General features: G+C 42.4%; 3 protein-coding genes across 4 annotated transcripts in view; 1 reads left to right on the top strand and 2 right to left on the bottom strand.

Moving 5' to 3' along the window:
* Positions 1–6829, bottom strand: part of pgap1 (post-GPI attachment to proteins inositol deacylase 1) — a 70893-nt gene extending 64064 nt beyond the window's left edge. Inside the window, exons 1-3 of the mRNA XM_060937282.1 lie at positions 6617–6829; positions 3003–3156; positions 2426–2601 (exon numbers count right to left, since the gene is read on the bottom strand). Of these exons, the coding sequence (XP_060793265.1) occupies positions 2426–2601; positions 3003–3156; positions 6617–6748 (462 nt within the window). The 5' untranslated portion in view covers positions 6749–6829. The remainder of the gene's footprint in view (positions 1–2425; positions 2602–3002; positions 3157–6616) is intronic.
* A 7354-nt stretch (positions 6830–14183) lies between these two features.
* On the bottom strand, positions 14184–26909 carry maip1 (matrix AAA peptidase interacting protein 1). The gene is made up of 5 exons (XM_060936738.1): positions 26569–26909; positions 19469–19540; positions 17619–17745; positions 17271–17424; positions 14184–15359 (listed from the first exon to the last, which is right to left on the bottom strand). Exons 1-5 carry the CDS (start codon positions 26878–26880, stop codon positions 15281–15283), a joined length of 744 nt encoding a protein of 247 aa, XP_060792721.1. The 5' UTR covers positions 26881–26909; the 3' UTR covers positions 14184–15280.
* A 326-nt stretch (positions 26910–27235) lies between these two features.
* tyw5 (tRNA-yW synthesizing protein 5) lies at positions 27236–43746 on the top strand. 2 transcript variants are annotated; one of them, XM_060936736.1, is made up of 8 exons: positions 27236–27380; positions 35625–35779; positions 36084–36156; positions 36538–36582; positions 38048–38185; positions 39170–39257; positions 39349–39465; positions 43357–43746. In XM_060936736.1, exons 1-8 carry the CDS (start codon positions 27300–27302, stop codon positions 43608–43610), a joined length of 951 nt encoding a protein of 316 aa, XP_060792719.1. In that variant the 5' UTR covers positions 27236–27299; the 3' UTR covers positions 43611–43746. The 2 variants fall into 2 exon arrangements, with proteins under 2 accessions (XP_060792719.1, XP_060792720.1); XM_060936737.1 differs by lacking the exon at positions 36538–36582.
* The last annotated feature ends 28343 nt before the right edge of the window (positions 43747–72089 follow it).

Genomic DNA, 72089 nt, shown 5'->3' with positions numbered 1-72089 from the left:
TACAAATGAACATCTAAAACAAGCCTGATGCATTTTGGAAACAAGTCCTGTGGACTGATGAAGTCAAAATATAACTTTTTGGCCACAATGTACAAAAGGTATGCCTGCATAAAAAAGGGTACCAAATTCCAGGAAAAGAACACCTGTCCAACTATTAAGCATGGGAGTGGATCAATCATGCTTTGTGCTTGTGCTGCAGCCAGTTGCACAAGGAACATTTCATTGGTAGAGGGAAGAATGGATTTGAATAAATGGCAGCAAATTCTGGAAACAAACATCATGCCATATGTAATAAATAAAAGAAAAAAAAAGTAAAACAGAGGATGGGTCCCACAATAAGATAATGATCTGAAACACACCTCAAAATCTACAATGGAACACCTCAAGAGGTATAAGCTGAAGGTTTTGCCATGGCCCTCACAGTCCCCCGACCTAAACATCATTGAAAATCTGTGGATAGATCTCAAAACAGCAGTGCACGCAAGATGGCCCAAGAATCTTGCAGAATTAGAAGCCTTTTGCAAGGACAAATGGGTGAAAATCCACAAAGTAAGAACTGAAAGACTCTTAGCTGGCTACCAAAAGCATTTACAAACTGTGATACCTGCCAAAGGGGGTGTTACTAAGTACTGACCATGTTGGGTGCCCAAACTTTTGCTTCAGACCCTTTTAATTTTTTTTTTGTATTTTGTACCTGTAAATGATGGAAATAAAAATGTAATATTGCCAAAAATGTTAAAGAAATGCGTCATCTTTACCTTTATGCCTTTTGGTGATCAGTTCATCTTCTGTTCACTTAACTATTCACAGTAACAGACATTTTAAGCCAGGGTGCCCAAATGTTTGCATGCCACTGTGTATGCTGATTGAGACTTATCATTCACAAGAGTTTATACTATTTCCCTATCTCGCCCCCTTCTCAGACCCTTACCCACGTTTCAGAATTTTTCAAAATTATGCAGTGGGGGGGGGCTTAGGCTCAATCTTTGGAGTGAAGTTACACTTTAATGATGTCCTGCATGTCTGGCTGGTGATGTGCAGCAGTAATAGTCAACTCCAAGCACCACTGTCAGTACGTTTACATGCACGTCCAAATCGAGCTACTGTCGGTAATCGAGCAAAGGGTCCCAGCAGGGGCGCCAGAGAAATCCAATCCTACATGCACAAGTGAAATCGGGCACCCGAGCCACACGTGGCGCTACACGCCCCATCGTATTGGTACACTTCCGGTTGTAGTCATGAAGAGCTATAGTGTTGCCAGATACTGCTGACGTATTCCAGCCCAAAACATGTTCAAATCCGCTAAAATGCACTTAAAACCCCCAATCTGGCAACACTCCGTGTTCAAGCTGTTAGGCTTGCTCTAACAGACTGTATGGCTACAAACTGTCCGGCACAGACAACTGTTTTGTAAGACAACTTATTTTGCACAATAATATTTTTCTAAAGACCATTTTTTGCTTACAGTTTAACTTATGTCTTAATAAACACACAAAAAGTTCAATTGTTTTGTTTTTATTGACATTCTTCAGATGTTGGACATCTATATATACACACACACACACACACACACACACACAAATACAATGACTTGTTTATGTACACAATTCACAGCTATGCAACAGCTGTACAGATGTATTTGGTGATGCAGTAAGTGAGCTAAATTTTAACAGTGCAAACAATGCCACAAAAAGAAAAGATTCATGCCGTTGTCATGATTCGTTGTCATGCCGACCGAGGTTGTGGTGTTTCCCTTGTGGTCTCGTCACTCGTCACTTCCGGAAGGGGCAGTGCTGAAGTAAGTAGCTCGAATACGTAGCTCAATAGGGTATACATGCACTAAGTAGCTCGGCAGAAATCGCATAATCTAGGTCGTGTAGCTCGATTCCGAGAAATCAAGTTCGGTTCAATTTCAGCCGAATTAAGGTGTATACATGGCATTTTGAACTTCGATTTCAGTCGAGCAACGGCAGAAATTCGATTCTCTCTATGTGCATGTAAACGCACTGTGTATTTCAGTTTGCTTGGTTTCATTAGTGTCTCTGCAATAATGAACATTGCCAAAGCCATAGACACACTCTTGAAATAAACAAGGCTCTTAGGACGGTTAATGGTTCTAGCTGAGATTTTTGTAAAAGGCAGAACATAGTAGGGTTCTACATAGACCCTTCAAATTGTTCCACTGCAACAGACCCTCTAAGACCCTGAAATGGTCATCTGTCCTCTGTGCGGCTTCTGTTTCCACCCCTACAGCCATTATAATTCGACATTCTATTGTTATTGTCCATTTCAGTTCCTTTATTTTCAGTCACTGTTTTTATCTACTTCAGTAGAGTCCTGGAATTTTTCTTCCTAACACACCTGTCTCAACTCACCAGACAAGTATCCTTTAATATGCATTACTCCCCAACCCTTGACCTCTGACCTTGTAAAGTTGCAGGATGACCTTGATGCTCTCATAGAGGAAGCGAGTTTGCCGGATAAGGCTTCCGCCGTACAGGGCCACCAGCTCCTCGTTAAAATCGATGGTGAAGACGTTCAGGTGGATTTCTCCCTCCAACCCCTCAGCTTTCCTCAATGCCACAGAGCCCAGAGAACGAGCTGCACATTTAGGACACATGCAGCAAACAACTCCTTGACTATTCAGCCAGAGACTGAGCTAATCCTGTACATTAATTCTGTATAGAATCAACAGCACCACCAAAAAGCTCAAATGCTGCAAAGTGGATCAGTTCCTAAAAGAGATGCAAGATTGGCAACATCTAACCCACTGGAGAGTTCTTCTGTATTCAATATTAAAAAATTTATTCCTTTGTTAACTAACAGCACATTTAAATCCATTTAGTATAAGATTTAGACTGTGAGACATCTACCTTACAGGGGCATTAAAGTGGTATCTGTGTAAGCCTAGTACGAGCTGCTGTTATAGAAAATTAAATCAACACCTTCTGACCAATCAGAGTCAGGAATTCAAAAGGTATAATTATTAAGTAATTTCTCACCTTGCTTGTAGCTGCCAGCGTTTCCAGGTAAGAAGAGCACAGGAGCACCACTGAGTTTGAGATTTTGAGTTTCTTGAGCATACAGACCTTCACCATACAGATAGAGTCCATAGGCAGGGTACTGACGCGCCACACGTCGCGGGAGCTGGACACGCTACACACACACACACACACACACACACACACACACACACACACACACACACGTGTCTGACGATCCATCCATTAACTATACCGCTTATCCGTCAGAGTCACAGGGGAAGCCGGAACCAATCCTATCAGACTTTGTGCAATGGGGGGGGGTGTCACTCTGGGCAGGTCAGCAATCTATCACAAGGCTCACTTGTTTAACTATTCTTGTGATAACCAGTATGATTTTTAAACTGGTCAGGGGTCTATAATACATCATCAGCAGGTCCAAATTTTGTAAACATAAAGTCTTCATCTCAGTTATTGTAGTTTTAAGCCTAATCAGTTAAAACTGAAAGGGTTTAATCTGAAGTGCAATAACTCAGCAGTCTGAAATTAACTAAAACTAGAGGGAAAAAAAAAATCTCATGGCTCCAAGAAATAAATGACATCACATTTATTTTATTTTTTTAGTCTCACAGTTGGATTATGTCTATAACAATAACCTGTTCCATCATCGTAAAGAGGGTTGGGAATTTTTTTTTTAATGGGTATTAAGGATATAGGGCAGAAAATATTACAGTATGAATCAACAGAGTAGGTGCAATTAAAGATAATGAAATGAACTGTGAGGCACACAATGTCAGTGAGTCACGTGATCAGGCTGACAGGATACTGGTACATTTTAATCATGATAATGATAATGCTCATATACATTTCAGCACTTTCACCACACCTCTTACTGCCAAGCTTGCTGCTGTGCACTTGGGGTCGCAAACTTAAACAAATGTCCAACTTCAGTTTTATGACGTGACGTGACTTAACATCATAATGAATTGAGATCTTGGATCATGTTACAAGCTGTCTGAAGGAGGACAGCATTTATGTGCACCATAAAAAGAAAAACCTCCTCACAAATAAATTATTAAGAGTAAAGTGATTCAAGAGGTGCCACCTCACTACTGGAAAATATAATTACTTACAGCTTCACTAACTGTAGTGATGCAACTCCGAGTAGACTACACGACTAAAAGACTACCGAGCGACATGATGTTCTCACATTTTCACACACAGGTGTAAAGACATGGACAGACTTATTACCCAACTCTGATATTTTTGTGCAGTTATCAGATCACTTATTGTCATAATTACACTCAAGTATTCTCAAGCAGAGTGTCTTGGGTTAAGCAATCCATGATTGTAAAGTGAATACAGTACTTCCTCTGACAAAAGAGTGATATGTAGTAGGAATAAGTAGCCATGTTTGCTCGCTAAGCAACCTAATTCCAAATCATGATTGGCTTCTCAATGTTAGCTGCTCATTATGACTGTATGTTACAAATATTAAATAGAAATCAGGCCTAGAAATTCATATATTTTTTCACCAGCCAGCAGGACTAGTTACCTTCCAAAGTAACTAGCCAAACAGAAAATCAACTAGCCAAAATTTGTTCATGTATGAATTTTACTCCTGTCAAAAATAACACAAAAGAGAGTAGTTACCATTGTTCATGACTAATGTGCATTTATTTCAAGACCTGAGTATTTTGATACTGTTGTTAAATACATAAATGAGAACAACACAGAGCACCATAATATCAACAAATAATAATATATTGGAAAACTTGGCAACTTGGCATATGAGTATTGAAAACAAATATACTTACCATCATGACTATAGCACCCAAAATATGTCCAACATGCTTTCTGCATTTAACCATTTATGAGAGAGAAAGCATGAGGAGCTTCATATTAACTAGGAATCAACTTTTAAAAAAAGTAATTATTCCATAAAAATCGTATCGCAGCCAAGGCCTACCCTGCTCCCACGTTTGCTTATAAGTCCTTTGTCATTTCTCCTTCTCATACGCTTTATCGGTGGCCTTTTTCTCCTCTTCAGACCGAGGTCGCTTTGTCCACGTCTCTGGCGGTTTCTGTACACCTTTCAGAGAATTCCACATCGCAACGTAGCTTTGGCAGATGTCGATGTAAACAACAACAAAAACACGTGTTTAAATGGGCGATAATGTGGCCACATCTATTGAATTTGATAACGTGATTACCGCGATATTCAACGAGATGCGTTATATGCATGCGCAGTAGTGAAAAAACCGATAGCCTGACTCATACACGATATGATTCTGAATTCTTCGGTATTTTCCGTCCTGCCGATAAACACATCGATGAACACAGACACGGCACACGCTGAATGTGTGTCTGAATCTTCGCTTCATATATATTTTTTGTTTTCAACTAGTCAGTCGGGCTGGCTAGTGACAGGAATCACCTGCCAAATGACAAATTAAGTCACCTCGGGCGACCGGACCACTGTGAATTTCGAGCTGTGGCAATGCTAATCCAAATCATATTTGCAATTGCATTTCCTTTGTGAGTAGGCACTATTTAAAGACATAATTTTAAATTCAGGTGCAAAACACATACAATGTTGCATAGGGATTTTCACCTTCACTAAGATAGCCCTGTCAGTCAGTCAGCCATTGTGGGCAGGACCCTGGGAGTGGTGTCTGGCATGAGGGTGATGGTTTGTGTTTCAGATGATCTCATGACAAACCCATCCATTTTCCCCCCAGGGAGCTTATTTCAGGTATTTATATTATATAGAGTTTTCAACGTCGGGTCTGGGACCCCGGGGTTCTGAAGCATGTCCCATAGTAAATAAACAAAATATTATTGTCCTCATTTAAATTTGAATAGATGCATTATGTTCAGAGGGGTCTGTGGAATTTATTGTACAGTGAAAGGTGGCAAAAAGTTTGACCTCTGCTATATACTGTATTAGGGACATGATGGCTCAACAGGTTACTGTTCAGAAAATGAGGAGGTTCAAGCCCCAGTAATGCCAAAGTGCCATTGCTGGGCAACAGTATCTGCACCAGGGGCATGGGTATCATAGCTGACCCTGCACTTTGACCCCAGCTTCCTAGCAAACAGAGATGCGAAGGGGAAAAAGAGAGAAAAAAAAAAGGTTTCGTCTAGAAAACCTAAACAAATAACGAATCACTTAAAGAATCGAGTTAAATGACTCGAAGCACAAGGGAGAAAGCTGGATCGAGCGGCTGCTTCGAGTCATTTGATTCATCAAATGATCCGAATCTTTTCCTCGCTGATTCATGATTCGTTCGGGGTTTATCATCGGGTCACTGCATGAACGTTTATAAAGCAGTTAAGCCAAATAACGTGCCAACATTTAATGCAAATGTAATTTGTATTACATATTGAGCTACAAGTTATATGGCAAGTTAAAGATGCTAAAACAACAACAGGTAGTCTGGATTACTTCACTATGAAGACAAGCAGCAGCGTCTCAAACCGCGTCTTATAGGCACCACTAAAATAGTCTGCTACTACAGGTTACCATGGCTACAGCACCTATAGTTGCCATACATGTGGTGTTTTATTTTGACACAGCTTCCAGCCCGGAAGTACGCGGTTTGAGACATGTCCAGTCGTTAAGGTAAACTCACCCGGTACTCAGGATACTCGAACATGTAGGTCATGCTACACCGGTTCTCCTCGAAGCCGAACAGCAACTCACGCAGCCCCGTCAACAACAGCCCGAGAACCGCCACGTAGAACCCGTAAATAAGCGCCTTCATCTCTGCAGTAGCTCGGTGTGTATGTATTTCACACTCGTCTGGATCTCCTCACCATTTTTTCCGCCCCCATTGAAAAACACACGTCCTGTTCGGACCAATAGGAGAGGCCGTCTGCGGAAAGACGCCACTAAACGAGCAGCGCTCCTAGCCAACCAAGTGAAGGGGAACGATCTGTGTTCGAGCAATTAAAAACGATAGTGGGCGGGCTTCAAGCTCATCAACATAGTTCGCAAAACATTCCGAATGTGTTAGTTTGTTTGTGTACTTTTTAACTGTTTTAAATGTATTATGGCTGAATTGCATGCCAGTGTTATACATAAGTGAATAAATCAAATGTAGGAATTCATAAAGTGCTGTATTTTTGGTTATTAAAGTACAAAAACGTTTTAAACAAAACATTTTAAGTTTCTTCAATCATTATTATTATTATTGGGCTGTTTTTATTGTTGTGTATTATTAAAATGTTAGACAACACAGTCAGAGACTGAAAATGTTCAATTTTGCCAATTTCTGGATCCAGACACGGTTCCGGATCACCTCCAAAATTTAAAGGATATACACAAAACCTTGACTCTTGTATGCTGCATACTGTAAATCTCATCTCATCTCATTATCTCTAGCCGCTTTATCCTTCTACAGGGTCACAGGCAAGCTGGAGCCTATCCCAGCTGACTACGGGCGAAAGGCGGGGTACACCCTGGACAAGTCGCCAGGTCATCACAGGGCTGACACATAGACACAGACAACCATTCACACTCACATTCACACCTACGGTCAATTTAGAGTCACCAGTCAACCTAACCTGCATGTCTTTGGACTGTGGGGGAAACCGGAGCACCCGGAGGAAACCCACGCGGACACGGGGAGAACATGCAAACTCCACACAGAAAGGCCCTCGCCGGCCCCGGGGCTCGAACCCAGGACCTTCTTGCTGTGAGGCAACAGCGCTAACCACTACACCACCGTGCCGCCCGCATACTGTAAATGGGAATAAAAAATATATTTTTGAGAGTTAAAATCGACCACAAAGTTGGCATTCGAGCTGCCCCGCTGAGCTAGCCAGCCCTGAGTGTGTGACGTCACAGCGGTAACCGGTTTTAAGGCCGAGGCCTTTGACAGCTCTAGACCAAAGTCTCGTCTCATCTCATCTCATCTCATTATCTCTAGCCGCTTTATCCTGTTCTACAGGGTCACAGGCAAGCTGGAGCCTATCCCAGCTGACTACGGGCGAAAGGCGGGGTACACCCTGGACAAGTCGTCAGGTCATCACAGGGCTGACACATAGACACAGACAACCATTCACACTCACATTCACACCTACGGTCAATTTAGAGTCACCAGTTAACCTAATCTGCGTGTCTTTGGACTGTGGGGGAAAACGGAGCACCCGGAGGAAACCCACACGGACACGGGGAGAACATGCAAACTCCACACAGAAAGGCCCTCGCCGGCCACGGGGCTCGAACCCGGACCTTCTTGCTGTGAGGCGACAGCGCTAACCACTACACCACCGTACCGCCCCTAGACCAAAGTCATATAAATAAAAATGTATGGTGAAAGTAAGAAATACCGTTACCAACTTGCTCAACTAATGCCGCTTTTCCACTACAAACGCGGCTGAGCCGTGCCGTGCCGAGTCGAGCTGAGTCGGGCTGAGCGGGGCTGTTGGAGTTGCATTTCGACTACAACCGCGCTGAACCGTGCTGGCTGGAAGTGGGTGGACACATTGGGTGGAGTTAGCGAAAGTGGGTGGACGTCACGTGATGTCGTTAAGCAGCGCAAACAGTGACATCAGTGACAGTGGCGGAACAAGTCAGAGCCGGGCCGGGGGCGGGGCAAATGACCGGGCACTTTATTAAAGCTTATCATAACATCATTTTAGGCTACAAAATGTCCGCAACTGCGGTGTTTACCAATTTCAACACTACCGGGTGCAACTATGTTATTTAGTACATCAAGTCCTTCAAACGAACATGTAACTCAGAAACAAAAAACATTAGGATACTGTACATGGCTCATAATAAAACATCAATAGCCTATACTGCGCACATTATTTGAAGGGCATACGAATGAGCGCTCAGAGGTTGCAACGGTGACAGGAAGAGTCAGAAATAAAAGGAGGGCGGTGCAAACCTCACTGAATGCACTGTGTTTACCAATTTCAACACTACGGGGTGCAACTATGTTATTTTGTACATTAAGTCCTTCAAACGAACATGTAACTCAGAAACAAAAAAACATTAGGTGACATACTGTACATGGGTCATAATCAGTGATGGGAATAACGACGTTAGAATAAACGGCGTTACTAACGGCGTTACTTTTTTTAGTAACGAGTAATCTAACTAATTACTTTTTACATCGTTATAACGCCGTTCCCGTTACTTACAATAAAATACTATGCGTTACTTTATTAAAGCTGTTCTCAAAGCGTTTGTCCTCGTCAGTGGCCAGTAATTAGTAACATAATTTTAATAACTGCAAAAATATATTACATTTGATAGATGTCTTATCTCACATTGTCCCACAAAAATATTAATATAGTGTTATAATGTTACTAACTGGTTCTGTTAAGTGTCCATTTCAGTCATTAAACACATTTAACATTCACTTTTATTATGATTACACTAATTGAATTTGATTTTTTTTTTGGGGGGGGGGAGGAACAAAATGTAACGAAATAATTACTTTCCCTGGTAATTAGTTACTTTTATGACAAAGTAACTCCGTTACTAACTCAGTTACTTTTTGGGAAAAGTAACTAGTAACTATAACTAATTACTTTTTGAAAGTAACGTGCCCAACACTGGTCATAATAAAACATCAATAGCCTACTGCGCGCATTATTTGAAGGGCATACGACGAGCCTTGCGCTCCGCGAACTCGTCCACGATGCTCTGTATGTCACTGATTCAGTGATCTTTTAAGCGGTAGTCTCACGACCCGAATAGTAAACAATAAACATGGAGGACATGGAGTCGTTAATGTTGCTGGTCTTGGTGCTGTGGCTTGTTGTCACCGACAACGCCAACAGATACTGACTGGCAAGAGCGTATAGATGAGGCGAGGCGCATAAGGCTTCAGAAATTCTCGTAATTCGTAATTCTTCTTCTTCCGGGTTTGCGGTGTTTACAGATCCCAGCGCGCTCGCGGGGCGTGTGTGGGCATGTGAGGACACTCCTCCTCACCAATCAGTGCACAGGGGAGTGTCTGCTCACGCCCCCAACCTCACTCGGCACGGCTTGGCTCGCTTCAGCCCTACTCCAAAACGGTGCGAGTTTTAGGGGCTAAGCAGGGCTGAAACGAGCTGAGTCGTGCTGGTTTTTGGTAGTCGAAACGCGAGCCGTGTCGGGCTGAAGTGAGCTGAAGCGAGCTGAAGTGAGCTGAAAAAGGGTAGTGGAAAAGGGCCATAAGACTGATTTGACTTAATTAACTCTCATTAAAATAGGATAGGTGTATTATGCAACATACATGTACATGCATGCATTTTCACTGATAAAACATAAAAGGCTAATTAAAAATCAGATGAACTGAGACAATCACATTCTGAAGCAAATTAAATAATCTTATACCGGTAACTTAAACACACAATACAAGTTACATGTATTAATCTAAATGCAGGTAAACAATGAGTGTTGTTGTTTTTGTTGTTTTGTATCCAAATGAGAGTCGCAGCTTACCTGTCTGTGTTCTCGCTTCTTGAAGGCCGATCTTGTGGCTGATTGTTTTGAAACAATCTGACTTTCAGTTGTTCGTTCAATTCTCCGTTCATTCGTTTCTTCCACGTAAGGGCAAGATATTGCTGCTGAGGCAAGCATATCCAGCAGAGAAATCAGACGGCTGGTTCATTCATTCTCCATTTTCTCCATACTGAGTATTCTGCCATTACTGCTCGGCTCAGGCAATTACTAAAACCCGGGATGGGACGGGACATCATCGGTTTTAGCAACAACCACGGGGAGGTCACTGCCCAAGTGATAATATGTCATGTCCCATTCTATCCCGGGGTTTACCAACAACTCTTGGCTCACACTCTGGGAGAACTGGTGCAACTGAACTTATTTTCCTTTTCTTGTAGTATTATTTAATTGTTGGTACTGCACCCGCTTTCAATACAGGCTTATAGCCAATGCTTCTCAACAGATCAGAGGTCTTGTACGAGTCTTCAGTAAAATGTGCAGAGCAGAGGAGAAACCACTTCGTAGGTGCTCAATGTGCCCGTGAACAACTCGCAAAACGTGTCCAAATCTTTGCAGTTTGAACATTCTTGGGCCATAAATGCAACGTAAATCCACCTTCTGTCATGTTGCTGCACCGGCCAGCAACACATCTACGTGGCATGGTGATAAATTATCTCAAAATGGAGGATCAGAGTTGCAGTTAGGTCTGTGTTTTAGTATAACAGAAATGGCAATGAAACTGATAGACTTTCTACTAAGGTCATTCACTCAGACCGCTATCTGTATGAATCACTTTAATCATAAAAATTACTATAATAGATTTATTGTTAATGCTTAAAACTATTCCTGTGCCATTCTTGAGGTCTCAGGGCATTATAAACAAAAAGTGAGACCATGGTTCTGCGTATATGCTTTAAGTTCTTCATTGGGCCAAGACACGTATCTAGTAAAATTTTCATGAAAATCCATCTGTACATTTTTTTTCTGCAAAGTTGCTAACAAACAAATACATGAACGAACAAACAAACTCTACCGGAGTACCGGAGGTAGTGTTAACAAATGTCTCAGTGTGACACATGAGCCTGCTTTGTTTGGCAGAGTTCTCGAATTCTCAGCTCAATTTTAGTTAAACACAGCCTCAGGTCATCCTCAATCTGTGTGCGATTGCGGTACTTAGTTTTAAGCGCGGTCAGTTTTGAAAAGCTTGCCTCACACAAGTATGTTGACGTGAAAAGTAGGAGAATTTTTAAGGCAACATCACAGAACTGGGGGTACTCCTGCATCAGTACTACCCAGAAGGATGTAAGAGAACAGGTGCTAAAAAGGTGCTTCAGCCTGCTGTCTCTCTTCAGCTCAATAAGTTGCTCTTGGATTTGCAGTGACAAATCATTTGCGGTGCAAACAAATGGGTCCCGAACCCATGAAAATGATCGGTAGTCCTCCTTGAAATAAGAAACTAACTGCTGCTTAAGCTCAGACAGATGATCTGCAGCTGATTGAGAGGAGAAATCACTGCCGCGTGCCTCAGTGATGAAGTCTGCAAGGCTGGGGAACTTCACAATTTCTGACAATTATGCGGTCATGCCAGAGGACAAGTTTTTGGATGAAAGCATCCACTCTGTCAGCAAGGACCAACACATTGGAATCTCGGCCTTGCAAAGACAGATTCAAACTATTCAGTCTGTCAAATATGTCGACCAAATACGACAAAGAAGCTAGCCACAGGGAATCATGGAGGTGCTTGGCCAATTCTGAATTGCTTTCGGTCAAAAACAACTTCATCTCTTCTCGCAGCTCATGCAAGCGCTGTAACACTCTCCCTCTGGAAAGCCAGCAAACCTCTGTGTGCAAGAGCAACTGTTCATGCCCAGAACCCATTTCCTGACAGAGGACCCTGAATAACCGTGAGTTCAATGGACGCAACTTAATCTAATTTATCATCTGAACTGCATGTTGAAGCACAGACTGGAAGAGCATCAGCATTTTTTTTTTAGCTGGAAGTGCCTCATGATGGATCATGCAATGAGTCCATCTTGTTAACAGAGCTACTTGTTGAAGGCATGTCACTAGGCCACTCTCACGTCTTGTAATTGATCATGCCCCATCGGTACAAATACCAACACACTTCTCCCAGACCAAGTATGCATTTGTGACAAACGAGTCAATAAGATGAAAGATTGCTTCTCCAGTTGTACGGGTTTGAAGAGGAAGACAAAACAGAACATCCTCTTCAATCCCCTGGTCTTTCACAAACCTTACGTAAGTAAGCACCTGAGCCTGCCCAGCAATATTAGTTGACTCATCTAACTGCAATGCATAGTAAGGACTCTGTCTAACTAGTTGTAGCAATTGCTCCTTAACATCAGTGGCCAAATCAGAAATCCTGCAAGCTACAGTGTCATTGGATAATGGAATGTCACTAAGTTTAGTGGCGGCACTTTCCCCCAGCATTATTCTGCAAATATCCTGTGCTGCAGGCAAAATCAGTGTCTCGGCTATAGTATGTGGCTTCCTAAGTTTAGCTATTCTTTGGGAGACCACATACAAAGCTTCAAGACACTGACTCGACACGGTGGTGTTTGGTTATAATGGACTTTTGTAGATGAAAGGCATCACACTTTCTTTTGAAATAATCCACCAGTTTGTTTTTCATGTCAGGGTGCTTGGTGTCCAAATGCGTCTTTAATTTGCATGGTTTCATGCTGTCATTGGCAAGCACCTCCGCACAAACGACACATTGCGGACGTGGTTCCAGTATGCCAGTAACAGAAAAACCGTATTGTAAATAACTTTCGTCATATTTGCGGAGTTTTGATTTTTTTGGGAACTGGTGCATTAGTGGGGCCAGCTCTTTTTTCATAAATTAACAATTTGTCCATATTGTTTATTAACCCAATAAAAGATCTTATGCTGTAAGTGTGAACGTAGCAAAGGGACTTGCTCAGCTAAGAATGCTAGCACCTTACCACCACCACACACCAGACTTAGCTCCGCTAAAATCAGCAATCTACAAACTGTGCTTACTGTAATTAAGTTAAAATATAATTAACTGTGATATGGTGTTGGAGTTGGACCTTACAATTTTTAATCGAAAAAAGGTGGAGGAAAGAGAGAAAAAAGTAGGAGAAAGATTAAAGAAAGGAAAAAGAGTAGGTTGACAAGTAGGCAAAGGAGAAAGTAAGTTGACAAGCAGGAAAGAGAGATGGTAAGATCGGATTTAAACAGAGTTTTAAAGCAATAAAAGAGGGCTGAAATAGTCTTTAAAAAGACTGTTTAAATTATTACTGCAATAGCAGTGCTGGAAGGCTAGCAAGGATATAGCTTTTAAAAAGGCTGTTGGTAAAAGGTAATCGAAAAGCTAATAGTAGGCTATATGAAAGCTGCAATGGTACGAGCTCGACTCGATTGCACAGTGGTGTTTCCGATGTCTGTGATCTCTTATGTACTTGATGTGTGTCTACAAAAGCTCCTTGCTGAGATTTCAAATAATAACTCTCCATTTTCACTGGCTGGACTGAAGACAGAGACATTCGTTATTTGTTGGTGCAACTCTAAACCAGCCCCTTGCATTTGCCACTGAGTGGTCTGTGACCACATGCCCCACTTGCCGAGTGTCCGTGCCCCCTAGTTTGAGAACCACTGACTTAAATTTTTCATTTTAAATAAAGTAATTCTAAAATAGAGGCTCTTTCCTCCAGAAATACTAGCATTTAACTGAAGATCAATTCAAGAACAATTAAAAAAAATTACACAAGTTTGAATCACAATTCTTTTATTATGTGGTTATTTTAGATGGCATCGCACTGCTGTGGACAGACAGATACACTATCCATCCAAATCTAATTTAGATATATGACCAAAAGTTTATGAACATCTGACCCTCACACCCATATGTGTTTAACAGCCTATCCTTGATTTATTCCTCCTTTCTTGTTATAATGAGCTCCACTCTTCTGGGAAGACTTTCCACTAGATTTCAAGGCGTGACTGTAGGGATTTGTGATCATTCAGTTACACGAGCATTAGTGACATCAGACACTGAGGTTGTGTGACAAGGCTTCAGTTCATTCCAAAGGTATTCAGTGGGATTGAGTTTAGTCAGGGCTCTGTAGAGGACACTCCAGTTCTTCACTCCAACCTTCACACACCATGCCTTCATGGAGCTCTCTTTGTGCACAGGGGCATCATCATGCTGAAACAGGTTTGTAATTCAAGTGAAGGGAAACTGTAATGTTACAGCATACAGAGACATTCTACACAATTATGTGATTCCAACAGTTTGGAGAAGAAACACATGCAGATGTGATGGTCAGCTATAAACAAACCTATAGCAATATTGTGCATCTTTCTAAATTACTAAATTTATCAGATAAACTTTGTCATTAAGTATTACAAGATTTCTTGGTTACTTTACTGAGTTTACCCATCTGTCAGTAGAAAAGGTACAAATTCATTTCAGAGACATGACACAGAAGCATGACTCAGTATCAAATTATCATCAGCGATGCACTGAAATATTTAAGTGTTATACTTGAACAACAAATTTCAGATGCAATATCAAACACATGAGATAAGAATACAAAGACTTACAGGAACTACAATTTAACTTAAATCTCCCTCAACAATGATCATCTTGTGAACATTCAACTTGATTTGTACAGATCCAAAATGACATGATAACTTTTACAGATTTGCCAAGTTACATGTCAATTACTGTATACAGGCTCGTTCTCACAGAATGTATTAGAGAGAGTGTGAATATTGTCCACGTCAAGTTTTACTTTCCAGACAGCAAACATGGCTTGTTCACAGCACAGTATATTAAAGTCAGACGCCATTAGAGTCCATCATTTTAATCAAGCAGCTTTGAGTGTTCTATTCTAGTGATGGTCCAGTCTGGCGTCACTCCTTGGGTAAACTCTCTCTGGAATCTGCAAAATAAAGCCAAATAACCTGCTGAGAATTTTATTGTATAACAGCACTTTTCAGGGTTTTTAAGCGAACAAGCTGTACAGGTTATTAACCCTCTGGGGTCAAAGGGTATTTTCTGGCACGCTAATGATTTTGGTATGCTCTGATTTTGCCAATTTCAACAAATCCTAGCAGTATTCTCAAAGTCATATGACTTTTTTTGTATTCAGCATACGTTCAGCTACAATAATATCTACATAGTATGTATAATTGTACTTTAAAAAAACCCCAAACAAATGATGTTGTAAAAAGCAGTTTTAGAACTGTGTTGGAATGTATGAAAAAAACATTACCTTACCCATTGTGACGAGCCGTTTTTATCAATTGAGGTGATTCTGTTCAGTCTTAGGAATGTATTGAGCATAAAATCTTAAATCTGCTCCATTGATTTGGACTGGCCATCAAAAAATGTATGTCCTATTGTTTTGGAATAAAGGGTTAGCAGTGGGAGGGGTATTCAATGAAAAGAGTAAAAAATTCCGTTCTATTCAATGACAGGAGTGAATACCCCTCCCACTGCCAACTCTTAATCCCATCAGGTCAAGTGATGAAAACGGTTCATCACAATGAATAAGATAATGTTTTTTCACACATTCCAACACAGTTCTAAAACTACTTTTTACAACAGCTTCATTTATCTGGTATTTGACTTTATTTTGGTATTTGACTCTATTCAACACGTCTTGAAATGAACTGTTCTACTATTTTACTCAGTTCAGAGCCGCAACCAACTCTTGCACAATTACTCTGTAATTTTGCTCCAACTCCAAATTTTACTCTCTGAACTCAAAATAGAGCAAAATTAACTATTTATTTTTGAGGAAAGTACTTTTAACTCTGGAAAAAAATTGCTCAGTAATTTTTCCTGTGTATACACAACAGCGCATGCATATCAACCGATCTGCTCATGATGAATAGAAGAAATATTTACACTTATTCGAGTTGATCTTCGGCTGGATCGAGTCGAAGTAAAAAAAAAAAAAAAAAGGCACCACTCATCATCAGTGTCACAGTTCTCAAGATTGAATTGAATCACTGTCCTATATTATGAATTGAATCATGAATTGATTTGCTGTCCTGAAATTGAATTGGTGCCCTGAATCATCTGAAGCGCATAAAAGCCGTATGCCATCTTGCAACAAGTTTTACCTCCAAATAGCCTAAACTATGGCTGACATTTTAACCTGTTTATGGTGGGCATTCCCCACCACGAAAGAGAAACCAATCAAAACCAAAAGAGTGAAAGTGATTATCATTCCGTTACCATGTGAATAGTCTTTTATGAATGTGTAAGTGCGTGCTCAGCGCTCCGACTCCGGTGTGACTGAGTAAGGTGACAAATTTTATGTTTCATATAATTTAGGTAATTTAAAAAATATTATATTATTTGGCAGTGAGCACACAGGAAAGTGTAAAGTATAACATTTCTGTCAATATGTTTATCATGCTAGTACGATAAAAACTCGCAAAGATATTGATCTAAATAAATGACCTACTTATTCCAAACCTGCCGAGCTTCGCCGGTGAAGCTCTTGGCCCCAGAGGGTTAACAAAACTGAACAATTCAAATTCATTCTAAGAGACTGGAAAATGTTAGAGTTCTGCAAAGCTTAAAACCACACTCCATCATGCACCGTTAATGTAGAGCTGAATCATGCAGTGTTCTATACAATCTTATGACATAATATGGAGTCCTCACACACAGGTAATATTGAATTTGTTCTTCGTAACAGGAATCAATCTATGCTCTTTGAATTAATCTAAATAGTGTTTCTGGCATTGATATTTTTAATTATTCTTGAATCCTTACATCTATTTCTAATACAGTCAGTCAATGCCCTCACTTTTGCTCCCAGTATTTGAGGACTCACTCGTAATTGGCTGTGAGCAACCTCTTGCTCTCGGGCTTCTCCCCGTTTTTACCAATGGCCACCTGGAAGATGCGCGTTCCCTCCATTGTGTCCTCTGGAAGCCGGGCACTGGTTAAATACCAGAAGCGCATCAGAATACTGACAAACTTCCTCCCTGTCAACAACATGAAAGAAGACAAATGCTGAATATCTCTAAACAGATAGAAGTTCTTTGTAGTTCAAGAATAAAATTAAACAAATTAAATTAGACACACTCAACACAATCCCAGTTTTCTTTCACCGGCCATCACCCTAATCTGTTTCGTCTTTAAAAAGAAGTCAGAGCTGTTAAAATGGTTCATCCCTCACCATCGTTCTCGTAGCAAAACCCCACATCTGCTGGCATGGTGTACATGATGTCATCCGGATCGGCAGAAAGTGCTCTTTTATAACTCAACGGGAGCTCAACACATTTCTCCTCCAGTTTCCTGATTACCTAGAGTATCGAGAGCATCTGAGATTTTACACACAAACACACACTACCACGTGTGTAACATTGGCTGTAACACTCAACAGTGATGACCATCACAACTCACTGAACTGAACTGAGTCATTTACACAAACACATTAAAGAGAACTGAAGTGTCAGGAGCCTGTGTGTAGATGGGAAAAAGCCTTCCAGCTTGTGCTTGGGAAATAATTTGCCTGACTTGCTTCAAAGAGTTTAAAGTGCATATCACGGGTAAATTCAGGAGCAAGATCAATGTAATTCTCCTGTTTTATATTAAACTTTGGTCAAATATCTGTCACATTTTGCATTTTGTGCAATTTTTTTTTTTTACCTTGCGCAATACCAGAAAAATTCAGTTGAAATCAAGCCATTTGAGGCGAATTCGTCCGCCTCTGAAAAAACTTGGCATTTGGATTTCCTGGCAAACACTGATTTTCGTGATGTCACGTGCGGAACGCCTCCTTCTGAATCCTAAGTCAGGGCTGGTTTGTTTATGAGAAAACGACCTGGTGGTTTTCTGCAAATTTCTTCAACGTTATCACGTAATTATTAAAATGGTTAACAGATGTATCGTAGGAGGGTGTAGCAACACCAATCTTGATGGGATTAGTACTCATCGTTTTCCAAAAGACCGGACAATGAGACAGAAATAGGAGCGCTTCGTGCGAGGCACCCGGAAAAATTGGCTACATGCTACAGACTACAGCATTATTTGCGGTGATAACTTCACAAGGCCCGACGACTTTGAGAACTATTTGCAGTGGGAAATGGGCTTCGTGAGGCAACTTGATCTGAAAAAAGACGCAGTTCCATCTATCAGAATGCCCAAAGCAACACCATCTCCATCTGTGTCAGCGTCACCAAAGGAGCCAGCTGTGTTCGTCTCCCCTGACAGAAGGCAAAGTGCTGCATCCACTGAGGCCCCCAAAGCCAAGGACCAAGCAGAGCCGAGAAAAAGACCAAGAAAATCGGCAATTCACAAGTTGACTGTTGCCAGGGTAAGAAATAAGAGAGACTATACTTTAAATTAGGTGTTCCTGTGATACACGGATAATGTTATTTATTGACACACACAAACGTAAACAACACGAAAGCGCTGGGCGATAATACACTTACTTCACATGTATCAAGGGATATGCGTGTCAGGGCTTGAGATCTTGGGACCTGTCAAACACATTAAATGTATATACAACCCTGCTTAGCCGATTCCATGTGTGTAGCTTATAAAACTTTCTCCTACAGTAGCCAGTACTCTTCTAAATGAATATATAAATACATAATAATTAGAAAAATATGATTTATGTAACAATAGATAGATGAGCATTGATACATGAATCCATGGGTTTAGAAGCTCAGGCGATAATTCCATATTTCAATGCAAAATCGCTAGCTGCTAAATTTGGTTGACACAGACTGTGCACTGAAACCGTGCAAGCTCTCGCAGCCTGCTGGCAGAGCTGCACGTGACGTCACGAATCTGGCTCCAGACTCCCTTGGGATTTTTCCAGACGCGTTTTGTTATTTTATTTTTTTCTGCTGTAGACAGATGGCCTTGTGCAAAATTATCCTTCTGGATGAGTGTGTAAAGGGACATACTTTCATATAAAAAAAAACAAAAAAACCTAAATTGGTCCAGGATATGCACTTTAAGGAGAACCAAATCACTTTCAAACTGACCATAACTGGTGTTTTTCTTTCATGTACTCACATCTTTAGCAACAAGACCTTCAAGTTCTTCAAAGTGACACTGAGACAGCAGTCGGGATACATGTGCAAATGCCTATAATTGGGGAAAAAAAAATTAATGAACAGATGTGTGTCAAAAACCAATACACTGTACAACACAAGATACGTTTAAAGAAGCAAGATTCAATGCCTGGTGGTTTAGAGCGATTTCAACAGAACATGTAGTTCAGTACTGAGTAGTTATAGGCCACATCTCCTCCACTGGGACACAGACAGCACAGAGGCCACACCTCCTCCACTGGCATCATTCAAAGGTATTAGAGAGAAAATTATACCTAACCAAACAAAATAAGGTTCCTGCTGGTGCTCGTCACACTCATCATTGACAAACAATCCATCAGTGATGAAGAAAATTACTAGCAGTCGTCACAGTGACGAATGTATTTGTCATCATTATCGGAGTCATCTTTTATAGAAATCCCTCCACTTGCAACAAATTCAAACCCCAGCAAAGAGATGGCGGGAAACCAGAATGTAAAAAATGAGCACGTTCTTGTGACCAATAAAAATCAAGTACACATAATGAGCAAATGAGCGCCAAGCTTTTGACCAATTGCAACGTGTCTTAATCGGCTTGGTGTTGTGGTGTAATTATCTCTGCATGAACCAAACAATGGCACAGTTTAAGCTGATGAAGTTTTTTGGGCAGGCTTCTTCGAGCACTGAAGATGATTTAAGGGCTGAGACAGCTATAGGGGAGGCACACTCACAGCCCATACTGTCCCCATGCACATCGGACAGTGTCAGTAATATAGGGGTCAGTTTGGAGGAGGGGAAGGGGAAAAGGAAAAAAAAAAAACCGTGAAAGTACTGTCAGCCGGCAAGTGACTGAAGGGAGCTATATTTCGGGCGGCATGACATGTTGAGTTCCCGTGGCTAACACTGGTGCCGTTAGGCCCCATCACTCTGGCTATAGCCCCCGGGTATTTTCACCCTCAAAAAAAGTAAGAGATTAATAGAAAACTGACTTGGATGTCATCTGGGATTTTGAATGGTGTAACAGAATAACGTAACTAAGAATTGGTGCCTTTGTGGTCCGAAAGGAGAGGAGAGATATGTGAGTGAGAAATTATATATTTTATTAAACTGATGATAAATTTTACTAATGATATTTAAATCAATCAACACATGCAACAGTTTTCTGAGACATTATGGGTGTTGATCATAACTTAATAAGGAGACAAACTGAAGTACATACATTTAAAGAGCAGTGAAAAAACTCAGTAATAAAGATGACCTTTGAATGTGTGTGGGTAATAATATTTCTTGTAAAGTTAGATATAACCTCTCCAACCTACCGATGCCAATCGCCCTTAAAAAATACAAGCCCCAGGAAAACTGGACTTAGTCCCTGGTCTTTTCAATAGCTAGAAACACCCCTGGGCTAACTAATGTATGATGAAAAACGTGGTGTCTTTCTGTGTTCAGTTCGTAAATCAACGGGAAAATTGGACTGCTTCACTGCTGGTTGTTCCCAGATTCTTCTTGACTCTGTTCAATTGTAAGTCAGTCTTTCTGTTGAAGTAAAGGGTAACCAAAAAAAAAACTAAGAAAAGGTGAAGAATACTTATTTGACTATTTTTCGAGGAAAAAAAGGTGGAGAATATTTTTCAGAACCCAGGGAGAGCCCTGGAATAAAAAAAAAAAAAAAATATCAGAATCATTGTGGTACAAATGTGAAGCAAAATAATACTTTATAACAGGCTATTTTAACTATACAAGTGTATCATGTTACTCTATAAGTGTACTATGTTAAGTCAGTGTTGTTCTTGATGAAATCATGCACGAAGCTGTTTGAGGGCCCCTTTTCCCCCAGTGGCCTCCCTGAGCTCTGGGCTTGTTTTCCCTCAACACAGCGAATACAGGTCATTTCATCCAATGCCTTTTCATCCAATAGTTAAGACATTTCGTCCATAGCCTCTCTCACACGCACCATCAATTATTTTATATTTCAAGTATTTGTCTGGTCAAAAAAAGGAGGAATTCTCAATGGAATATGACCAAAGCAAAACACATTTTTGTAAAGTAAATGAGTGCCATAGCACGTACGCTTCGACACTAATGGCCCTTTTCCACTACCCTTTTTCAGCTCACTTCAGCTCGCTTCAGCCCGACACGGCTCGCGTTTCGACTACCAAAAACCAGCACGACTCAGCTCGCTTCAGCCCTGCTTAGCCCCTAAAACTCGCACCGTTTTGGAGTGGGGCTGAAGCGAGCCAAGCCGTGCCGAGTGAGGTTGGGGGCGTGAGCAGACACTCCCCTGTGCACTGATTGGTGAGGAGGAGTGTCCTCACATGCCCACACACGCCCCGCGAGCGCGCTGGGATCTGTAAACACCGCAAACCCGGAAGAAGAAGAATTACGAATTACGAGAATTTCTGAAGCCTTATGCGCCTCGCCTCATCTATACGCTCTTGCCAGTATCTGTTGGCGTTGTCGGTGACAACAAGCCACAGCACCAAGACCAGCAACACTAACGACTCCATGTCCTCCATGTTTATTGTTTACTATCCGGGTCGTGAGACTACAGCTGAAAAGATCACTGAATCAGTGACATACAGAGCATCGTGGACGAGTTCGCGGAGCGCAAGGCTCATCGTATGCCCTTCAAATAATGCGCGCAGTAGGCTATTGATGTTTTATTATGAGCCATGTACAGTATGTCACCTAATGTTTTTTTGTTTCTGAGTTACATGTTCGTTTGAAGGACTTAATGTACAAAATAACATAGTTGCACCCCGTAGTGTTGAAATTGGTAAACACAGTGCATTCAGTGAGGTTTGCACCGCCCTCCTTTTATTTCTGACTCTTCCTGTCACCGTTGCAACCTCTGAGCGCTCATTTGTATGCCCTTCAAATAATGTGCGCAGTATAGGCTATTGATGTTTTATTATGAGCCATGTACAGTATCCTAATGTTTTTTGTTTCTGAGTTACATGTTCGTTTGAAGGACTTGATGTACTAAATAACATAGTTGCACCCGGTAGTGTTGAAATTGGTAAACACCGCAGTTGCGGACATTTTGTAGCCTAAAATGATGTTATGATAAGCTTTAATAAAGGGCCCGGTCATTTGCCCCGCCCCCGGCCCGGCTCTGACTTGTTCCGCCACTGTCACTGATGTCACTGTTTGCGCTGCTTAACGACATCACCTGACGTCCACCCACTTTCGCTAACTCCACCCAATGTGTCCACCCACTTCCAGCCAGCACGGTTCAGCGCGGTTGTAGTCGAAATGCAACTCCAACAGCCCCGCTCAGCTCGACTCAGCTCGACTCGGCACGGCACGGCTCAGCCGCGTTTGTAGTGGAAAAGCGGCATAAAGAGCGTAAGGGAGGGGGAGGGGGTAACCACGTTGGCCCATGCCACTTGCTGACCCTGAGATGAGTTAAAGGAGAACTGAAGTCATTTTTAAACTCGCTTTATTTCTTAATTAACGTGTTATTCAATTACGTTTTTGGTTTTATTAACCTTATATCGTGACTCATATTGGCAATATTATATTACTCTTATCAGCCTTTTCGGTTTTTAGCCATGTTGAATGTAGTTCATATGGCCCACGGCAAGCGTCACTCATCCACATGATCTTCACAAGACTGCAAACGTGAAGTGTCAGCACCGCCATTTTGAAAACTGTTTACACAGCGGCCAGATCGCCATATAATTCCAATTTAGATTAATTTTGAGATTTGCCAGCTTCATCAGTGATGGAGTGTCAGTCCTGCGCGCTGTGGCACGTGCACCTGAAGACACGCCGAGTGAACTCCAGCATGCATGCCGAGTGGACAAAGCGCACCTGAGCTCAATTAAGGAACTGTGTGTTTGCCTATTTAAGGACTGTGCTGATGCATTTGCATCGCGAAGTATTACGATACGCATGACCTAGCCCTTCTACCCGTTGTCTTGATTTCCTGTTTCTCGTCCTTGTCCTCGCTTAGCCCTTGATGTACTGTGTGAGCCTCGACTGACCCTTTTGCCTGTATTCTCGTTGTTGATCTAGCCTGCCATTTTGGATTGTTTGCCTGTGTATATACTGTCGTACTGTATACTTCTGCACATACATCCGCCTCCCTCGCATACGTGACATGGAGATTATTCCATACGACTTTGAACCAATGTGGAGTAGAGAAGAGGTGGAAAGACAACAGGATAAGGACTAGTCCATCGCACTGGTATTTACGTCATTACTGTTGCGCAATTAAAATGTGCCAGATCAGGCAGCTGGTGGGTTTTCAAAATAATAAATACATGCATTTATTTTTGTGATAAATCCATACTATATTGAGCGCATCTCCCACATAATCCTCACTAAGGTTTCAGACAACACTACAACATGGCGTCCCCGCTATATAGTGCCCTATATAGAGCAATTTCGGACGCAGGGAAAACTTCCAGCTTGATTATGTCAGCATTCGAAGGAGGGCACGTGCATCTTTTGATAACATTGACAGATATTGGTCACTTTGATTTCCGCTGTATGTTTTACTTCCATCCTACGAAGTCTCGCACAGGTCTCAGCGAATCTCGTTAACAGCCATTGCTTTGACATATGGACTGATGGCATATTTCAAACACTCATAACTTGCCATAGCAGTGACAAAATAGCTGTCAGAAATACATTCCTATATTTAATAAAATGAGAAATAGAATTTTGATAATTTGCCTTCAGTTCCCCTTTAACTCCCGTGTCATTGCAGGCTGCTCGCTTGCAAGTCTGTTTACGGCTGGATCATATTAAATCTTCAGACGCGGAGCAGCGCTTTTGCGGGGGCTTCGTTCGCGAACACCGGGCCGACCCGATCCCGCGCTCTTTTGAAGGGGAAGGCCTAGAGGTAGGTGCCTGTAAAATTTGGCTTCGCTGTGAGCTCCCCTGGCCAAGTTATTAATTTTTGAAGCTGTCTGGATCATATTAAAATCTTACAGCGTTTGCTTTACAAAACTATTTTCCGCTTCGGTCAAATTCTATTCAGAATTCTTTTTCTAACAAATGAACATCTGAAATATAAAATAATTGATAATGCGTATGAAAGTCTTTGAATGAAAGGTCTCAACTATTAGATGAAATTACAGGTGTTGGTGTGGAAGACGCCATCCTCTACCTGCTACACCGAGCCCACTCACATCTGGATAAGGGAAATGGCACAGTGAGGATCCTCTTCATGGACTTCTCGAGTGCCTTCAACACCATCCAGCCCCTATTGCTTCAGGACAAACTGAACAGGATGCGAGTGGACTGCTGCCTGGTCACCTGGATCTCCAGCTACCTCACTGACAGGCCGCAGTACGTCAGGCTGAAGGACATCACGTCTGACACTGTAATTAGCAGCACCGGAGCACCCCAGGGCACGGTGCTGGCCCCTCTTCTCTTCACCCTGTACACCGCGGACTTCTGCTACAACTCGGAACTGTGTCCCATTCAGAAGTTTGCCGATGATACAGCCATCGTTGGGTGTAGTGACGACAGAGAGGAGGAGTACAAGCGCCTGGTGAAGGACTTTGCTGTGTGGTGCAACAGGAACCATCTGCAGCTCAACACCTCGAAGACCAAGGAGCTGGTCATTGACTTTGGGAATTCCAGACCAAGGTCACGACCAGTTCTGATCGAGGGAGTCGAGGTAGAAGCTGTGGATTCCTACAAGTACCTTGGGCTGTGGCTGGACAGCAAGCTGGACTGGACTTGCAACACCAATCACTTATACAGGAAGGGACAGAGCAGGCTATACTTCCTTAGGAGGCTGCAGTCCTTTAACATCTGCAGGAAACTCCTGTGGATGTTCTATCAGTCTGTGGTCACCAGTGTCCTGTTTTACACCGTGGTGTGCTGGGGGGGCAGCACATCCAAGAAGGACACATCCAGGCTGGACAAACTGATCAGGCAGGTCGGCTCTGTGGTCAGCATGAAGCTGGACTCTCTGGTGACGGTGGCAGAGAAGAGGTCTATGGACAAACTATTGAACATCATGGACGATGCCAGTGACCCTCTGCACACCGTCATCAGTAACCAGAGGAGCCTGTTCAGTGACAGAATGCTCCTTCCCAAGTGCAGGACGAACAGACTCAAAAACTCCTTTGTCCCTCACGCCATCAGACTGTACAACTCCTCTCTGGGGGGGAGGAGGGGTAACAGGAGGACAGAGAGAAGGGAAGGAGCAGTAGCAATACCGGACAATGTACAATATCTTTCCTGCTCCCCCCCCACACACACTTACCCTAACCCCACTTCTCCCCCCCATATCTTCATCTCATCTCATTATCTCTAGCCGCTTTATCCTGTCCTACAGGGTCGCAGGCAAGCTGGAGCCTATCCCAGCTGACTACGGGCGAAAGGCGGGGTACACCCTGGACAAGTCGCCAAGTCATCACAGGGCTGACACAGACACAGACAACCATTCACACTCACATTCACACCTACAGTCAATTTAGAGTCACCAGTTAACCTAACCTGCATGTCTTTGGACTGTGGGGGAAACCGGAGCACCCGGAGGAAACCCACACGGACACGGGGAGAACATGCAAACTCCGCACAGAAGGGCCCTCACCGGCCACGGGGCTCGAACCCGGGCCTTCTTGCTGTGAGGCGACAGCGCTAACCACTACACCACCGTGCCGCCCCCATATATTCATCTCATCTCATCATCTCTAGCCGCTTTATCCTGTTCTACAGGGTCGCAGGCAAGCTAGAGCCTATCCCAGCTGACTACGGGCGAAAGGCGGGGTACACCCTGGACAAGTCGCCAGATCATCACAGGGCTGACACATAGACACAGACAACCATTCACACTCACATTCCCCCATATCTTATTCTTTTATATTTGTATATGTAAATAATTTATTTTAATTTATCTAGAAGTTCTCTCTATTTCTTTTCTCTGTTTATCTGTAACGATGCTACTGGAATCTTAATTTCCCTGAGGGAACCCTCACAAAGGGATCTGATCTGATCTGATCTGTCCTGATCCCAACACGGCCCGCCTGGGTCTTTACACCGCCCGGCTCATCTGTGATGTGGAGCCGTGTGTGCACCAAGTCCTTTTCCTCAACACAAGAAATAAACCCAGCTCACCTGTTTCGCTCCATCAGTGAACTCCTCGATGCTGAAGTCTTTGTCGAAGTAAGCGCGAATGAGGAAGAAGCAGAATTTGGTCCGGAACCATATGAACGGGTTAGGGACGCCGACCACCACAACTTTCCGCGACTGTCCGCGTCCCTCTCTGTCCGAACTGCAGAACCGGACTCCAGACTCAACACATACTAACGAGGCCTGGCTTTTGACAGCAGATTGATTTTGTATATTTATTAGTTTGTTAAAGCTTAGATACGCGCTCAAACCTGCAGGAGGCCTTCTCCAGCTCCATCTGAGTAAGGGCAGCGCCATCTTTCCTGTCCCATCGCATAGCAGTCCCCCCGCCTGCCAAGTCCGACTATTAAGGTTCCTACGGTTTATTTCAGTGTTTTTTGTGTTTTCATGACTTAAACACGCACTGTTATGTTTGTATAGTATTAAGATGTTTATTTATGAAGTATGAACACCTGCTAAGTGTGAAAAGTGCGTGTGTTTTAAGTACACAATTCTGTTTCTGGGGAAGATGGAAGTAATGCACCAAAATATACGAAGGTCGCGTTCCAAATAGACACACATTCCGTTTAGGAGTGCACTACTAAGGGTATGGAAGTAGCGGAAGTTACACCCTACATAGTGTACTATGTATCTATTTGGGATTGAACAGCGAGACAGAAAAGCTAGCTTTGAGATCAAAGGAAGGGCTGGAGAAGGTATAAAGAGCAGATTTCTGGATGGAAAGTCAGGAGAGGGTCGAGGTGTCAGTCTTCACAGATGTGGATAAGGAGCTTTTCATAAAGGAGATATACCCTCTGGTAAAATAAAAATATATATTTGATAAGTAGTAGATTCGTTTTGAGAGTGGTGTAGTGGTTAGCGCTGTCGCCTCATAGCAAGAAGGTGCTGGGTTCGAGCCCAGTGTGTGGTGTTTGCATGTTCTTCCCGTGTCTGCGTGGGTTTGTTCCGGTTTCCCCCCACAGTCCAAAGACATGCAGGTTAGGCGAATTGGTGGCTCTAAGTTGACCGTGAGTGTGAATGGTTGTTTGTCTCTGTATTAGCATTGTGATGACCTGGCGACTTGTCCAGGGTGTACTCTGCCTCTCTCTCATAGTCGGCTGGGATAGGCTCCAGCTTGCCTGCGACCCTATAGAACAGGATAAGCGGCTATAGATCAGATATGGATGGATAGGTTTTTGTTAATAGAAGCTATGGATAGATAGTCAGCATGCCTTTTTCCTGCAGGACACCCCCCCCCCTCCTCATAGTCCCAGAACAGATCCATTTTCTATACGTAATGAAGACAGTGTTGCCAGATACTGCTGACATTTTCCATCCCAAAATATGTTCAAAACCTGCCAAAATGCACTTAAAACCGCCCAATCTGGCAACACTGAATGAAGATACAGAGACAGGATGGCATGCCAGTTGATCGCACAGAACCACACACCCACACTACTACTGGCGTGGGAGGAAACCAGAGAACCCAGAGTAACCCCAAATGAACACAGTGAAAGCATCTCATCTCATTATCTCTAGCCGCTTTATCCTGTTCTACAGGGTCGCAGGCAAGCTGGAGCCTATCCCAGCTGACTATGGGCGAAAGGCGGGGTACACCCTGGACAAGTCACCAGGTCATCACAGGGCTGACACATAGACACAGACAACCATTCACACTCACATTCACACCTACGGTCAATTTAGAGTCACCGGAGGAAACCCAGGCGGACACGGGGAGAACATGCAAACTCCGCACAGAAAGGCCCTCACCGGCCACGGGGCTCGAACCCGGACCTTCTTGCTGTGAGGCGACAGCGCTAACCACTACACCACCGTGCCGCCCACAGTGAAAACATATGGAAACTAAACATGGACAGTAAACTGAGCTCAGAATCAAACCAAGACGTCTTGGTTACCACTGCACCACCATGCTTACATGACATGTACTAGTGTATCTCAAAAAATTAGAATATCATGAAAAAGTTCATTTTTTCATAATTTAATTCAAGAAAAGGTAAACTTTCATATACAGTGGTGCTTGAAAGTTTGTGAACCCTTGATAATTGTATATATTTCTGCATAAATATGACCTAAAACATAATCAGATTTTCACACAAGTCCTAAAAGTAGATAAAGAGAACCCAGTTAAACAAATGACACAAAAATATTATACTTTTTTATTGAGGAAAATGATCCAATATTACTATTACATATCTGTGAGTGGCAAAAGTATGTGAACCTTTGCTTTCAGTATCTGGTGTGACCCCCTTGTGCAGCAATAACTGCAACTAAACATTTCCGGTAACTGTTGATCAGTCCTGCACAGCGGTTTGGAGGAATTTTAGCCCATTCCTCTGTACAGAACAGCTTCAAGTCTGGGATGTTGGTGGGTTTCCTCACATGAACTGCTTGCTTCTGGTCCTTCCACAACATTTTGATTGGATTAAGGTCAGGACTTTGACTTGGCCATTCCAAAACATTAACTTTATTCTTCTTTAACAGTTCTTTGGTGGAACGACTTGTGTGCTTAGGGTCGTTGTCTTGCTGCATAACCCACCTTCTCTTGAGATTCAGTTCATGGACAGATGTCCTGACATTTTCCTTTAGAATTCACTGGTATAATTCAGAATTCATTGTTCCATCGATGATGGCATGTCGTCCTGGCCCAGATGCAGCAAAACCAGCCCAAACCATGTTTCACAGATTGGGATAAGGTTCTTATGCTGGAATGCAGTGTTTTCCTTTCTCCAACACATAACGCTTCTCATTTAAACCAAAAAGTTCTATTTTGGTCTCATCCGTCTACAAAACATTTTTCCAATACCCTTCTGGCTTGTCCATGTGATCTTTAGCAAACCGCAGACGAGCAGCAATGTTCTTTTTGGAGAGCAGTGGCTCTCTCATTGCAACCCTGCCATGCACACCATTGTTGTCAGTGTTCTCCTGATGGCGGACTCATGAACATTAACGTTAGCCAATGTGAGAGAGGCCTTCAGTTGCTTAGAAGTTACCCTGGGGTCCTCTGTGACCTCGCCAACTATTACACGTCTTGCTCTTGGAGTGATCTTTGTTGGTCAGCCACTCCTGGGGAAGGTAACAATGGTCTTGAATTTCTTCCATTTGTACACAATGTGGATTGGTGGAGTCCAAACTCTTTAGAGATGGTTTTGTAACCTTCTCCAGCCTGATGAGCATCAACAATGCTTTTTCTGAGGTCCTCAGAAATCTCCTTTGTTCATGCCATGATGCACTTCCACAAACATGTGTTGTGAAGATCAGACTTTGATAGATCCCTGTTCTTTAAATAAAACAGGATGCCCACTCACACCTGATTGTCATCCCATTGATTGAAAACACCTGACGACTCTAAATTCACCTTCAAATTAACTGCTAATCTTAGAGGTTCACATACTTTTGCCACTCACAGATATGTAATATTGGATCATTTTCCTCAATAAACAAATGACCAAGTATAATATTTTTGTCTCATTTGTTTAACTGGGTTCTCTATCTACTTTTAGGACTTGTGTGAAAATCTGATGATGTTTTAGGTCATATTTATGCAGAAATATATAAAATTCTAAAGGGTTCACAAACTTTCAAGCACCACTGTATATTCCATTCAGCTAGCATGATATTGAACTTATCTTCGACTCATTCAGTATCATGCTAGCTGAATGGAATATATCTGATATACCACTCAACGCCAGCCAATATTATTTAATTATGTCACTCAGATCTGCAATGAAAAATGAGTTTCTATGAAAAACGTGAGTTTTTTCAACGAGAAGATAAGCTTCATATCTTCAAGCTAACGTGTGATGTTTTAATTATATTGACACATTCACAAACAAAAAATACCCACATTTATCAAAACAATTAATTGATTTCCTCACTAGTCAGGATATTGAAAAATATGTCACCCGATGTCCTGGATGTAATTTATATGAAAAAATGCGAGTGGCGTATTTCCCAGTAAAACCCTCGTGTCTATATAATAAAAATTCCTATTAGAATGAGTACATTAATGCAGCTGGAAACACTGTCAAACCTGCTGATATAGAAAAATTAATCAACCAGAATAAAGAACAGGGTTGCGGTCTAAAATGATCTATACAGCAGTTAGTTCCGGTCCACAAATCTGAGTGGACAGCCGTGTTTCAAACTTTCAAGCACCACTGTATTCTATATTCATTATACTTAAAGTGAAATATTTCAAGCCTTTTTGTTTGTTTGTTTTAATTTTGAAGATTATGGCTTATAGTTCTCTATAGGGTCATTCCACGCCAAACGTCCGAATGCTCCCGCTCGACCATCTCAGATTTACCTGAAAAAATTCCACGAGGTTCACACACTTCCCAATAGGAAAAGTCCCAAATTTCAGCTCCCAACTCATTATAGTTTTGTCATAAAAAAATATTTAGGCAGCTAACCCCAGACACGTTTTCAGCAGAGTTTTCTAGGGAGCCACTTTCACATTGCTGTATCTAGAAAACTATTTGAGCTAGGTCTTTCAAATTTCCAAGGGCTAATATCTGGCTAAAGTACTTGTAGTAGATGGACTTTTACACATGTGCTTTTGGTTTATCATAGCGTTCTGGCGGCTTGAATTTGCTCGAAAATTCAACTCTTCAAATCTGGCAGCATATTTGAAGGACTGTTGAAAGTATAATGTTAAAGACAGAGGCTTGATATTGCACATGCACCTTCCCACAAATGCTGTGTACTTTGTATTCAAAAACTGTCCCTCTGTGAAGCATGGTCTAGAAGATATTAAGGTTTAAAAATTGGAAAAAATAATTTGGTGCCATTTTTGGCATGGTATAGCAAAAAAATGATAGGTCCCACCAACATAAAATTGGCTGTTTTTGAAAGATTAGATATATGTTTCTAACATATCCAAAAATTGTGATGGTGTTTTGCCTTAATGTTGCAAAATGATTTTTTGAAAATGAGGTGTTTGCACACATACACAGCATTCATGGTCTATGAAGGCACTTCCAGATGCTAAGAGAACGCCTTAAATTCATTACATACAGCTTAAACTCAATAAAATGCTTCATTTGATTCATGATAAACTATATTTGAAGGTCAACTTATATGTAATCATTAGGTATAGAAACAGAAATGTGTCAAATTGAGCATGCACACTGCAGAACATAATGTGGATGCAAGTGTCTCATACCATCCCCACATCAATCAGATTCCAAGGCACTCTAGTAAATGTTCACACCTGTATTTAGAACGAGCCACTTGCAATCAGATTGACTATTTAAATGACTAGAATGAGCAGGCTCACAGTTTTCAAGATGGCATCTTTGGCTCCATGTTTTATTGGAGCTGTGTTGGGATGTGCTGAAGACTGCCACAGGTTGGATTACACCAAGAGTTATGCAATGTAAGTCTAACTACTTTAATACTTACTTTACATTAATACTTTTCTTGCAACTTTGCTGATTGACCATCATTTTGACATGTTATGCTTCTATTGTTTCAGACCAAGACAACTGGTATCCATCACTTCTCTGTCAAAAGATGACCAAATGCTCCTGAAGCACAGGTGTAGTCTGCAGGATGATGTACCACCTGATGCAACTATATGTTTGTACCATAAGAAAATAAACCTGGATTGTTACTCTTCTCTACAAAAAAACTGCAGCAACCCATATGGCTTACATGCAAGACCTATGAAAAAAAATCTTCGCATCATCTCTCTGTCCCAAGCAGAGGCCATTGGAAAGACATCTGTAAAGGCTGGAATGAAAGTATGCATGCAGTGCAAGAAGCATATGTATAAAGTGTCAGTCAAAGTTCCATTGCAAGAGCATGTTGATCATGATCATGTTGACTATGTACAACAGGAAGACATAAAAGACCAATTGGATAAGTGCTTCACTGCTATTGGACTTTCCCCATGTAAAATCTCACGAGTCAGTCCCAGGGATAAGGAAGCGTACATTAAGAGAAAGGTTGAAGAAGTTGGCCACAAGACCAAGGAAATGCTACATTGGTGTGCTGCAGTCCCTTCAACGTCATGGGCTGCTCCTATGATGACCACATCATCTGCTGATGTGAGTGATGTTGGCTATCTTGTCACAGCTTTGAAGCAAAAGTTATCAATCACGACTGGAAAGCAGGAGCAGATCAAGTTATTAACTTTGGTACCACAAAGCTGGAGTATTGCAAAGACCATTGATGAATTTGGTGTTAGTGAGCGTCTAGTCAGACGAGCAAGAGATCTGCGCTTAGAACATGGTATTTTGCCTGTCATCACACCCTCAATAGGAAGACCACTGAGTACAGACACTGTAAACAAAGTTATTGCATTTTTTCACCAGGATGATATTTCTAGACCACTGCCTGGTAAAGATTTTAAGAGTGTCAAAGAAGGAGACAAGAGAGTACACAAGCAAAAATGATTAATTGTAATGAATCTGAATGAAGCCTTCCAGCTATTCAAGCAATCAAACCCTGACCTGAAGATAGGAATCTCCAAATTTTGCTCACTCCGTCCCAAGGAGTGCATAACTGTAGGTGCTAGAGGGACACTTTGTGTTTGTGTGTACCACCAGAATGTGAAGCTAATGCTTTCTGCTTTCCCAACTGAAAACCAAGCAGAGAAAATCACCCACACAGATCTCCTGAACCATCTTGTGTGTTCCACACAGAACATGGAATGCATGTTACACAGGTGTGAAGAGTGCCCAGGATCCACAAATCTAGAACACTTTTTGAATGACAAAGTAAGTGATGATGTAGACAACATTAGCTTCAAGCAGTGGGTGACAACTGACAGAACAACTCTTTTGGACTACACCATCTCAACAGAAGACTACCTGGATTTGCTCATGGAAAAAGTAAACCAACTGTCGGTTCATGACTTTATTGCAAAGCATCAAAGTCATCGTTTATGCCAACTGAAGGAAGAACTGCACTCAGATGAATGCATCATACTTCTTGACTTTGCTGAGAATTACTCTTTTATTGTTCAAGATGCCGCCCAGGGTTACCACTGGGATAACTCCCAGTGTACCCTGCATCCTTTTGTGATCTACTACACGGAGGATGACCAGCTTAAATGTTCAAGTATGTGCATAGTGAGTGATTGTCTTAAGCATGATACAGAAGCTGTGTACACTTTTCTGTGCAGTGTTATACCCGAAGTGAAGTTGCTGCCCACTTTGAAGACCATTCACTATTTCAGTGATGGAGCTGCTGCTCATTATAAAAACCGCAAAAGCTTTATCAATCTGCTTTATCACTCATCAGACTTCGGTGTTTCTGCGGAATGGAACTTCTTTGGAACATCACACGGTAAGTCACCATGTGATGGAATAGGTGGCACAGTAAAGCGAGAGGCTGCAAGAGCGAGTCTGCAGGCCACTGATACAAACCACATCCTAACCCCTGAAGACCTCTTCAAATGGGTGGAAAAAAACATCCTAGGGGTGAAATTTATGTGGATAAGCAAAGAAAGTGTAAAGTCCATGGCTGACAAGCTGGAAAGCAGATTCGCAAAGGCATTCACGGTGCCAGGTACTAGAGATAATCACTGTTTCAAGCCAGTCAATGCCACAACAATTGAGGTCAGCAGAGTGTCTGGAATTGCTGGATTTTTGGTCAACTATGAGAGAGAACATATTGAAGAAGAGTTTTCACATGGCCTCCAGATCAGTGACATGACACCTGGCCAATATATAACCTGTGTTTATGACCATCACTGGTGGGTTGGAAGCATCAGAGAGACATCTGAAGATCAGCAAGATGTTCAGATACAATTTATGCATCCACATGGCCCAGCAAAAAGTTTCTTCTGGCCAATGAGAGAAGATTTGTGCTGGGTACCTGTGCAACACATCATCTCTAAAATAGATGCTCCTAGAACTACAACTGGACGTCTATATACAATTCAGGAATGTGACATCGAAGCATCTGAAAGATTCATTAAAGAGTTCAGATAATTTACAATAGCTTTCCCTAAGTTGCCAATGCATACAGTTTTTTTTTTTTTTTTTTTTTTTTCTCTTTTAAATAATGGTACAACAGATATGTAATGGTTTGTGACAAGTTTCAGTTTTCACCAATATTGGAGTTCCAATATTGCAATACCTAAAAATGGCATATAGGCTATCCTTCTAGTGTACTTTACCATGAATCAAATGAAGCATTTTATTAAGTTTAAGCTGTGCAAAATAAATTCATGGCGTGTTCTTAGCATCTGGAAGTGCCTTCATAGGCCATGAATGCTGTGTATATATGCAAACACCATTTTCAAAAAATCATTTTGCAACATTAAGGCAAAACACCATCACAATTTTTGGATATGTTAGAAACATACATCTAATCTTTCAAAAACAGCCAATTTTATGTTGGTGGGACCTATCATTTTTTTGCTATACCATGCCAAAAATGGCACCAAATTATTTTTTCCAATTTTTAAACCTTAATATCTTCTAGACCATGCTTCAGAGGGACAGTTTTTGAATACAAAGTACACAGCATGTGTGGTAAGGTGCATGTGCAATATCAAGCCTCTATCTTTAATATTACACTTTCAACAGTCCTTCAAATATGCTGCCAGATTTGAAGAGTTGAATTTTTGAGCAAATTCAAGCTGCCAGAACGCTATGATAAACCGAAAGCACATTTGTAAAACTCCATATACTACGAGTACTTTAGCCAGATATTAGCCCTTGAAAATTTGAAAGACTTGGCTCAAATAGTTTTCTAGATACAGCAATGTGAAAGTGGCTCCCTAGAAAACTCTGCTGAAAACGTGTCTGGGGTTAGCTGCCTAAATATTTTTTTATGACAAAACTATAATGAGTTGGGAGCTGAAATTTGGGACTTTTCCTATTGGGAAGTGTGTGAACCTCGTGGAATTTTTTCAGGTAAATCTGAGATGGTCGAGCGGGAGCATTCGGACGTTTGGCGTGGAATGACCCTATATGGTTTATATAGAATTACATTAATGACTGTAAGAACTATAAAAACAATGGTTGATTGTGTCCTCCAGCATTGTGAATAATCAAATTTTTGGCCATGTTGTGTTTATTTCTCAGAGAAAACCGGCAGTGCTCAAGGGAGTGTCTTTAGGACCATGCCTGGAAAAATGGACAGTGGATTACCTTTCAGCAAAGGGAGGTGACCAGGAGGTCAAAGTTCATGTGTCTTCTGTTCCTCAGATGGACTTTCTGCATAAGAATTTCATATACAAGTATGTTAAGTGATTAACATGAATATAAGGTTTTATAACTGCTTGTGCAGTGGGTAGCATTGCCACCTCACCTCACAGTATCAGGGTTCCTAGTTTCCTTTGGGTTCTCTGAATTCCTTCCTCCAGAAAAACATACTGGTGCATGGTCCAGGGTGTATTCCCACCTTGTGATGAGTGTTCTCAGGATCTGTCATGACTGTGACCAGGACAAAGTGTATACTGAAGCTGGATGAATGAATGAATGAATATAGAAATGTGTAACTTTGGATCCTTTAAAATGTCTTTCTTATTCTTTATGTCTCAGAACATTACGGTTTGACAAGTTTGTCCAGAGAGCTGCAGCTGAAGCAGAGCATGAAGAATTCTTCATTCATAAGGTAACCGGCAGACCAGGGCTGTGCTCTAAACTGTACACTACTTCTAATAGTGTCAAGATAATCACCCATAATGTAGTATCTAGTATAGGAATAGAAGACTATTCAGGAAGAAATCCAAGGGAAGAAGGAGCAGGTCTTTGAATTTAAGGGAAAAAAATGGATCAAGTAGGAGATCCATAGCTAGATTTCCTGCATTTAAATAACATTCAGTGAAAATTTGTTGCATTATAACTCAGTAGATTGTGTGTTTTAATGTCCTCTGAGGTACTGCAATCATTTAACGCTATTAAATATATAAGCTCTATAACATTCTGTGCATCTTTAAAGATTTGAGATTGTAATTCAATTAGAATGGTTCTGAACCACAACAAATTTCAACAGGATGAGAGTTACTACTTAAGATCACTTGGAGATGATGTTCGTAAGGTACAGTTGCCTTTCATTATTATTATTATTATGCAATGGCATATTCGGGCCATTGTAGGTTAAAAAAAAAAAAAGCTAGCGAGGGGAGGAATATTCAGAAGGAAAAAAATCTGAGATGACAGTTGTGTATTTATGAGAAAAGAAACTCTGATGTTCTCTGAGATTATAAAGCCATACATTTGTAAGAAAAAAAAAAAAACACCTCAGAAATTCCAAGATTAAAAAAAGTCACAAATTCACAGTCAAAAAAGAAAAAAAAAATCTGAGATAACAATCACTTCCTTCCTGGCTGCAGTGCATTCTGGGAAATGTAGTTGAAAGTCTCTTAGCACTTTACTCTTTTATATTCCTGAAAGGTATAGGAAAAGACTGCATTTCCTGTAACTCTTGGCTCAAAATAACAGCAATTTGGGCAGATAAAAATAACTCATGCACTGGGCATAATGGCAAACTGCTCTTACACAATAAGTATACATTTTATAAACCGCTTACCTGTGTGGTTTATATGTTCATCTCCCATTGTATCCTGGAAGCACAACAATCATGTGCTTCCTGGCTGCAGTGCATTCTGAGAAATCCATCCAACCATCTATCCATTATCTGTAGCCACTTATCCTGTTCAGGCAAGCTGGAGCCTATCCCAGCTGATTATGGGTGAGAGGCGGTGTACACCCTGGACAAGTCATCAGGTCATTGCAGGGCTGACACATAGAGACAACCAACCATTCACATTCACACCTACGGTCAATTTAGAGCCACCAGTTAGCCTAACCTGCATGTCTTTGGACTGTGGGGGAAACCGGAGCACCCAGAGGAAACCCACACAGACATGGGGAGGACATGCAAACTTCACACAGAAAGGCCCTCGTCGGCCGCTGGGCTCGAACCCAGGACCTTCTTGCTGCGATAGTGCTAACCACTACACCACCGTGCCGCCCCATTCTGAGAAATGTAGTTGAAAATCTCTTAGCACTTTACTCTTTTATTTTGTGTGATTGAGGACTGCATTTCCTATAACTCTCGGCTCAGTCGTGGCGTCTGTGATGTGACGACGTTGATCTATTCTTGCAGAGTGATCTGGTTCAAAACTAATTTTCCAGGTTTTTTTTGTAAATTTGTGACTTTTTAATCTCAGAAGATATCAAAGGTTTAATTTTTTGCCTAAATTTCCAACATTAATCTCAGAAATTCTGAGTTTTTTTTTTTTTTAATCTCAGCTCTATTTTTAAAAATTTTTTGGCCCAAATACATTATTATTGTTGTTGTTGTTGACAAAATGTGTATATCATTTGAGTTTCAAACACTTCCACAATGTTGTTAAATATGAATATAATTTGCCATAGATGGTGATTTCTAAAATAAATACATACTGCCATTTATAGCTATTATAAAGACTTTATTGAAATTTCTCCAATGGCATTTTCACTAATTCTCATCACTCCATTTTAAACCATTTTCCTTTTAGGAGCCTGCTGACCTGAGGAAGCAGTTCCCTGACCTGGCACAAGATTTCCACATACCTCCGTTTTTTGAGCCTGAGCAGTTTTTCTCCAGTGTTTTCCGCATCAGCTCACCTGGCTTACAGCTATGGACCCACTACGATGTGAGGAGAATCTCATCACCATACTATTACTCAGCACGATGTTATTGAACTAATTACTAGTTTGTTATCCAGGTGACCAGTTTTCAGCTCTTTTGTCCACTTGGTACTGTCATTAAAAAGCATTAAAATGTCCAATCAAAACATATTCTAAATGCGTTGCACTTGTTGTAGATCATGCACTGTTCTAACTCTGCTGTGATTGACACCTGGTGTGGGGCAGGGGTTTTATTGATCCCTGTTGGAAATGAGCTCAGAGCACATGAAAAATAAAAACACATCCAATTAGTGTACCATTACTGTGGTGGTGTGTGGATTGTGAAACAGCCCTTGTGTAAGCACACAGGCAAACATTCAAGCCAACAGAAGACAGTCAACAAATTGGTTGTTTTCTCATGGGTTTATTTATGTTACATAAGGTCAGAACAAATATTGTAGGATAGAAAATGTATTTGTCGAACACGTATAGAATGTAACCTATACTACAGAAAATATGAGGAAAAGTGTGCCAGTAAATGAAATAAAATCAACCATTATCAAACTGTTCAAAAATACAAACACAAAAACACTGCATATTGACATGATAATGAGGGATTGGGTGCACTTCATGTGCACCAGACACTTTAACTGAAACACCTACACTCAAACAAAAAATTCCACCCAGTGAGCAACATTTCTGTGGGCAGGAAATGCCTAGTCAGTGAGATAGGTCCAAGGAGAGTAGCCAGACTGGGTTGAGATGACAGGAAGGGTACAGCAACTTCAATAACCACTCTTTTCACACATGGTGAGCAGAAAAGCATCTCCATTAAATTATCTGGTGTGTGTATTTCCAGTAACCAATCAGTCATGGGTGGCACATCCTCAAAAAGCAGTTCTCTGAATCCAATGCATCTCCAGAATGTGTATTATTTTAATTTCCTATAATTATCTCCCAAATAATTATTTTATTCCCTTCATTTTAATTGTGTTCTGTTCCTCAAACAGGTAATGGACAATCTGCTGGCTCAGGTAACGGGGAGAAAGCGTGTCGTTCTCTACAGCCCCCAAGATGCCTTACACCTGTACCTGTCAGGTGAGTGTCAATTCTCTTACATTACTAATTTTTAAACCTTACATAAGATGTCAATGATATAGCATCGTGTCACTTTATTCTCTTTGATCAGGTGATAAGTCTGAGGTTTTGGATGTCGACTCTCCAGATTTGGAGCGATATCCAAATTTTGTGAAAGCGTGTCGATATGAGTGTATTTTAGAACCAGGTGATCTGCTCTTCATCCCAGGTAAGATGTTCTTTAGCCACTATAAAACAATTAGAGACAAATATGAAAGGATATATAAATATTACAGCTGTGCGGTGTTGTTATATATATCTCATCTCATTATCTCTAGCCGCTTTATCCTTCTACAGGGTCGCAGGCAAGCTGGAGCCTATCCCAGCTGACTACGGGCGAAAGGCGGGGTACACCCTGGACAAGTCGCCAGGTCATCACAGGGATATATATATATATATATATATATATATATATATATCAGGGGCGATTTCTCAGAGACAACAAGGGAAGCCGAGCTTCCCCTAAAATTCTCTCCCCAAACTGCGGCATCTACGACGTTGAATTCTCATTAAAACAATAACTTGCATAACATAATATATGCCCAAGATTGTATTTACGTTCATAACTATCCTGTAACTTATTTGAGTGATGTCTGACGAACTTGCAGTTCGTTACGAGAATCACCTTTGCTGCCAGGCTGTAACCAGCGTTGCCAGATACTGCTGACGTTTTCCAGCCAAAATATGTTCAAAACCCGCCAAAATGCACTTAAAACCGCCCAATCTGGCAACACTGGCTGTAACCTTTCTTATTTCAACGGGCTCTATGGCTGGCAGCCGGGTATCCGTTGCAGTCTATGAGAGGGCTCTGAACAGCCAATTTCGGCTAGTTGTTATTGGTTAAAATCGACAAAATCGTCACTTCCAGGGAAGCCGGGCTTCTCTGGGACTAAACGAGACAGTGGGAGAGACAAGAAGCCGGGCTGATGAAGGATTATTGGAGGTAGTGTTTGAAAGACATGAGGAGGGCGGGCTCTGTACTTCGGCGTCGGCGAGGAACACGGAAGCATGATCAGTCAGTCCCCAGCGGATGTCGAGAAAGTGTAGTCGTGTGCCAAAGTGCTGTCCGAATTTCTTTTCATATAAACGTTTCTTCTCATTGATGTCTCTGTACATTACTCTGTAAATAAATGTAAATATTACTCGTTGTGCTCCGTTAACTTTCATCCATTCTATCAGTTTGATCATTTGCGAATTCACTCGTTTATTTAATTTGTAGTTCAATCTGGTTGTAGGCTAGCTTGAGCCTTATTGGGATCTGCAGTGCTAGCTGCTAACAGAAATTGGTGAAGTCTCTGGAAAGCACAACCAGCTAGTATGACAGGGTCACAGACCATTTTCTGGAAAAGGAGCGGAGGGCAGAATTTGTGTATAAATAGTGTGCATCATATAATGTTCATGAATCTGAAGTGTGTATATTGTTCAGTAATGTTAAGAGAATGGTGGGCTCTGTGTTATAGGTTATACCTGGGTATAATATTCAAGGTTCTGTGTGTTGCATAGCCTACCTGGTTATGAATTTCCAGACTGTTGCAGAAGATGTTCAAGGATGTGTTGCACAGCTGGGTGTTGTGTTAAAGACTCTGTGTTGCATATCAGGGTATGATGTTCAAGGCTCTTCGTTGAATAGCCAGTGATTTTTGGATGTTTGATATTTTTGATTAAGGATATGAGGCACTAGCCTGGCAAGCCAGACTATAACATGAAATGTACAAGCAAAAATACTTTCTGCCACTAGGTAGGGTTGTCTAGTTCACTATGCTAATGGGGCACACCTTTCTATGCTTTGATATCCGGCCTACAGGTTTTACGATGAATGCGTAAAATGGGCTTCCCCTGTTTTAAAAACCAGCAGCCGCCACTGATATATATATATATATACAAGGGTGGCACGGTGGTGTAGTGTTTAGCACTGTCGCCTCACAGCAAGAAGGTCCTGGGTTTGAGCCCAGTGGCCGATGGGGGCTTTTCTGTGTGGAGTTTGCATGTTCTCCCCATGTCTGTGTGGGTTTCCTCTGGGTGCTCTGGTTTCCCCCACAGTCCAAAAACATGCAGGTTAGGTTAATTGATGGCTCTAAATTGACCGGGAGTGTGAATGGTTTTCTCTGTGTCAGCCCTGCGATAATCTGGTGACTTGTCCAGGGTGTACTCTGCCTCTCGCCCATAGTCAGCTGGGATAGGCTCCAGCTTGCCTGCGACCCTGTAGAGCAGGATAAGTGGCTACAGATAATGGGTGGATGTGTGTGTGTATATACAGTGGGGCAAAAAAGTATTTAGTCAGCCACCAATTGTGCAAGTTCTCCCACTTAAAAAGATGAGAGAGGCCTGTATTTTCATCATAGGTACACTTCAACTATGAGAGACAGAATGGGGGAAAGAATCCAGGAAATCACATTGTAGGATTTTTAATGAATTAATTGGTAAATTCCTCGGTAAAATAAGTATTCGGTCACCTACAAACAAGCAAGATTTCTGGCTCTCACAGACCTGTAACAACTTCTTTAAGAGGCTCCTCTGTCTTCCACTCGTTACCTGTATTAATGGCACCTGTTTGAACTCGTTATCAGTATAAAAGACACCTGTCCACAACCTCAAACAGTCACACTCCAAACTCCACTATGGCCAAGACCAAAGAGCTGTCAAAGGACACCAGAAACAAAATTGTAGACCTGCACCAGGCTGGGAAGACTGAATCTGCAATAGGTAAGCAGCTTGGTGTGAAGAAATCAACTGTGGGAGCAATTATTAGAAAATGGAAGACATACAAGACCACTGATAATCTCCCTCGATCTGGGTCTCCATGCAAGATCTCACCCCATGGGGTCAAAATGATCACAAGAACAGTGAGCAAAAATCCCAGAACCACACGGGGGGACCTAGTGAATGACCTGCAGAGAGCTGGGACCAAAGTAAAAAGGCTACCATCAGTAACACACTACGTCGCCAGGGACTCAAATCCTGCAGTGCCAGACGTGTCCCCCTGCTCAAGCCAGTACATGTCCAGGCCCGTCTGAAGTTTGCTAGAGAGCATTTGGATGATCCAGAAGAGGATTGGGAGAATGTCATATGGTCAGATGAAACCAAAATAGAACTTTTTGGTAAAACCTCAACTTGTCATATTTGGAGGAGAAAGAATGCTGAGTTGCATCCAAAGAACACCATACCTACTGTGAAGCATGGGGGTGGAAACATCATGCTTTGGGGCTGTTTTTCTGCAAAGGGACCAGGACGACTGATCCGTGTAAAGGAAAGAATGAATGGGGCCATGTATCGTGAGATTTTGAGTGAAAACCTCCTTCCATCAGCAAGGGCATTGAAGATGAAACGTGGCTGGGTCTTTCAGCATGACAATGATCCCAAACACACCGCCCAGGCAATGAAGGAGTGGCTTCATAAGAAGCATTTCAGGGTCCTGGAGTGGCCTAGCCAGTCTCCAGATCTCAACCCCATAGAAAATCTTTGGAGGGAGTTGAAAGTCCGTGTTGCCCAGCGACAGCCCCAAAACATCACTGCTCTAGAAGAGATCTGCATGGAGGAATGGGCCAAAATACCAGCAACAGTGTGCGAAAACCTTGTGAAGACTTACAGAAAACGTTTGACCTCTGTCATTGCCAACAAAGGGTATATAACAAAGTATTGAGATGAACTTTTGTTATTGACCAAATACTTATTTTCCACCATAATTTGCAAATAAATTCTTTAAAAATCAGACAATGTGATTTTCTGGATTTTTTTTTCTCATTTTGTCTCTCATAGTTGAGGTATACCTATGATGAAAATTACAGGCCTCTCTCATCTTTTTAAGTGGGAGAAGTTGCACAATTGGTGACTGACTAAATACTTTTTTGCCCCACTGTATATATATCTGAGCTCAGAGATCTTGCACTATCTCATTTGCCCTGAATTGTGCATTATAAATATATTTAAGTGGTTTCCTTTTTTCTTAATTTTGTCTTCTGATTTTCATAACTCTGCACATCTGCATGCACCCTCATAGTGTTTTTGCAAATTAAATAATAACAAATGAAAAGATATGAAACTGTGCGCTAATGTTTTCCAGCCCTTTGGTTTCACAACACGTTGGCTCTTCAGTTCGGCGTTGGAGTCAATGTGTTCTGGCGCCACCTGCCCCTGGACAGCTACAGTAAGAAGGACCCATACGGAAACAAGGACCCAGTGGCAGCGGCGTGGGCCCTGCAGACCCTGGAGCGGGCGCTGGGAGCACTGGATAAACTGCCAGCTGAATACAGGGACTTTTATGCTCGCCGCATGGTACTGTGTATTCAAAACCGAGCATATTCCAATGAAACATAACACAAGTGCAGCTGTGTTCTCTCGCATACAGTAATGTACCAGACGGGAAATAAAGACAGAGACTGCAGTTGCTGATCATGATGAAATGTATTTGGGACATTTAATTAAAGTCACAATGATTCCTGGAAAAAGTAAACGTTGGTTTTGTGAACTTGTTTCTCTGTGTTCTTGCAGATCCATATTTATACATGGTAGAGGTAAGCACTGGACTGGGGGTTATTTATTTTTTTTATTATTTATTTATTTGTTTATTTATGCATGCGCGCCTCTTCCTTTTCATGCGATATGCATAGGAGCTCCTCATTTTGGCATCGGAGTACATTTGTTAGTACAGTGTAGAAAGAAGCTTTTTCTCCATGTTCTTCAGCTTAAAAAAGTTGATTGGTTCTAGAGGCTCTGTTTAGTACAAGACTCAAGTTTGTAAATAAAAGTGAGGATGGATTGCTTGTGGATCCCTTCTAGCTCAGTGATCTCATTGAGTCGGTCTGCAAAATAAAAGGGAGAGAGAAGTCAGGGGAGTGTAAAAGTGGCCCCTCACACACAGTGCAGCCTTTACCTTAGTGAATGCCTGTTGGCACTGCTCCAGGCACTGGATCGGATTTGGCGCCTTCTTTTTAGCGAGTTCAGTCAGTGGGCTGGTGATGTCCGAATAATTAGGCACAAACCTACGATAGTAGCCAGCCAACCCCAAGAACTGTCTCACCCCCTTTTTGGTCTTGGGCCTCAAGCAAGTCACAATGGCTGCAGTCTTGTCAATTTGGGGACGTACCTGCCCATGACCCAAGTGGGAGCCCAGATACCATACTTCCACACACCCAATTGCACACTTTTTCAGGTTAACCATGAGCCCCATGCATCTCAACAACTCTAGAATAGCCATGAGATGTTTTAGGTGCCACAGCCAATCATTTCTATATATAATGATAACGTCTAGATAGGCTACAGCATAGGCCTAAGCAGCATGTGCGGATGGAGGATATTGTCCATGAGCCGCTGGAACATTGCGGGAGCCTCAAATAACCTGAACAGAAGGGTGATGAACTGGCGTAAGCTGAATGGGGTGGAAAAAGCTGTTTTCTCTCGGGATAGAGTCAAGGGGATCTGCCAATATCCCTTTGTAGTCCGGGAGCCAAAGGCCCAAATTTGGCTGAACCTGGCTTCGTCGGTTAAAGTTTTTTTTTTTTTGCTGTTTGTTGTTGTCCAAGGTCTACTCATTAAGATAAGAGAGGGTGCCCGGTGATATCCCTTGGGCAATTCCGGATATTGGCCCTTTATTGTTGGATGTGCTGCAGTCATAGCCTAAATTCTGACATTTTGACATTCTTCACTTTATGTTCACCAAAGTCTATATATCATACTTATTTTTGTGTTTGTTAACATAATAGGATGAGTTTAAGGCCTGGGGGTGGGGTTCCAGCCATGGTTGGGGGTGTGGCCATGCAATTGGGGGCAGGGCTTATACCAAAAAGCCCTTTATTACTCTATTACTTTGGTTGTTAATGCGAGCCTTAAATTATTAGGCATACACTCCATTGTCATCCTTGTGTTTACTTCTGCAGGGGCATATGAGGGACACAGTTAGCTAATTCAAGCCAACTTGTGTAGCTATCTTGCTAACTCTGTCAATCACACTGCCCCCAAAAGATCACAGCACGCATAAGCTAAGCAGAGAAACTATTTGACTGTAATCATGAAAGAGCAGTGACATGTACTCACTGCTCACCAGTGAACTAGACCCATAGTTTCACAACACTGGCTAGCACACCCAACTCTCACCTAGTAAATGCTAGTCACTGATTTTTTTAAGCTAATACATTAAGCTAATAGATTGCTTATTTTAACGATATTGACTGTTGAAATAGTAATGTCCCTGGTTCCCTAGTAAAATTCAGGGCATTGTCCCCGATTATCATCTCAAAAGTCTGTTAACCTTACCCTCACCCCCACTCCAAACCACACTGCTTGTGGACTGAGAGTCATGTGCACTAGCCAGTCCACTGACTAGCACGACTTTTAAAACGTTGGGCAGTAAGGTTTCCTTAAGCTAATACATTAAGCTAATAGATTGCTTATTTTTACGATATTGACTGTTGAAATAGTAATGTTCCTGGTTCCCTAGTAAAATTCAGGGCATTGTCCCCGATTCACCCCCACTCCAAACCACACTGCTCTTCCACTGACTAGCACGACTTTTAAAACGTTGGGGAGTAAGGTTTACTTAACATTCTCCTCTGTACTAGCTGGCATCCAGTACATAAGCATATTTTTACAGACACTAAGCAATGGCAAAGGGTTTAGAGGTTTTTTTTTTTCATCTGAACTCTTAGTTCTTTCCTTAAATAGTTTTTGTGTTTTGTGTGTGTTTGCATACTGTATGTAATTATTTTACATAATTATTGCTCATTAGTGTGTGTGTGTATGTGTGCGTGTGCATGCATGCATGCACGTACATGCTTTATGTACTGTAGTTCTTGTATCAAAATTGTTAATTTTGCAAATTTATGAAAGGGTCAATTACACGTTTGACTAATTTGAATGACAGTAAAGCGTGAATACTGTACAGCCAATTTGGTTAATTGAAAATCAGTATCTTTTGCTATTCTTGTGTGTGCGCATGCTGTATATGCCATTTTGCATGCTTGATATATTGCATACTGTAGTTTTACATAGTGGATCACTGGTGTGAGTGTATATGCATGCTGTATATAGTTATATTGCATGCTGTATATAGTTCTTTTACATAGTGGATCACTGGTGTGAATGTATATGCATGCTGTATATATTTCTATTTCATGCTGTATATACAGTAGTTCTTTTACATAGTGGATCACTGGTGTGAGTGTATGCATGCTGTATATAGTTCTATTGCATGCTGTAGTTCTTTTACATAGTGGATCATTGGTGTGAGTGTATACATGCTGTATATAGTTCGTTTACATAGTGGATCATTGGTGTGAGTGTATGCATGCTGTATATAGTTCTTTTACATAGTTATTGGTCATTAGTGTGTGTGTGTGCATGCTGTATATAGTTCTTTTGCATGCTGTATAGTTCTTACATAGATATTGATCATTATTTTGTATTAACTGTAGAGTTTATGTAATACTTGTATAAAAATCGCTAATTTGGAAAAGTTATGAAAGGGTTAATTAATCCACATTTGATGTATTTGAATGACAAATATAGAGAAAAATGTGAATACCTATCAGATACAGCCAACTTGGTGCATTTAATATCAGTATTTACACTGATATTATTTTTTTTGTATTTTCTTCCATTATTTGGGCATATAGGGCATTAAAGGGTTAATATATTAAATTGCCCAAGGGATATCACCGGGCACCCTCTTAAATCTTGAAGAGCTACCTCAAATCTATAAGATAAAGCAAAAAAAAAAAACTTTAACCAAAAATTCCGGGTCCGACCCCATGGCTCCCGGACTATTGTCAAATCCAGTGTTGAGTAAAAATGAGCAGCGTTTAACCAATTGAGCAACTCATCAGTGCAAGGCATTTGGTACACATCAAACTTAAGACACTGTCTTGACCTTTCGGTAGTCCACACAGAACTGAACCGACCCATCAGTCTTGGGGAACAAGAAAACCAGGCTGCTTCAGTCACTGTGCAACTCCTCAATTATTCCCGTCTTGACCATGGCCTTGAGTTCATTCCAGGCCACAGTTTTCTTGTACTTGGGGAAGCGGTAGGAGCGGCTTCGTACTACCACCCCTGGAGGCGTTTTGATGTGGTGTTCTATGAGGTGAGTGCAGCTGGGAAGGGGTGAGAACACATCAGAAAACTCCGTTTGCCAGTTGGGTCGGCAAGAGGTGCTCTCCTTTTACCTCCGGCCCCAGCTTCGCCCTCTCTGGAACTACTGATTGCACATGCCACAGGGACCCCCTTGTTCCATAATTTAAGCAGGTTGAGGTGGTATACCTGCTGCACCTTGCCCAGATCTGTTTGCTTCACCTTATAGTCTATGTCTCCAACTCGCTGTGTGACCTCAAAGGGCCCTTGCCACTTAGCAAGTAATTTATGAATGAATGAATTTATTTTTGAATGAATTTATTTTATTTTCGAACATTTTCGAAGATGTATATAAAAAAATGTATGTAACTATTTGTACATACAAAAGAAAGAACAAGAAAGTGACAAAAAAAGAATAAATAAAATAACAAAGAGCTAAGACATTACAATACACCGCACATTGTTCGAAAAAGGAGTGGGAAGAAGTACAATACTTTTTTAATTTCCCACCCCTTTTTAACTACCCCGAAATCCAAACTACATTCATACACCTATAAAAATATATACCATATATACACTTCATGAATATCTATATAATATATAATTACAAAAATAAATATATACTACATACCATATATATACACTTCATAAATATCTATATAAATATTTAATTACAAAATTAAATATATACTACATTCCATATATACACTTCATAAATATCTATATAAATATATAATTACAAAAATATATATATACTATATACCATATATACACTTCATAAATATCTATATAAATATATAATTACAAAAATAAAGATCTACTACATACCTATCCCTGTAAATATGAAGATATAAACTATCCCCATAAATAAATATATACCATATATACCATATACTAAATTAGTTCTAATATAACAATCAACCCTATTCTATTTATCCCTCATCATCCTCCGTTGACATACTTCCTCTTCTATATACTTGTTTAAAAATTTTTTTTGTACCTTTTTTTTTTAAACAGATTCATATTTGCACTTTGTTTTATTTCTGTCTCCAGTCTGTTCCATAAAGTCACCCCACAGCTCGATACGCACATGTTTTTCATATTTGTTCGAACCTTTGGTTTTTTAAAATTTAGGTCTCTCCTTAGATTATATCCCCCCTCTCTCTCACTAAACATTCCTTGTATATTTTTTGGCAATAGATTATTTCTCGCTTTGTACATTATTTGTGCTGTTCTGAATTTGACCAGATCCATAAATTTCAACGTGTGATTTTATGAATAGTGAGTTTGTGTGATCTCTGTATCCTGTTTTGTTTATTGTCCTTATTGCTCTTTTCTGTATTGTACATATCGGCTGCAGAGTGGTTTTGTAGGTGTTTCCCCAGACTTCGACACAGTAAGTCAGATATGGCAAAAATAATGAGTAATATAGAGTATGCAAAGATTTGCAATCAAGAATATGCTTTGTTTTCCACAGAATTGCCGAGCACTTTGCCAGTTTTGCTCGTACGTATCCTACATGAGGTTTCCAACAGACTTTATGATCCAAAATCACACCAAGAAATGTAATTTCCTGTACCATTTCTATCTTAGTATTGTCTATTATCAATTCTACATTACAATCTATTTTGTGTCTCCTAAACAACATGATCTTTGTTTTGCTTAAATTTAATGATAATTTATTTTTGTCAAACCATAGTTTTAGTTTATTTATTTCAGTTGTGATTGTCTCCAAAGTCTGCTGCAAATTCTCACCGGAACAAAAAATATTGCTATCATCTTCAAACAAAACAAATTTCAGTACTTGCGAAATTCTACATATGTCATTGATATATATTATGAATAATTTCGGACCTAATATTGACCCCTGTGGTACCCCGCATGTAATGTTCATGAAATCAGATTTATGGTCACCTATCTGCACAAACTGTTGCCTGTTTCTTAGATAGCTCGACAGCCAGCTCCACCCTACTCCCCTAACACCACACTTTTCTAGTTTACTTAATAATATACTATGATCAATGGTATCGAATGCTTTTTTTAGGTCCACAAATACTCCAATTGCTATTTTTTTATTGTCTATACATTTTGTGATTTCCTCTATTAGTTCCATTAGTGCCATCGATATTGATCTATCCGTTCTGAATCCATATTGACTGTCTGTAAGGAGGTTGTGTTTTTCAATGAATTTGTCCAGTCTATCTGAAAAAAGTTTTTCGAGTATTTTGGAGAATTGGGGGAGTAAAGAAACAGGCTTGTAGTTTGTGAAATGGTGCCTATCTCTGGTTTTAAACAATGGTATCACTTTTGCAATTTTCATTTTGTCTGGAAATGTACCTGATTGAAAAGATAAATTGCAGATGTGGGTGAGTGGTTTCACAATTCCCTCAATAACTGTCTTTACTGTTAACATGTCTATATCATTCCAGTCTGCAGAGGTTTTGTTTTTACATTTTCTTACAATTTGGATAATTTCTTCCTCATCAGTTGCAGTTAGAAAATTTCTAACTGCAACTTGGATTTCTATCCCCCATATCTTCTATTTCCCCACATTGTGTTGTCTCGGGTTCCTTTATTTTTGCCGCTAAATCTGGTCCCACATTTACAAAGAATTGGTTAAAACCATTCACCACATCCTCCATATTATTTATGGTCTTATCATTTTCAGTGTAGTACTCCGGGTAATTTGTAGTTTTGGATCCATTTCTCACAATACCATTTAGTACAGTCCATATACCTTTAATATTGTTTTTATTTTTCTCCAATTTAATTTAGAGCTCAACGTAGGTAATAATATGAGCACTTATCTCCTAGAGTGAAACGCATAGAGGCACACAGCCCATTGTACAGCCAAACCTGCCGTTCTTGTACCTGCTGCAAATTCTTCTGGATTAGGTGGCTGAGTGTGTTGAGTTTTGCACACAAGTTGAGAATGTATTGAATTTCACTTTTACTGTTAGGTCCCTCCTCCCAATTTTCACGCATCACATCACATCTAGGATGCTGCGAGGCTTACACCCATATAATAATTCAAACGGAGAAAACCATGTGGAGGCTTGTGGAACCTCTGGTGCTGCAAATAATAGGGATTCGAGCCATTTAGCCCAGTTACGTGTGTCTTCGCTCACAAACTTACAAATTAGGTTTTTAAGGGTTTGGTTAAACTGTTCGACTAAGCTATCTGTTTGTGGATGATAAATGCTTGTGTGGATGGATTCAACCTGAAATAACTCAGAGTTCGCGAAGGGTGCATAACAAATGTAGTGCTCTGATCAGTCAAGACTTCTTTTGAAATCCCAATTTAGGAGATAATTTTAAACAGTGCCTCTATGACACTGTGTGCAGAAATGTTCAGCAGTGGCACTGCTTCCAGGTATCACATTTGCATAGTCCACCAGGACTAAAATAAAGCGATGCCCTTGTGCAGACCAGTATAATAGCCCAATGAGATCCATCCCAATTTTTTCAAAGGGGGTCTCAATTAGGGGAAGAGGGCACAAACGCACCTTTGGTATAGCAGCCGGATTCACCAGCTGGCATTCACAGCATGCCGCACACCACCTATGGACATCCTGTGAAGCCCTGGCCAACAAAAACAGGCCATGATATGAGCTAGTGTTTTTTTCTGCCCAAGGTATCTGGGCATGGGGTTATAATGAACTGCATGGAATATGAGTTCCCTATGGCTCTTTGGGATTAACAATCGAGTCATTTTTTTGTAACATTTGGCAGGAGGGATTGACCATCGACTACGCTCACCTGGTCAAAAGCACTATGCAAAGTCTCATCTTGCACTTTCTCCAAAGGGAAATCCTCAAAGGAGTTCCCCAAAGAGAGGGGAGGGCAGGGTTAACCTGGCTGGACGTGAAATGGCACCAGTAGGTATTCGTGAAAATCCCTGTGTACATACAGAACCTTCACCATATGTGCTGTTCCCAGTGCTTTATCTTGAATCCCACTTTGGTGGATGGAGGTTTGATTACAGCCTGAATCCACCAACACGTGATGTGTATCCTATTGGATACTCAACAGTATGCGATATGCTCTGGCCTGATTGAGGGTGGTCTCTGGCGTGTTGGGGATCTGGACCACTGCCCCCACCTCCATCATGTGGCACTGATCCTGGAACTGCCCAGGTTCCCCACAGCACTGTGGTGATTTTATGCATATGTAACCACACACACATACATTAATGTAATCACGCACATAGGAAGAAGAACAGGAAGCCAAAGAACAGATAGAAAGACCACAACACATTTCAAAGCAGGAAAAGAAAGAACACGAGTGCTCTGCAGGAGCATTAATAGATTGTTATTGTAAGATTGTGTGTGTTCTCGTGCATAGCTGTCCTGAGCTTTATGACCCTTTCACACCCTGGTAAACGTGCATAATCGCGAGAACATACTCTTTTATTTTCTCTGTACCTTCTAGTTTCGCTGAAACCACATTCCTGGTTCCTCCTGTTCTAGGGGGTGTATGGTCTGCTCTTTCATGTATAATAAAACAACTCCTTATATGGTGAGTTGACCTTGTGCCCCCGAGCCCCTTACTTATCTTGTCACGCAAGCTTCTGATGTATATAAACCCTGCTCTTTCTGTGTATCGTTGAGCAGTGCTTGAATAAACCAGATTGATTTAACTCGTGTGGTTTGTTTTAACCCTGCTCCAGAGCGCTCTTACGTCAACGCATCTGAACTGAGACAGACACAGGTTCTAACAATTTGGTGACCCCGACGTGATACTCTCAATCAGGTAAGACATGTTTGATTGACTACCTGGTTGGCAGTAGTTTCGTAGTGTCCTACGGAGGACAGTTTTCCCTGGTTCGAGTCCAGGAAGAGCGCGCTATACAAATTTGTACTATATTTGTTGTCTGTTCCTCTTCAGATCCGTTTGTTGTCATTGTACGATGGGAAGCTCGTTCCCTAAGCCTGCGCCAGGGGAAACCCCGGCCGAATGGATGACTAGGTGCGGTTTCGCTTATTATGTTTCTCCTTGGCTCGATAATTTGGCAGGTTGGACCGAGGCCAACCCTCAAATTCCTTCCTATCCTCGTCAAGGTACATTCGATCCTGGTTATCTTGCATCAGCCTATCGCATGATTTATGAGGGATTAGGGGACCCCGGTTGGGATCGCCCGTATATGCGGGAAGGTTACGCTAAGTGGTATGACATGAAAAAGGTATGGGATAATTTTAAACAGGCCTATACTCCCCGTTCAGTCTTGAAGTCCATCCCGAAGCCTCGATCTGCGCCCGTTACTACAGAAACGGTGGAGGCGGCGCTAGGAAAATCCAAATCTCCTTCTGCTCCTCCAGCCTCGTTAGATAGTAAACCTCCACCTTATAGTAAGGCTGGAAAAATTACTGGTAAATCGCCGTCAGCTGCAAAAACGATTCCTAAAATTTATCCGTCCCTGGCTGCTGTGTCTGCGTGCCCCCCCCCCACGGTTGACAGAGGGCAGCGTCCCGGAGGGATAAAGGGTGCGCCTGCATCAGCCAAGAACGGCAAAGACGAAGAAAGTAGTGACGATACCGATGATGACACTGATGATGACGATTGGGATAATCCCGATGGTGTGGGTCCAGACGCCGGCTCGCGTCCTTATCCGCCACAAAACGCTGCTTGTGTATGGGTTGCAAAGCGCAGTGGTATTGATATAACTCCTCCGTCCCCGTCGGCTCTTAAGGACATCATCTCACTTCTTCCGTCACCCGACAAGCCTCTGCTCTTCGTTGATCAGTTAATTAATGTTTCTCGTAACTGTCAGCTAACGGGAGCTGATTACCGGTTTATTCTGCAAAATAAATTAGGAGGCGCATATGATGAGACAGCCCTGTTAGAAAACGTTCAGGTTCTCGCCCCCGTCAATGATCAAGCTGAAAATATTAAGGAAGAGTATGAAGGGGATGACGGTCGCCCGCGTCGGCGCACCGTGACTACCTTCTTTTGGAAGGACACGCCGAACGCACTGCAGCAGCTTCGTGAGCAATTGACGCGATACCTGCTCGCCTTAAAACAAGCAAATAGAGACCTGTCACAGGTCACTAATTGCAAACAGGAGCGTTCTGAGCTGACGTCGGCTTTCTGGAAGCGCTTTGGGGAAGTTTGGCAACATTTGGGAGGTCTTGAACTTGATTTGGCAAACCCGAACCCAATGTTCTTGTCCACCTTTCTGTCTAATTGTCGCCCCGAAATACAGAGCGTTTTAAAACATCACTGGAGTGACCGGAATAATCTGGTCCTCCGTCAGGCCGGGGAGCGGGTGCGCACGCTGGAGAGCGATGGTCTTTTAGACTGTAAAACGAATAAAGCATGTTTATCCGTCGTGCCGGGCGGACGAGCGGAGGGACGACAGGAGAGGGGTCGCCGAACGGGACCGCGCGGCGGGGGAGGGAGGAGAAATGGAAAGTGCCACTATTGTGGAAAAGAGGGGCACTGGATAAGAGAATGTCATGCGAAACAGCGAGATGAGCAGGAACGCGAGAAACCCGTCATGCGCGCCGGTTCAAGCCCCACAGGGCAGAGAGATCCTGCCCGCCCATAGGGCTGCCCTCAGAGCGATGAAACCCCGACCGTTGCTATGTTAAATCTTTTATTCAGCTCCCCTCTTAACGAAGATCTTCCCACTATTGTTTTATGCCTGGCAGGGACTGAATATCCTTTTTTACTCGACACCGGGGCTACCATGTCCTCAGTGGGGAGGGAATATGCGGGTCCTTTATCTACACGGTCTGTAAGCTCTGTGGGAATAGAAGGGGTTCCTTTCCATTCCAGTTGCACGCCCCCCCTTTCTGTTACTTGTGCCCTTGATCCTTTACTGAAGTTTTCTCACTCCTTTGTTTGCATGCCTGATTGCCCTTTTAACCTGCTTGGACGGGACCTCATGAGCCTCCTAGGGCTCTCTATTTCTTTTAGTGGCTCACACATGGTTGTTGACATACCAGACGAAACCTCGTCGGCTGCTCTTGCCCTCACCTCTCTTTCTCTCCCCCATAACCTTCTCAATGCTGCTTGTGCCGTTACCTGCCTCACACCCTCTCTTTCTGATCTCCCAGCTTCTCTTTGGGCGGAACATAAGGACGAGGTGGGCTTTGTTAACTGTACCCCTTACGAGGCGGTCATTAAACACTCTTCGCCAGTATATGTAAAACAGTACCCCCTTTCCCCAGCTAAACTGTCTGGCATTGATGATGTTCTGTGTTCTCTCCTAGAGCAAGGTGTGGTTGTTCCCTGTGTCAGCCCTTATAACACCCCAGTGAACCCGGTGCAGAAGCCCAACGGCACGTGGCGTTTCACCCAGGATTTGCGTAAGATTAATGAGTTAATTATCCCAGTCGCCCCATTAGTTCCAGACGTTCCCTCTCTTATGGCCTCGATTCCGTGTGAACATGCGTTTTTCTCTGTGATTGACCTCTGTTCTGCCTTTTTCAGCGTCCCTGTGGGCCACGACACGCAGCCCCTGTTCGCTTTTACGCACAGGGGAAAGCAGTACACATGGACCAGGTTACCCCAAGGATATGTCGATTCCCCCGCGGTTTTTACAGCCGTAGTGAGGGACGCCTTGGCCGGTTTGTGCCTCCCCTCGGGCTCCTCCGTGCTCCAATACGCGGATGATCTTCTGGTAACGGCGGAGGACGAGGACCTTTGCGCTAAAGCCACACTCGCTCTCCTCTCTCTTCTGGCGCAAGAAGGTTTCAAGGTCTCACGAACTAAGCTTCAGTTCTGCCTCCCCACTGTTCGATATCTGGGTCACGATCTCTCCCAGGGCTCCCGCAGGCTCAGCCCCGAGCGTGTGCAGGTCATCCTAGACACTCAGGTGCCTGCCACCAAACACGCCCTCATGGCTTTTCTGGGACTTATCAATTACTGCCGCCAGTGGATTCCTGACTGTTCCACCTATGACAAGTGTCTGCGCTCTGCAATTCTGCACTCGGACCCTTTGACTCAGCCCCTGGTGTGGTCTGATGAGATGCTGACGGCCTTCAGGGCCTTGAAACAGGCTTTATGCTCGGCCCCTGCTCTCGGACTTCCGAATTACCGTTTGCCGTTTCATTTATATGTGTGCAACCAGCAGGGAACTGCGTCTGGGGTTTTGGCGCAGGAGCACGGGGGGGGTATGCGGCCTTGTGCGTTCCTCTCTAAAACTCTTGATTCTGTGGCACAGGGTCTCCCTGCTTGCCTCAGGGCGGTGGCTGCATGTGCTGTCATGGTCACGGACGCTGAACGGCTGGTTTTGTCTCACCCGCTCGTTCTCCACACCTCACATGATGTAGTGCACGTTTTAAAGAACCTCAGTACCCAGCATTTATCTGCGCAGCGTCGCTCTGGATACGAGTCTATTCTTTTGGCCACCGAAAACCTTACTGTTAAGCCCTCCTCCTCTTTTGATTCTCTCGCGCACGCGCTTCAGCGCCTCCTCAATTCACAGGATGATTTTCTTCCTTCTGAAACACACGACTGCATTTCTAGCATTCTTTTCGAGACAAGTATCCGCCCCGACTTACGCTCCACCCCGTTACTTTCAGGTGATTCGCTGTTTGTGGACGGCTCGTGCTCACGCCCCTCTGACGGCGTTTTCGTGTGTGGTTATTCTGTGTGCCGCCTTCCTGATGAAACTGTTGAAGCTTTTTCTCTTCCTTTCTCCTCGGCTCAGGCTGCCGAACTATACGCTCTAACCCGTGCATGTGTTATTGCCCAGGACACAGACGTCACTATCTACACTGATTCACGTTACGCTTTCGGCGTTGCTCACGACTTTGGTCGGATTTGGGCTTCGCGTGGGTTCACCACTGCAGACGGTAAGCCCATTTCTCATTCTTCGCTTGTTACTGATTTAATCACCGCCTGTCTTCTCCCGCGCTCTTTAGCCATTGTTAAGACTCGTGCTCATTGTATTGGGGACTCTTTTGAGATCAGGGGAAACTCTCTCGCCGATCGCATTGCCAAAGCCGCGGCTGCCTCCGGTGTTTTTCCGCCTTCGCTTACTCTCTCCCTGGTCTCATCCAGTCGCATGATTAGTGCCGTTCTTCCGGACATTGACTTGATCTCCCTCCAGGCCTCCGCTTCGGCCTCAGACAACCATTTCTGGGACTCATGCGGCGCGCAGCCGTCTGACGGCGTTCGGATCGATGCTCAGGGCCGCCTTTGTTTGCCTAGACATTGCACTCCTTTCCTCGTCCGCGAGTTTCATGGTCCCACTCACCGCGGACGAAGGGGGGTAGTGGAGGATTTATCCAAAATATTTTGCATCGACAAAATACACACCGATGTACATCACATTCTAGACAGATGTTTAACGTGCGCCCAGAATAATCCATCTAAACCAGGCGCGGTACATCAGCACCTTCCCATACCTGACACGCCGTTCCAGGAATGGCAGATTGACTTCACTCACATGCCAAAGCAGGGCCCCTTTAAGTATCTTTTGGTCATGGTCGACAAATTTTCACGATGGGTGGAGGCTTTCCCTTGCGGGAAAGAAGACGCTCGCACGGCGGTAAACAAATTGACGCAAGAAATCATTCCGCGTTATGGCCTCCCGGTAGGGATAGACTCTGACAAAGGTACGCCGTTCACCTCTAAGGTGACACAAGAACTATGTAAGGACCTAAAAATCCTTTGGCGATTCCACATCCCGTACCATCCACAATCCTCCGGCATTGTGGAGCGCGCAAATAGAACAATCAAGGGTAAGCTGCGCAAGGCAATGCAAGAAACCGGCACTAAAAACTGGGTACAAATTTTACCCTTAGTCCTCGCTGACATGCGAATGACCGCTCAAGTGGCCCTCGACAACCTGTCTCCGTATGAGCTCGTGATGGGCCGGCCTTTTCCTACACCCTGGCGCAGAGGTATGCAGGCTATAGGAACGAGTGATCTTGATGTACATCTCAGTGAGTACGCCGTGGGTCTCATGCGGGTACTTGATGAATACTGGACGAGACTAAATTCCAAAAAGCCTCCCATTCCTGAGGCACCCACTCACCCCTTTGAGGTAGGGGATAAAGTGTTGGTAAAGAAATTCGCTAAATTAGGCACTCCTCTAGAGGAACCGCCCTACAGTGAACCCACGGATGTGCTCGCTGTAACTCGAACGGCTGTACTAACTGACCTTTTTCCACAGTGGATTCATGCCAGTCGAATAAAGAAGGCTCCAATGTAATAGAAATCTATATTGTTGATGCTTAACAGGTTTTTGTGTTTCAGAAAGTTGCTGTGACAATAGCTGACGGCCTTTTCAGGGATCCCCTTTCCAGCATCCGGAGTGATCCGGTTTCGGCTGATCTACAAAGAGGGGATGGTCGGTGCGTCCCGCAGACTTCTGAACTGAGGAATCTGGAAGACACGTGAGCCTGGGCTACCTTCAACTATCTACATCCTGTGGACACAGAAAGAACAAAGTCAGTGACCAGTATGACTTTCCTTCTGGTATTGGTCTTAGCGCTTGGAGCAGGGAATCCCGCTCAAGCCAGCCACGAGGACAACGTTTTTTGGCGATTTGCCAATTGGACTGCTAAACAACATACTAATCAGTCTTGTTATGTCTGTCAATACGTTAGAGTCTAAACTGTAGTTATACTCTGTAAACAAAGTATAAAAGAGGGGATTGTAAGATTGTGTGTGTTCTCGTGCATAGCTGTCCTGAGCTTTATGACCCTTTCACACCCTGGTAAACGTGCATAATCGCGAGAACATACTCTTTTATTTTCTCTGTACCTTCTAGTTTCGCTGAAACCACATTCCTGGTTCCTCCTGTTCTAGGGGGTGTATGGTCTGCTCTTTCATGTATAATAAAACAACTCCTTATATGGTGAGTTGACCTTGTGCCCCCGAGCCCCTTACTTATCTTGTCACGCAAGCTTCTGATGTATATAAACCCTGCTCTTTCTGTGTATCGTTGAGCAGTGCTTGAATAAACCAGATTGATTTAACTCGTGTGGTTTGTTTTAACCCTGCTCCAGAGCGCTCTTACGTCAACGCATCTGAACTGAGACAGACACAGGTTCTAACAGTTATAAAGAAGTGAAAGAGGCTCTCAGAGGTGTGGAAAAGAGAATGGGAGAAAGAGAAACATGGTGGGAGAAGTTGAAAGAAAAAGAAGCACAGCATCTAGCCCAATTTGATAGAGCTATGAAAGAGGTGGATAGGTCAATAAGCCTTCTCAAAGAGCATTTGGGGGAAGAAGAAGAACTTGACAGAGAGGAAGAAAACAGAAGAGACAGGAGTTACAAAGACAGTCAGTTGGGTATTGGTTAGATGGTGATCAAGAAAAAAATCAACCTGTGAGTAGAAAATTGAGAGATAGAAGTAAAATAAAACCACCTCAAAAATGGTGTCCCCATAATTTTGGACCGCTTCCAATTTTAGTTAAAGGAAGACAGACACAGTACCTTCTATGGCAAACACAAAACCTTGAAGGTTTGCTGGTGTTCTTACCTAGCATCCAGGAAGGGGCCAACAAGTGGATAAGGGAATTTTAAGAAAAGACAGTGGGAAAGATGCTGGCAATTAGTGATGTGAAGGCAGTTTTGGCCAGAGTGATTGGTCAGCTATGGAAGAACTCCTCAGAAACACACAAATGACAAGAGCAGCACAAGACCAGAGAATGGATGGGACAGAGTTTAACCCATACCGTCCTAATCTGTGGCATGCACTGAGAGCAGCATACCCAACAAAGCCAGATCCAAGAAACTTAAAAGCAGACTCACTTGGAGAGACTGAAAATCCATCTGCCTATGTTCACAAACAAAGGAGATGGTGTGAAGAAACGAGATGATCCAGAACATAACCCACTGATAACTATGTTGTTTTGCTCGTCAATTCTAGAAGGGCTTCCATTTGTACCAAGACTCCTATTAACAAATTTACCTGACTTGGGGAGATGTTAGGCATAATCTGGACTTAAGTCAAGTTTATTTTTATAGCGCTTTTAACAATAGACATTGTCGTAAAGCAGCTTTACAGAATTTTAGTGACTTTAAACATGAGCGAATTTTATCCCTAGTCTATCCCCAATGAGCAACCCTGTGGCGACAGTGGCAAGATAAAACTCCTTCAGATGACATGAGGAAGAAACCTTTAGAGTAACCAGACTCAAAAGGGAACCCATGCTCATTTGGGTGATAACAGATAGCGTGATTATAACATTTTAACAGTTTTAACATGAAGTCTGTTTTGTTGAAGTTATAAACTGTTCATTAATGGAAACTTAAGTACAAAACTGTTCATGACAACTGCAGCCCTAAAGTTAGCAAGTCAACTGTAGTTCTTAGCCATAACAGCATTACTGTAAGTGTCCAGAGCCATCTTCCAAGTGCGACTTTCGACTGTCCATATGGGGCCGTCCTTCACAGGAACAATGTGATGAGACTCCAACCAGACATAGGGCATTAGGATGGATCAGGCAGGTCCAAGGAGCAGAAGAGGTCAGCATCTCGATCTCAGGATTGACATGCAACTCAGAGGGACAGCTAGAGTTGGGGGAGAGGGGAGAAAGAGAGAGAGAGGAAAAAAACAGAGGTTGTTAGGTACAGTAGGCCCAATGTCACCTGATGAGTAAGAACAGTATGCATTTTGCACTGAGTGCAAGCAGGGACTCCAGCAAAACTAACTATGACAGCCTAACTAAAAGGGGAGAGCCAGAAGGTAACACAGGCATGAGGGTGCCGTGGGACATAAAGCAGCCAGCCACTACACCGTCAACAAACTCAAGTGAGTAAGTGAGTGGGGGCTGACAGCATCCATACATTCCAGTTTACCAAAACACTATGCCTGAGGACCCTCCGGATCTACTCCTTTACCTAATAAAATTAACAAAAGGCTTGACTAAACAGATATGTTTTCAACCTAGACTTAAATGCTGAGAATGTGTCTGAGTCCTGAACACTACTTGGAAGGCTGTTCCATAACTGTGGGGCTTTGTAAGAAAAGGCTGTGCCCCCGATGTAGCCTTCACTATACAAGGTGCCAGCAGATAGCCTGCACCTTTTGATCTCAGTAGGTGTGGCGGGTCCTAAAGGACCAGAAGTTTGCTCAGGTACTGGGGTGCAAGACCATTCAGTGCTTTAAAGGTCACTAGTAGTATTTTATAATCAGTACGAAATTTGATTGGGAGCCAATGCAGTGTGGATAAGATGGGTGATTTTGGTCATATTTTCTAGTTCTAGTAAGGACTCTTGCTGCTGCATTTTGAACTAACTGGAGCTTGTTTATGCACTTATTGGAACATCCAGACAATAAGGCATTACAATAATCCAACCTGGAGGTAACGAAAGCATGAACTAGATTTTCTGCATTGTGTAGTGACATTAAAGGAACAGTCCACCGTACTTCCATAATGAAATATGCTCTTATCTGAATTGAGACGAGCTGCTCCGTACCTCTCCGAGCTTTGCGCGACCTCCCAGTCAGTCAGACGCAGTCAGATGTGCTGTCACTCCTGCTAGCAATGTAGCTAGGCTCAGTATGGCCAATGGTATTTTTTGGGGCTGTAGTTAGATGCGACCAAACTCTTCCGCGTTTTTCCTGTTTACATAGGTTTATATGACCAGTGATATGAAACAAGTTCAGTTACACAAATTGAAACGTAGCGATTTTCTATGCTATGGAAAGTCCACACTATAATGACAGGCGTACTAACACCTTCTGCGCGCTTCGGCAGCGCATTGATATCTGAGCTCCGTATCAATGCGCTGCCGAAGCGCGCAGAAGGTGTTAGTACGCCTGTCATTATAGTGCGGACTTTCCATAGCATAGAAAATCACCACGTTTCAATTTGTGTAACTGAACTTTGTTTCATGTCACTGGTCATATAAACTTATGTAAACAGGAAAAACGCGGAAGAGTTTGGTCGCATCTAACTACAGCCCTAAAAAATACCGTTGGCCATACTGAGCCTAGCTACATTGCTAACAGGAGTGACAGCGCGTCTGACTGACAGGGAGGTCGCGCAAAGCTCGGAGAGGTACGGAGCAGCTCGTCTCAATTCAGATAAGAGCATATTTCATTATGGAAGTACGGTGGACTGTTCCTTTAAAGTATAAGTGGTAAGTTGCTCCAGTGTCAACCATCATAGGTGTTGGCCTACCTTCCACCTGAACCAGCAGCATTGGTTCTTGATCAACCCCTATTAGATGATAAAAGGAACTGACTCTCCCCAGTAGAATTCTCTGGACACCCCTAGTAATTTTGATTTGGACCTGACCACGGATTTACAGGTCCATGGTTGTGTTCTCAAGGAGGTTCCCAGGGTGCCATTGAGTCATGGTTTTGACCTTGAGAAGCCTGCCAAGGTGCCATTCCCCCATGTCCAACAGGGCCTTGCCATGGATTAATTGGGCAATTTCTTCTGTTGTGACCAGGCTGATTACATTCCCAGCAGACTTTGGGTGGGCCATTTTGAAAGAGTCCACCACTTCCCTTTGGCTTGAACTTGCCTCTGCTTCAGTTCTGGGTGTAGACATTAATTACTGGGATTGCTAGTCCTGTTTGAGGAGGCACTTGTCCTGTATATGGGACCATCTGTCTAGTCTGAGAGGTCTGTACCATTATATTTTGAGGTGATACTTGCACCAATGGTTTCTGTTGAACCTATCACCACCCTGGAAGACAGAGCCACAATGCAATATCAAGCTGCTCCTTATGAGAAATCGTTATGGGGACATGCATGCTACAGCTAGACCAACTGCAACTACTCCAGGTGAAGCCAAAGAAGAACCAGAGTTCTCCACAATTGATTTCTCAGCCCTCAACTGAACAATATGACCTCAGCCCTAACTTCATTGATGAGGTAACAAAGAGACAAAATGGGGAGCAAGGGAAACGACTCAGCAATTGTGCCCTAGCTTTAACTGTAATAGCAGCTAACCAAGATGACGTACGCTTCGGTAAGAAGCTTACAATGAGTTTTGTTAAAGACAATGTTAAGGGTCCAGGAATGATTGGAAATCTAACAACAAAGGTAGTTTTCCAGTGCTGGGCAGTGAATGAACGATGCAAAGTAATTGGTGAAGTAATGTTAACACTTAAATGTGTGAAAAGTAGTTGTGTGAATCTAGAGTCAACAAAAGTAATGGATATTGATAAAGCTAAAAAGTTAAATGACAGGAAGATGTGGTAGAAAGGGCAAAGAGAGAGACAGTAGACATCACTGAGCTAAGAGAAAGGAGGTATTGGGGAAGAGCTCAAAATAATAGATGGTATCAATTGGCTCAATTCACAGCAAAATACTTTAACATGTCTAATTGTTTGGTATGCTCGCCGTCCCCAATGACAAAAATAGTTGGAGTTGCAACTCTGCATAACTATAAGGAATGTGCAGAATTCAATAAGAACTACTGTTAATTAAAATCAGTTGAGTAACCATACTGTCCAGCAGAATGTTTGTCACTTCTTGGCAATCCAGACTATCAGAAATACTTTAATCAATCTAAATGGGGTGATTACTGTAAGAAAATGAATGTGAAAATAGCTCCAAACTATAGAGACACCTGACAGCTACATGATAAATTGTAATGCCTCATATGAGTGTTTCAATAAGTCAAAAGGTACTTATGAGGTTGGAATGTTCTAAGGTAGCTGTGAAGTAATTTGGCATTTAGATGAAGACAGATCATGGAATGGGAACACCACTGACAGAACAGTATGGCAAGCTGCAGGGACATTTCTAAACATGAGTCAAGTAATCATACCGTAGGATAGTTGTGAGACTCAAACTATAGAGGCTTTGCACCGTCATATGATCCCCATAGCAATGGTAACTATGCTGTCATGACAGGAAGCAGCTTGTAGTACTTCATACAGATGAGTTAGTTGTTATTGATCAGTATGGGAAGGTTTTGCTGCATTTTTGGATGTATAAATCATTCTGAACAAAACAAAGACATCAGATTTTTTAATTTACCAAAAGTAATTCATTAAAAATGAATGAAAAATGGCTTGCAAACATTCGGTGGGACTCTGTGTCGAACAGAGAGATCATAAACCCTATGGTATGTTCACTTCATTTACACAAAGGTAAGAATTAAAAGATAAATTAATTTCAGAACTTAATATGCTTTTCAAACAAATTTTGAACTTTGAAATTTTCAACTCTGGCAGATTTACTGACTTTGGGACATAGTCCTTATTATAAGGTGAAGTAAGTGATAAGATGGCTGGATAGGTTTTTGAGGTGTGTATGCATTCATATAATTTCTTGACTTGATCCTTTGATGGAACATAACTGGTGTTAACAGTAGTTTTTGTAGCATTATTATTGCTCAAGGCTGTTGCAGTTTCAGAGACTATCAAAGAAAGTTCTGCTATTTCTTTGTCTAGTTGTTTTTTTTTCTTGCCCTTTGAAGATAAAAAATCAATGTCTCAATTCTTGTTAAGGTATTTTTGTTACAGGTGCAGGCATAAATCACTTATTAACAACTCTTGGTGTTTATTAACAACTCTTGGTGTGGAGATATACAGACTGTTTATAAGCACTGTTTGCCAGATTTAGAGCTGTTATTGCTGAAATGCCGCCCCTATTATCTACCAATGGAATTCACTGCTGTGTTTTTGGCTGCTGTTTACATCCCCCGCGAGCTAACTCCACGGCAGCACTCAGTAAACTCCACGATGATATCAGCGTGTTAGAGACGGCTTATCCCGATGCTGTTTTTATCATCGCTGGTGACTTTAATCAGTGCAATTTACGGACTGTATTCCCTAAGGGCGCTGTAGTGTGGCTGCCCACTGCTCTGGGTGTGTGTGTGTTCACTGCTTCAGATGGGTTAAATGCAGAGGATGAATCGCACTGTGCTTGAAGTGTGCATGTGACAAATAAAGGTTTCTTCTTTCTTCTAAATATTACCAACATGTGAACATCCCCACCCATGATAAGAACACACTGGACCATGTTTACAGCAACGTACGTGGTGCATACAGGGCCGCCCCCACTTCAGACACTCGGACCACATCTCTTTGTTCCTGTATCCGGCTTACAGATAAAGACTAAAACAAACAAATCCTGTCACCAAACAAGTCAAACTCTGGAGCCCAGAGACTGAGAGCACCCTTCAGGACTGTTTTGCTGGGACAGACTGGGATGTGTTTAAAGCTGCAGCCACTTTGGAGGACTCTTTTGTCAGTATACAGGACTATGCTGAGTATGTGACTGGGTACATCAGCACATGTGTCTGCAACATCGTGCCCACCATACAGATCAGGAAGTTCCCCAACCAAAAGCTCTGGGTAAACAGTCAGGTACGACACATACTGCGTGCTCGCTCTCTTGCACTTAGATCAGGCAATGAGATGGAGTACAAAGCGGCGAAGTACAGACTGAGGAAAGCCATTACAGTGGCCAAGAGGCAGTACAGAGAGAAGCTGGACAGCTTCTATTCTACTGCTGACCCCGGGCGAATGTGGCAAGGCCTGCAGCACATCACAGACTACAGGACCACTACCAGCACTATCAGCTCCACAGACAGCCTGCTGGATGACCTCAACACTTTCTACACCCACTTTGAGACCACCAGCTACAGCACAGAGAGGAGGCACACACACACACCTGGACCACCCAACCCCCCCCCCCCCCCCCATCAACAGTCTCATCAGGCCAAGTACACAAAGGTCTGAGGAGGATCAACCCCAGGAAGGCAGCAGGACCAGACAACATCCCTGGGCGGGCCCTCAGAGTATGTGCCAATGAGCTGGCTGATGTTTTCACCACCATCTTCAACCTTTCCCTCAGCCAGAGCACTGTTCCCTCCTGATTCAAGACCACAACCATTGTCCCTCTTCCCAAGAAGAGCCCACCCACCTGCCTGAATGATTACAGGCCGATAGCACTTACTCCAATCATCTCAAAGTGCTTTGAGAGAGAGGTACTGGCCCACATTCAGAACAGCATACCGGAAACCATGGACCCCCTGCAGTATGTCTACAGGCCCAACAGGTCCACCCCAGATGCCATCGCTGCTGAACTTGAACTTACTGACTTAGAACAGACTTACATGCTTTTGCTTTCATCATTCGAATTCCTGCTTCAACTGCAAACAGTAATGCTCCTACATGTGACCCCAGCCAGCCATACAGTTGCAGTGGGCTGTAAATACACTACCATCATTTTTAACAGCTAGTGACTCATTGTTGATTACCAGTGGAAATAAACAAAGTAATCCCTCAGAAATACCAACCTTTCCAATTAGCATCTTCACATTTCTGTTGCTTTATCTATGAAGATACATCCCAGCCAGTCACCAAAAAAAGGTAAGCTTCTAGGCTTTTGTAGGCCTTGATTTGATCTTTTGTGTAAAGACTTGTAGAGAACAGCAAGCAGGTCACTATGTCAGGGAATTGCACATCAGGCCACATTTCCATCAATTAAAAAAAAAAAAGATTTGTGACTCTGTAGGGATCAATATTACTAATGAATTCATTTGTCTGATCATTCTTGTCCTGTTGGGACGTGTGTTCCCTTTAGTTAGATCATTGCTCAAGGCAGTGACAGGACAAATGATAGTGTTGTGTCCCAATGATTCTAAGGATCTGGTTGAAACTAGATAAATGTTTCTAATGGAGAACCCTCACTTTGAGAGTGATTGGCCAGACCTAAATCCTGTACCAGATTACATGAAAGATGATAGTAGTAGCAGTAGCAGTAACACAGACTTCAAAAGAGTCAGTTATTGAGGTTAAAACTGAAACTGCACAACAGTAATACGCTACGTTCACACTGCAAGGCTTAATGCTCAATTCCGATTTTTTTGTGAAATCCGATTTTTTTGTGAGGTCGTTCACATTAACAAATATATGCGACTTGTATGTGATCCTCAGTATGAACGAAAAGCGACCTAAAAGTGTTCCGCATGCGCATTGCAGGATACGACGACGTCACACGCAGTGAGCATGGCCAGTGTTTACGGAAGTAAAACCGCCCGGTTGCGGTATGACCCATCCAATCTAGCTTGAATAGCTGTATCCCCCCAAATGGAAATCAGCTCCCTAACCTCTGCATCCTTCCATTGAGAAGATTCAGAACCTTCACAGCCCGAAGCGTCCCTCGCATTGATGTCATGCACAGGGACGCAGATACGTTTTTGGAACTGGGGGGGACAAAAAACTGGGGGGGGGACAAAGCTGCCAGCAAACCAACCCCAACCCCGATATGCCTGTCAAACTTGTTGTTAGTAACCATAGCAACCAAGCTCGAGCTCGCAACCTGTGCAGTCTGCGCAGCTCAACCAACCGAATATCAGTCTTTGTTTTATGTGAGTTGTTGCAACTATGTATACACTGCTGTGCACCTCAATAAACCGAATGGTAATTAGTCTTTTGATTTTTCCGTGAGGTTTGCCTTATGCAAAGAAAGACAGCATAGACTTTTTTCCTCCCTATAAGTGGGGGGGACCGAACGAGGTGAATTTAAATCTGGGTGGGACGAGTCCCCCCCTCTATCTGCGCCCGTGATTATGCGCCATGTTGTTGTAACTTTTTTTGAGAGACCCGCTGCCTACTTCAGCGCAGAATAGTGACGTTTGTGGCTTGTTGATGACGTGTAAGTCAGATGAATGCGACCTGGCGGTTCAGACTGAAGTCACATATGAAAAGAGCGGATAGGGATCGGAATTAGGACCACATATCCAAACGGCCTGGGTCGGATTTGAAAAAATCGGATCTGTGTCGTTCATATTGTCAATAAAAGATCGGATACAGGTCACATATGGGCGAAAAGATCGGATTTGAGTCACTTCAGCCTGCAGTGTGAACGTAGCCTTAAAGTACCAGATTGAGTAATTGATCAATTATGTATTGTGTTAAATGATTTTAATATGATTAATGGTTATTTTGATTTCTAATCAGCATATGTAAAGTGCAGAGGGTGATCTGCTGAACCCAGGTGCCGAGTGCATTATCATGCTAAATAGCAGGTAGAGTGGGAATTTTTTTTGCCTCATAGCATCAGGCTACAAAAAAAGTTTTTTTGCCCACTCCTGGGGAATGAGTGAACCTTTCTGTCACCCTGTGATTCTTTATTGTTATTTTACTCGAAGCATTGATATTTGATCTGAATCAGGATTATTAGTGTAATTTTTTTGAAGAAATCAATAGCAAGTAGTAGATGTTGTGAAACCTATGTAGTCAAATGTTGATTTGGTTGATTTTGTGAATAAGCTTTGTTTTGTTATCTGAAGAATGTTTCAAATCATAGGAGCAGTGAATAGTGTAGAGGAAAATCTAATTTTTAGATTTATTCTTGTGCTTTTAGTGATCTTTAGAAAAGTAAGCTTTAAAAGACACTGTGTAGGGGAAGAATATAATTTTTAGAGAACTTGTGTCTCTTAGATATTTGGAAGGTCAGACACTGTGTCTCATGTTTATATAAGATGAAGAATGCTGTTTATATTCTATTTTCTAGGTTAGTAAAACATGCGTATGTGCAGAGACAGTGTTTTGTGATAGAGAGGGTGCCAAGGCTAGACACCCTGACATTAAGAAGATATCTGTTGTGCTATTGTTATTTTGACAAGTATATAACGATGGATGTGGGAAGGCAGGGCGCTCTTCTCCACGTGAAAATCATTCGAGAAAGCCCCCTTGCAAGAGGTATACTTTGAAATCATCTTTTCAATAAATTCATATTTCTGTTTGTTTCTTACTAACAAGCCTGGAGTTTTATTACACTTTTCCACCACTATTTTGGCAATGAGGATGGCATGTCACAAGTAGCAGGGACGTTTCCAGATCCAGGTTCAGGGAAATGAATCGTCCAGTAGGTGTGACGAGCTCTCAGGAAACAGACTGATTCTTCAGAGGATGGAATCCCCCGCTGCCACTGACATCCAACAAACTCGTGGTGAGAAAGTTTTTGTTCTTGTAAATTGATGATAAATGATTATGTGCTGCAGAGAACTGTAGTAAGTAATGTAATGGAAACTTTTAATAAACACTTCATAACGCTTAGCAGTTGTCTTTTCAGTTATTTATTATAGTAGTTCTTATAAAACAGATATATAAAACAGGAAATGAAGAAGAAGAAGAAGACATCACCTCAGGTGATGCCGAGAGTGCGCACTCTGAGTTGTGTCCTAGTGGCTGTTATCCATTATACTCTAAAGGCATTCGCTTACTGCTCGCGTCTGCATGTGATTGGCTCGAGGCTTTCCATGAAGCTTTGTTAGAGCATGCACCTGGTGTGCTCTGAGATGCGCAGCGGATGTGTGGTTAGGCATAACATAACAGAACTCAGACAGCCTGCTTATCACCAGCCGAAGTCGCCAAGGACGCAGAAAGGCGATTACAGCTTGTGGGAAAACAACTTTTCTCAGTACACTAGGCCACTTGAGCTCAACACACGAGAAACACAGAAAATAGGAATGTTCATTCACTAAATTTCCTTCACAGTAAGTAGAGGTAATGTACTCTACTATGTACTAATGTACTAAGATAGTAAGACGCGTGTGCAGGTGGCAAGTAATTGACCATTTGGGTGCATATTTGTGAAAGGGTGAATACGTGCCAGGCTGAGAAAAAAAAAGAAAAGCCTTTTCTGCTTTTTTCAAGTAAGGTTTTGGGCAGATTATAAACTTACCTGTCTATTGACGAATTGCAGTAAAATCGTGATCACGACACGTTTCAGGGGAGGAACATGAGAGTAAAACATGGTCTTTACAGTTTTTCTGTGATATCAACAATGAGGCTGAGGGGAACGAAACAAGCAGAAATTGAAAAAACTCCTGAAACCTATCCTTTCTATCCAAACGTTCAATATATGATAACTAATTATGGACTGGACTTATGTAAGCTATTTAAGATGTGGGTAGAACAATGTGAATTTCCGGAGGGAGGTAGTTTAAGTGTACAACAAATACAGAATCTTGAGCAGAGTTGGAAACGGGTAGAGGAAGATAATGGAAAAAAGAAGAAAAATAGAATACAAGTTGATTGGGGTGTATTTAAAATGTGGCAAACAGAAGCTGTGATAAGAAATAAACAGGCAAATTTACATACACGTACGTCAGGGTCAGGTAGAACGGCAGGGAATTAATCAGAATTGTAGTGCTTTGGCTTTTGCAACTTCAGTGCCCCCATATATGTCCGGAACTTTGCAGAAGAAGAGGGACATGATGTCTGTTGGCATTCATCCAAAACTCAACCCCCTCTCCCTCCATCTTCTTCTCTGCCTCCAGGAACAGTGCCTGTGTCACTTTCTGCTGGTCAACAAATGCAGGACCATAATCAACCCATAGAGGAAACTGAACAAGGTGAAAGCTCCACACAGGTAGTGACATCTACTCCAGTGTCATCGGACACAAGGTCCCACACAGTAAAGAAGGGAACTGAAGGCTCCCCAGTGCGTGCTGATAAAGGTGAGGAGGTTTGCACAGTCATCCATATGCCAGTGACTGCTGTAGCAGGTCCAGAGGGCCCATCTATGGCCTTCTGTCCTTGGAGCCCAGAGGAGATTATGAAGATTGCTGCTGACATAAAGGACCCTAGGCAGCATGGACTTCGATGTGCTGAGCAGCTTGACAGCCTCTGTAAAATATTCCTCCCCCCAGCCATGAATTACACCGGGTGTTATGTTATGTCAAAAACTCCCAAGATTTTGCTACTAAAGTTGCAGACCTCAAACTAGACTTAGATGAAACCATGGTTTCCTACGATGTCACTTCTCTTTTCACATGCATTCCCACCACAGAAGCAGTCGAATCTGTTAGCAAACGACTCCTTCAAGACAGCACCTTACTGGATAGAACGAACCTCACCATGGACCAGATTTGCACCCTGCTTGACCTCTGCCTGACTACCACTTATTTCCAGTTTAGTGAAAGTTTCTACAGACAGAAGCATGGATGCACCATGGGCTCACCAGTGTCCCCTATTGTGGCCAATCTTTACATGGAGGAAGTGGAACATAAAGCTTTGACCACTTTTTCAGGAGTTGCTCCCCGCCACTGGTTCAGATATGTGGATGACACCTGGGTTAAAATCAAAACCCATGAAGTGGAAGCCTTCTCTAAGCACATCAATGCAGTGGATATCAACATCAGTTTCACTCGGGAGGACATCAGTGGGAATAATCTAGCCTTCTTGGATTGTGATGTACACATTAGACAAGACAGAAGCCTTAGCATCGAGGTCTACCGGAAACCCACACACAAAGACCAGTACCTACTCTTCGACTCTCACCACCCACTTGAACACAAATTGGGGGTCATTAGGACCTTGCAACACAGGGCTCGGAACATCCCTACAACGGTAGAGGGAAAAGAGAAGGAGCAGAATCACATCAAGAAAGCACTTCAGAACTGCAGGTATCCCAACTGGTCTTTCTTCAAGAGCAGAAAAAGGAACATAACGGACAAGGAGGATAACAGGAACAAACGCAAGAACATTGCCATTCCCTACTTTTCTGGTCTATCTGAGAAACTCAGGAGGATCTTCTACAAACACAACATTCCGGTACATTTCAGACCCAGTAACACCCTGAAGCAGAAACTGGTCCACCCTAAGGACAGAATAGCCAGACACAAACAGGACAACATAGTGTATGCAATTCAGTGCAGTGAGGAATGCACGGACTCGTATATTGGGGAAACAAAACAACCGCTTCACAGGCGCATGGCTCAACACAGGAGAGCCAGTTCCTCAGGCCAGGACTCTGCTGTCTACCTTCATCTTAACAACAAAGGACACTCATTTCAGGATTGCTTCTCATGATGAATCAACTAACTTTGACTCTTGTCTCTCTCGCCATCAGACTGGATAATTGGCTACATGAATGACGCAGAGAGAAGTCTGATCAGTTTCAAACACCACTCTCCTCTCATCCTGTGCCTTCCCTTTTGAGAATTGGAATTCACTCAAGCATGAAATCTGAGTCTTTTCACATCCCTCTACTTCTGATGAGGAACCCATGTAGTTGGGTCAGGCAAATCTTTCTCCTGCTGAGCGTCTCTGCAGGTTTAGAGCAGGTGAGTGCACTTACTGTAGAAAATTTGGTCCCTTCTTAGCCACCTGTCCAGTCTGACCAAAAGACAAGGCTTACCAGTAGCTGTAAGAGTACTGGTGAGCCAAATAATTTCCTCTGTTCCAGATTCCACAAAGATGCAAATGCAAGATGTTCTGTGTTGCCAGCAGTTTTTCATGCCTCTCCTTGCTTTGAGTGAATCTGGTGTTGGAGGTATTTTTTTGGATGAAGAGTTGGCCCTCCAATCTGGTATTCCCCTCGAACAGCTTAAATCTCCATGTACTGCCAGTGCTTTAAATGGAAGATTTCTGGCTTAAGTCACTCACTGTACTGTTCCTGTAACTCTGGTCCTGTCTGGCAATCATAGAGAGAGTATTGAGTTTGTTATCTCCTAGAGCTCCTTTGGTTCTGGGCTATCCCTGGTTGAAACAACACAATCCTCAAGTTGATTGGTCTGCTAGCAAAATTATCAGCTAGAGTTCATTATTTCACTCTTCTTGCCTATGATCTGCTCTGCTTCCAGTAGAGGTCACCCTTTTTCCACAAACATGAGTCCTTAGATTTGTTTTTCATTCTTGTCACGTATCATGATCTGAGTGAAGTTTTCAGAAAAGAACTAGCTCTGTCTTTGCCACCACATTGCTCTTAAGATTGGGCTATAGATCTGCTACCTGGTTTCTCACTCCCCACTAGTTGCCTCTACAATCTTTCCCATCCAGAGAGAGAGGCTATGGAAAAGTATATTAATGACTCTTTGGCTGCAGGCATACTCAGACCATCTT

Source organism: Neoarius graeffei, chromosome 13, assembly GCF_027579695.1.
Source record: "Neoarius graeffei isolate fNeoGra1 chromosome 13, fNeoGra1.pri, whole genome shotgun sequence".
Lineage (NCBI taxonomy): Eukaryota > Metazoa > Chordata > Actinopteri > Siluriformes > Ariidae > Neoarius > Neoarius graeffei.
This window is presented reverse-complemented; position numbering and strand designations above follow the sequence as displayed.

Coding starts and splice junctions, on each gene's coding strand:
- maip1 (XM_060936738.1), bottom strand. CDS start 26,880: ATGGCGCTGCCCTTACTCAGATGGAGCTGGAGAAGGCCTCCTGCAGGT. Junction 17,425..17,618: donor GTTTTGCTACGAGAACGATG/GTGAGGGATGAA, acceptor TGTTGTTGACAG/GGAGGAAGTTTGTCAGTATT. Junction 15,360..17,270: donor TTGCTCACAGCCAATTACGA/GTGAGTCCTCAA, acceptor TTTATTTTGCAG/ATTCCAGAGAGAGTTTACCC.
- tyw5 (XM_060936736.1), top strand. CDS start 27,300: ATGGAAAGTCAGGAGAGGGTCGAGGTGTCAGTCTTCACAGATGTGGAT. Junction 36,157..36,537: donor AAGAATTCTTCATTCATAAG/GTAACCGGCAGA, acceptor AAATTTCAACAG/GATGAGAGTTACTACTTAAG. Junction 36,583..38,047: donor TTGGAGATGATGTTCGTAAG/GTACAGTTGCCT, acceptor TTTTCCTTTTAG/GAGCCTGCTGACCTGAGGAA.